The sequence below is a fragment of the Zingiber officinale genome, chromosome 4A (genome assembly GCF_018446385.1).
Source record: "Zingiber officinale cultivar Zhangliang chromosome 4A, Zo_v1.1, whole genome shotgun sequence".
Lineage (NCBI taxonomy): Eukaryota > Viridiplantae > Streptophyta > Magnoliopsida > Zingiberales > Zingiberaceae > Zingiber > Zingiber officinale.
Window position 1 is genome coordinate 150,540,287 of NC_055992.1, and position 70,058 is coordinate 150,610,344.

The window sequence follows — 70,058 nt, forward strand, 5'->3', positions numbered from 1 at the left end:
GGGTTCATTTCATCAAGGGAGGGTACTTTTGAGAGAGGGCTCATAGTTGTCGTGACGAGAGATGACCTCGGCAAGAAGCTAGGACTTCAATGTATATATATATATATACATTGAAGTCCTAGCTTCTTGCCGAGGTCATCTCTCGTCATGACGACTATTAGTCATGATACATTTTACTTGTATTGCGAATTGATTCCATGATTTATTATATCAATATTATATGTAAATACTAATTGTATTTGTCTATGGGAGAAAAGATTTAATAATGATAGTAAACGATGATAATATTTATATTAGACAATCCTTATATCATACTTTGTAAATTATAAAAATAATTTATAGGCAACCGTGAAACAATTAGGAGAATGAGATTTTTTTATTTCAGAGAAATACCGTCGGGAAGGGATGTTTTAGAATATCGAGAAATTAGTGCAGGAATAAAACATATGTTTTTTTTACGAATAAGAAATATTTCTAGGTAAACAACGCGTCAAACTTCGTGGACCAATATGAAATCAACCCAACAGTTAACTTCTTTAGATATGCCACCGTGATGGAATCATTCATTTCTGGGACGGGGCTAAACGCCGGGACGTGGACGAAAGAGGGCGATCGAAGCGAAGCAATTGTTTCTCGTCGCTTGCTGATATCGTTGCCATATCAATCGGCTTCCTCTGCAAGTGTATGGTTCCTCGACATCCTCCTCTTGTTTCGTTCTTTCCTCTTCCCTTACAATTTCTTGGGATTTTGGTTAGCGCCTTCATTTGTTCTTGGGAGAACCTCGTCGTTTTCCCGTTCGACCATCCATGTCTCCCTCCTTCTGACTCAGGTGCGGTTTTCTTTTCAAGAAAAGTGGGGAATTTTCCTTCAGCGCTAAGATTAATGTCCTTGTATGGCAGTTCGAGGCCAGCAATTTTGTGAAGATTTGTTTTTTTTTTTCATATTGTTGGTTACTTTGAATACTATGAATCATGTAGTTGATGATGATGATCTTAGGGTTATTTACTATAGATTGATAAGCAAATTGGCAAAACTTTCAATCTTCTCTCTCCGTTCTTTACTCAGGAGAGTAACAGGGTTGTTGGTATCATAAATGGCACGCTAATGCGATATCCTACTTTATCTTTCCAATCACTCAATCAAAACCTGTGTTCGTATATTTCTAATAAACAATAGCAGAGAGCGAGAAAAAAAAAATCTCCATATGGTCATACAGTCAGCAAGTGAGGCAGCATGATTCTTGTTCGATTCTGCTCAAGTTTTTTTTTTATTTTTTATTTTTTTTTATTTTTTTATTTTCTTATTTTGCCTTGATGATGTTGGGTCACTACATCAGTATGTATAAGCTAGGAAGTAGTAGGTTCAAATGCGTTTTTTTTTTCCTTTTTTGTTGGACTAGCTTGCAGCCCCGATCCTTCGACTTAGGAGGTCTTCTAGTATTTCCATTTGCAAAATCGTCTATAATATTATCAGTTTCAAGATTTTTCAAAATATCTTTCTCAATACATAAAATTGTCAATCCATTTAATTTTTCTTACGACATTGACGATATCATATATATTTTCAATAATTTTAAATTTAAAAAACTCCTTTCAGCCGATGCTACCGTAACAGGCATAGTCAACAAGATTCTACAAGTAATTGCAACATTTGAATAACAATTTATACTTTGAACAAATTCAAGTATATTAATTGTAGACATTACTATATTTGGTAAAGTCATTTATAATATTTTTTTAATTTGGTAAATAAATCATCTAACTTAACATTTGATGAATTGTTATGAGTTAGAGTAGATTTTTGATTGACACAACATTTTCGCAATTCATCATCGTCCAAAGTTCTTAATATTTTTGAATTAAATAAAAAACTAAATATATTTTCAAAAGTTTTCATTTGCTCAAATCTACATTTTAAAGAAGCAATCGTCATGTCAACAACAATAACAAAATAATCAATTCTAAAGGACTTTGATAGTGAAACTTCATCGTCCTCTCTTTCATTAAATTATTTTTTCCTAAAAATATAATGCTTTGTTGTAAATATTGGCTCTGTGTTCATATATGATGTAAGACTTTTAGTAATAGTCAAACTTGCAACAAAATCATTATTCCTATACTTTTCAAAAAATAAGATTATACCTTCCAATTGTTTCATGGCAGCCCCAAATCCTTTACCACTTTGCAAATTGCAACCTAAAACGATAAAAGGAAAAGACAATATCAAAAGGTTCTGAAATATGAATTTGGGCCCAACTACCCAGGGCCCCAACTACATGCCTATAATACATAATACTAAAAAAAAAAAATTGGGCCCTCCCAAATTCTGGGCCAGGGCCATCACCCAGTGTCGCCCTCCTGCAGGGTCGGCCCTGCTAGCTTGTTGTTTTCCGTTAATTTGTATATGTTTATAGAATTATATGATGAAGTTTTGACATTAACACAAGTTTACTTGCAGCACAAAAGTGAGAATAAACTGATTGCTGTAGGAATTTGATGATAATCATAATAAACACACAGTCACTAAAGGAAGATGGATATAGGGTGGATGTATATTACAACATTTTTCCAACAATTTCCACTGAGGACAGAAGAAAAGAGGATTGTGGTGATAGTGAACAAGGGAGAAGTGATGATAGCAGAACCCATGGGGAGAAGAGAAAGGAATTTTTTGGCTTAATAAATTGGGCCATCCATCTTTCCTCTTTGAGACCATGTTTGACCAGATCCACCTGCTCAAAGAATGAGCCTGATCAAAATTTTAAATCATCCACCTGATCACTCATTCATACACTGAGTTATCAACCCAAATAAGTAGACCCTAGAAATCCCTCATTGTCTATAACATGCGACCACAACACTAGTTGCTTAGATGGCCATTATCCATTTTACTGAAAAAAGAAATTCGAAATGGTTGACCTCCAACCAATTTGAAGATAAGCTCTAGGAACATGCAGGAAAAAGAATTGAGCTGAGTGCTACCCAGTAAGGTTTTTGTGAAATCAAAGTTTAGAGTATATGAGTGTATATTAATCTTAAAACAGTGAATGGAATGGTTGTTGAAAAAGCAGCTTGTTGATGTATAGGTAGGTTTAAAAGAGTGGAAATTTAAGGGTCTTGGACTCTTTGTTAAACAGGGGTTGTTTTCATTTTACGAATAGGAGAGAGGTTGGGCCCACGGTAAAAGTTAAACAAGCTATGAGATGTGTTTTCTGTAATTTGGGGACTATAAATTAGGTCTAAAAGGATACTTCTGAACTTAAACTGGTATTGACTAATCCAGTCCAGTAATTATTGTTTTCTAATCAACAATGAAATCACTTGGATGTTAAATCGTATCTGTTTTATGAACATTCAGGGAACTTGATCATATTTACAGCATGTCAACAACAAGGCTTCAGCCCCCCTGCCACATGGCAAATTACAGAAAAAACTATGCATGTAGAATTCCCTTAAAACATTTATTGTCACAAAGGCGAACAGATTGCTCCATTTATATTTTAACACCATTTCATTTCTCAAGAGTGTATGGTGAGATCTCCTCAACCTTTCATAGGAAAGAAAAAAAAAGGGATCAGAACAGATTGTATATTTTCCAAGTTTACATTACGTCATGGTCTATGTTTTAAATGTCTTTTCCACACTGAAACCATTTTGTTCTCCAGGTTGCATATGGCACATATATTTCAAAATCAAGCTGGTCCTTCAACGAATATATTAAGCTGTCATGAGAATGATACTAAGGATGATAGGACGATTGCACTCATTCTCTCAGAAGAATATGCCAACTTAGACAATGAAATTGCTAGACGCCTTTCCAATTTGCCTTCGGTGCCGGTATGATGATGTTCCTTTCTTTCTTTGGGTACTTTGTGAATTAGTGGATGATTTATTGTGGTTATGAGAGTCCTTTTATGTATAAAAACATTATGGATGCAAATGAAATTTCATGTGAAGAATATTATCGAACATGCAGTGGTTCCTTTTTCAGTATTTGCTTTCCATGCCACATAAATTTATATTTTCCTTCTTTAACTTTTTTCATTATATTTGGCCATCTTGTTTCTAAATTATGGTTGTTTTCTAAGCTAACAGAACACTCATTCAATTTTTGTTGTGTTTTAGGTCTGATGGTGCACACTTTTTTTTTTCTTTTGTAATATGAACAATCACATTGCTATTTAATAGTTTGCACTATTCACAACATAAATACAAACATATTAATATTTGATGGACTTTAGTCTTATTAGTCTCTATAACTTGCAACTGGATCTCACACATTTGTTCATATACTTCATGAAACATTTTAGACTTCTGTTTGATATTTTCCTCGTCTTGGTTTCACCTAGTTTCCCTAAGAAAGTAACTTGAAATTTCTAACAACTTAAATTCTGGCAGCATGTGCCACGAGTAAATACATTCTTCCCAAGCTTTAGTGATGCCAGTCTAGATCACCAACGGCTCCTTCAGAGGTTCTTTTCTTTTCCTGCAATTTTTAATTGGCTACAAACAGATGCTTATATTTCACATTTTTCTAATTTTCTCCAATTAAAGCCTCTTATTATAGCTCTACTTTAAAGTTTGTTTTCTTTTCCATGATATGCGCTACCCACTTTAAGTTATGAGAGAGGAGACATAATATAGGAAGAAAGAAAGAAGACAAGGAAAGAGGCAGCCTCATTTAGGGAGGTGGCAAAAAGAGAGAGGGATAGAAGAGGAAGAGAGAGAAAAGGACAATGGTCATTGCTGCCTAGGTAGTAACAGAGAAGAGATGGATAGAGGAAGATATAAGGGACAGAAAGAAACTTTGGAATAGGGAGAGCGGAAGAGAGATAGGAGGGAAAGTAAGGAACTTTGCCCCTTAAATTAATATTACATATATTTAATTAAAATGTTGACTAGATGACGAAGTCAGCTTTCTCTTTGCTTTTGTTCAATTATTTTGATGGATAAACCTAATTGCAAATTTATATAAGTTCATATATGTGACCACACCCAAATATGTGTACCTAAGTTGCATCATATGAAAATAGTTCATCTATGAAATATTGAATTTTCCCTAGATTGTTTTGTTTGCTTCCTTTCTCTGAAATGAAATTTAGTTTTCTCTTTGCACAGTGCATCTCTTTATATGTATAAATAGGGTTGTAAACAAGTCGAGTCGAGCCGAGCTTTGAGGTGTTCAAGCTTGTTTGATAAGGTAACCAAGTCGAGCCGAGCCGAGCTTAAAATGAACCAAGCTTTTGAAATGAGTGTTCAAGCTTGGCTTGGTTTATTTTTTATGAGCTTTTGAGCTTGGTTCATTTAGATGTTATCAATCTCTCAATTCAAGCTTGGCTTGAGCTTGGTTCGAGCTTGGCTCGTTTAGATGTTATCAAGCTCTCAATTCAAGCTTGTTTGATTGCTTGAAATTTTTAGTTGTTTAATTGGTTATTGAGTTTGATAATTTTAATTATTTTATTTTATTTTATTGTTTATTTAGCATATTGAAAAGAATTTTATTAATGAATATGGTTCGTGAACATTGTTCATGAACGTTGTTCACGAACGTTAACGAGCTGAATACATATGTTTTCAAGCTTGTTTATTTAGCTTAACGAGCTGTTCAAGCTTGTTTGTTTAATTAATCTTATGTATATTGAACGAACATAAACAAGCTTTTACCAAGCTAACATCAAGCTTGTTCATGAACGCTTGGTTCATTTATAGCCCTATGTATAAACACATTTCTCTTTGTTTGTTCATATATATAGTTTGAATTGGAAGAATAGGTCATGCTAATAATGCTGTCTTACAAGAGTTCAGTTGGCACTAAAGTTGCATTCTGTTCCTGTTTTATTAGATTTGACACTGACAATTGTGTTCTGTGCTAGATTAAATGCTTATGGCCTATACGAAGTTAGGGTCTCAGGTGATGGCAATTGTCAGGTATCTAGTTGGTACATTTTTAAAGTGAATACATATGATCTAGGAAGACTCAATGGACCTACTGACATTCTCTACATATCGAAGTTTCGTGCACTCTCAGATCAGCTTTACAGGTCTTCAGAATATCACAAGCATGTTCGGAAAGAGATAGTGAAGCAGGTTTTACTAAGTTTATTCCATTTATATATTACTTGGTTCATTGTTTTATTATCGCTATTGACTGTTGTGGCATTTCTATAACTATTATTTGGATTGCTTAAATGGCCTTGTCTTGTAGTCCTGTTTAGTTACTCCATTAGAAGGTTATCCTAATTTCTTTAGATCTTAAAGGAACAAGAAAATCTTTATGATTTCTCACATTCTTTTTTCATTTTATAATGCAGCTTAAAGAATTCCCCCTGTATTATGAAGGATATGTACCCATGAAGTACAAGCGTTATTATAAGAAAATGGCCAAGTACGTGATTTACACTAATTTACTTTTTCTTCAATGTTATATTGATTCAGAAGCTATGAAATGCTGCTGGCTTAAAGCATCATGAAAAAAAATGAATAAGTCTAAAAGTTGCCGGCATCATGTTCTCACTATGCCTTGTGGTGTCTGCCTAGTGATGAGCTGCTTGTTTTCATTTAAAAATTTAAAAAATAAATAAATAAATAAATGATCTATGTAGCTCTTTCTTGATAAGCTACTAGCTATAGGTCATTGATATATTGCTGTACTGTTATAATACAGATCTGGTGAATGGGGAGATCATGTTACCTTACAAGCTGCAGCCGATAAGGTATATTCATTTTGGTTCATTTAGATGTATACATCCTGCACCGATTTTACTATTTTCTCATACATTCTTATCTGACTGATCTTGTTATGCTTTTATTATTAGCACCTGCCAGAATCTTGCAAGATGTTTTTTGTTTGAAAAGTTAATTGCCACATTCTTCTATATGAGGAACCTTGATTTTGAGTCAGCAATGCAATGGAAATTCAAACCTTATCCTCTTTCTTGGAACAGTCATGGAATTTACCTGGTCTAATGATTATTTTTTTAAGTTTTAACTACTTTGGACTAATCAGGACCTGTTCTACATTATGTCATACTGGCAAATATCATGTTTTCTATCTTTTGTTTGTATGTACATTAGGTATTTTCTGTCTTTTATCAGAATCACTTCTCTTGAAGTGCACTTTTTTGCCCCTTTCATATGTACTAATAGAAATAAAAATAATCATCAAGAGATCATGGATGACTATATGAACTCAATGGCAGAAGGCAGTTATCTGCTTGTGCCGTTAGAATATCCATCCATGTTTTGTACTCTCTAGCTTTATTCCAAACAATTATGACCGTTCTAATGTTCCTTTTGTTGTGTGAGATAACTAGTTTTTTTTTTTGCTGACTATTTTCCTTGCAGCAAAAATAATAATATAAAAATTTTGGTTCTCAGTGATATCAATTGATGATTTCATGTTCTGTATAAAAATTGAAGGAAGTTTATTTTTGAAAAAGTGGATTTTATTCATCTATTATACTTCTGGGCATCATCTATCTACGTATTCCTTCTATTTTTCTGGGCATTATCTTCCTCGAGCTATTTCTTGCAATTTGGTGCAACTAAACGAGCTTGCTTTATTTCTTTAGGTATGTAAAGAAAGAAAGCTATTGCCACTTCTAGCAATCGTATTCAAAACATCTAACAATGATATGCAGAAGTACTATGTTTATGCACACTTAAGATTGATGCTCTATAGTCGCTCTGGTGATTAGACCACCTAAATACTGTCCCTCTTTCGTGGTTGGCTGATTTGTTATTCTAGATGATTTCGAGAATTAATTTGTTTTTGACCAAAATCTTTCCCAGAAGATCTAGATGCTTTTGATAACAATAATTTTGCTTATTTATGTGCAGTTTCAAGCAAAAATATGTCTTCTAACTTCATTCAGAGATATGTGTTTTGTTGAGATTGTGCCACAAAATCAGGCTCCTCAAAGAGGTAATTCTGCACAATCCCATTTCCAGTGTCCTAAAATAAGTTAAATTACACTCTGATCTAGCGCAGAACATTCCATCAATCCCATTATAATGTTTCTGGTTTTGCAGTATTATTTCCACTTATTTAACTAATTCCTTCAAGAATTAGAAAGTTGTGAAATTTTTGTTCTATTGCTAAGCAGGCAACACTGGTTGCTTTATCATGTAATTTTGCTCTACTGATCGAACTCGGTGTTGGATTAATAATAGTTCCTGAGTTAGTATGTTATTGAATGGTTATGCTAGTCCAAGTCAACTCTGATAGCCATGTTGATCAATGCGATGTTGATTGCCCTTGATCCTTCATAGCCAAAGTCAACTGATAGCCATGTTAGTTGCTGATCTAAACGCAATCCTGACAATATCATACTGAGTTGTTCAATGAGTATCCATGTTTATTTAGGACAGGTCTAATCTTACACTCTACCATCTGATCTGCCTTGTTATTCTCGTACCATAACGACTCCTACAGTGGGAAAACACTAAGAGGAATAAGTAAAGGGATCAAAGTTCGAATTTCATTAGGAACTAATATTTTGGAGGTTGGCTTCTAAGTGTTCATAAGTTGTACTTTGGATTACGACATGAATTGAGCAGAACATCACAAACACAAAGAGATGTACTAAAACATATGAGACTTGAATTTCAAGATAGGAATTAGGAGAGAGGTGAATCGATATGCTCTCTTTTTTTTTTTTGCAGATGGTTTCATTCTTTTTTTGTGCACCGTGATTCTTATTATTGATTGATTGATATTCCAGAGCTATGGCTGAGTTTCTGGTCCGAGGTGCACTATAATTCTATCTACCAACTACGAGGTCATCATCAATCAACCAACCTTTTTGAGATGATATTTTGCACTGCTGCTTTCTACTGCAGCTAACATTTTCCATTAAATTGTTTCTGTAGATCTTCCTCTGCAACGCAGGCCTAAAAAGAAGCATTGGCTATTCTAAGTTCTCCCTGTGTACATTAAAGTTAGCTGGTTTTGATTTTTCATATAATGTGCCTTTTCAATTCGTTTAATGTTCATCTACAGATTATATTTTTTTTAAAATTTGTACGATGACACTGGTAATATCAATGGCATTCTTTATAATCATCCATGTTTAATTTTGTATATCTGTTCTCAAAAGAGTCCTCTCTGTTGATTATGTTGCTAATTTCATATGCCTTATTGAATAAATGCACGCAAATAAAAACTTACAATTGTCGCTTTCCGAATGGTGGTTTTGCTTGTCGTCATAGAAGGGCAATTACTGAAATCAAAAAACTTTTCCCAATTCCACGAACCAAATCCCCTTGGCAATAGATGTTACGCCTCCGAATAGGTTTTCACAAGACACGTAGCTTTCGGGAAAAAACAAAAAAACTTTTACACAACACCTCTCCTACAAATCTTCAACTTGGACGCATATTTTAAAGGCAACCCACAACCACGTCTTGTTGTGAGAGTTATCTCCAACATTTTCTACGCGCCCAATGAGTTGAGTCACGAGGATAAAATTTTCATAAAAACCAAATGGCCAAAAAAAACCAAATAAAATCATTCATTTCATATCTAAGAAAAAAATGATTTGTGCAACAGTAAATATAGTGAGTGATTAATGATAAAAAAATTATTATATTTTACATAGTCACTCTTCAAGAATTATTAAAATTTTGTATTCACCTAGAAAAATTAAATCATTTACATTAACATAAACATGCCTGATTTTTCATAATGACTATTATATCAAGTGCATATTCAATATATTCAATAAATATAATTATTCATAATTAAATATTATATATACACAATAAAAATATAATTGGTCGACTTATAAATAAATGTTAAAAATATAAATTTATTTTAATCTTAATTTTTAGTTAGAATTCATTCATTTTAATCAGTCATTTTCTTAGTCATATTCCATATACCGAATCATCCATAGTCATTAGGATATATGCTAAAATAATAAATCCTGATTAAAACTTCAAGTAGATAGCTAAATAGTCACTTAGAATAAAATTGAGATTAATTTATAATTTCAAGGGTCTCACATAGTATAGAAGTAGACATTTATTCTCCTACTATCTTTATTATCGCTATAACACATGTGGTATGAATCACATACTATGATATTTTTTTTTCTCTTTATTAATAAAGAGTGCATATTTTTCTTAATTTTAACATCATACTGATTTTGATTTAGACATTCTCAATACCTAATCCAGAATTCAACTCATGAATTATAATCTAGCCTCCAGTAGGTTAATTAAATGGTGAGTACATTTACTCCAATCATTATCAATTCATAAATGATCTTATCTTGATACAACTATCAATATGACATTAACTTACAGGTATGTCTTTATTCATAATTTCATTAGATGTCTCATAAGTAATGATCTTCCATCTATTTATACCTAACAAATAGATATGATTGTCCATGTAAGTAGATCAATCTCAACCATCCAACATGTTCACTGAGACTTTATCCAAATGTAACAAAGACATATGCACTGAATAGATCAAGACATTTTATATATTTGATGGTCTTTGCAATATGTTACATTGTACGAAGTTTCAAACACTTTACATGTCCTTGAAATGACACTTTACTTAATGACTTAGTAAAAGGATTTACAAGCATAACATTAGTATGGATATACTTAAGAACTATCTTTTTCTTGTCAATGATATCCTTTACAAAATTATATTTAATAATTATGTGCTTACCCTTGCTATGATATTTGGGATTATTAGAAAAAGTTATAGTAGCTTGATTGTTACAGTACATTGTAACAGAATTTCCATTATCTTCAGCAATCTTTAAATGCTTCAGAAACCTTTTTGACTAGATAACTTTTTACACAACTGTTAAACAAGACATATACTCAGTTTTCATTGTTAACAGCACTACATAAGCTTGTTTCTTACTATTTCATGAGATGACACCATTATTCAGTAAGAAGAGATAGCCGGATGTGAATTTTCTATCATCAAGGTCTCCTATCCAATCTGTATCTGTGCAGCTCTTCAGGTTCATCTTAGATTCTTGGAAATAAAGACAATAATCTGTTGTCTCTTTAAGATATCTGAATATCCTCTTCATCACTTTCTAGTGTCTCGATCTAGGGTTTGACTGGAAACGGTTAACTAAACCAACAACATAACTGATATCAAGACGTATACATAACATAGTGTACATTAAACTACCAATGTCATTGGTATATGATTTTTTTCTTTATATCGGTTATTTCCTCAAAAATCTTAGAATATATACTTTTGCTCATAATAGTATCTTTCACTATAGACATTTGTTCAATGTTGCAATCTGACATATTGAAATGTTGCATCTTAGTGATATAAGCTTCTTGAAATAAACTTAAAAGTTTTTTGATCAATCTCTTATGATTTTTACTCCTAAGATACACTTAACTTCTCTCATACCTGTTATATCAAATTGTGATGAAAGTCATGATTTGACTTTTATCACAAACTTTATGTTACTTCTAGTTATTAGCATATCATCAACATATAAAGATAAGATGACAAATTTTTCTTTTTTCCTTTCTTAGATAAACACAATGATCTTCATTGATCATTTCGAAACTATAACACAAAATAACTTCATTAAATCTTATGTTCTATTATCTTGACGCTTGTTTTAACCTATATATTGAAATCTACATATTTTATTCTCTTGGCCTTCAGTAATATAATCTTCTGGTTGTGTCATATAGATTTTTTCATCAATATTAACATTAAGGAAAGCTATTTTTATATCCATTTGATATAATTTCAAGTCAAAATATGCTACTATAACTAAGATGACACGTATTGATACAAATATCAAAATAAGAGAAATGTCTTTTCAAAATCAATTCTCTAGTTGGATATATCCTATTGCTACTAAACAAACTTTTTATTGATTAATCGATCCATCTGTTTTCCTCTTAATTTTGTAAATCTACTTATTTTTAAGAGCCATTCGGCCTAGAGGAAGATCGACTAATTCTAAACTTGATTCTTTTTCATAGACTTCATTTCTTCATCCATTGTAACTTCCCATTTTTTTTTCTAATTGAGCATCTCAAGGCTTTCTCAACTGTTCGAAGTTCCTCATCAACTAGGAGAATCATATTAATGTCTCGTTCTCAATATCAAACCTTCTCTGAGAAATAATCTTATGACTATTTCATCATATGTCAAATTGTTGAAAAATCATCTCATTAATCGTAAATCACTCCCACTGAGTTAACTAAATTTAGGTATCTCTTGTGATACCTTATTTGTTGATAGAGTATCCTCCTCCTCCTTTATTACAAATAGAGGAATAGTTTTATCAACATTACCCCTCGTTGGGAACTTAATTTGAGAAAAATAGTATTTCTAGATTCTATTTCATAGATGATTCCATCTTATTGCTCACCAATGAAAACATAACCCTTGGAAGTATTAGAATATCTTATAAAGATACATATTTTATCTCTAGACCATAATTTTTCATATTTATGAGTCTTATTATTAACATAAGCAGCTAACCCTAAGGTCTTAGATTACTTAAATATAATTTCCTAACTGTCCAACATTTATATGAAGTAGATTGAACATCTTTAGAAGGCACTCGATTAAGGATACAGATTGCTGCTAATAATGCATCTTCCTAATAGAAAATTGACGAATTAGCTTGAGTCATCATTGACTTAACTATATCTAAAAGAGTTTGATTTCTTCTTTAAGTAACCCTATTTTATTGTGGAGTTCCTGGAATTGTTAGTTGTTTAATAATCCCTTTTTCATTCATTACACATTATCTTAAATTGATCAGACAAATATTCACCCCCATGGTCAGTGTGTAAGGTTTTAACCTTACGATCCAATTGATTCTCAACTTCATTTATATAACGTTTGAAACAATCTAATGCTTCAGATTTATAAGAAATCAAATATACATTACTGAAACGTGTGAAGTCATTAATAAATATAATAAAATAGAAACCTCCATGTCAAGCTTTCACATTCATCGGACCATAAATATCCGAATGACTTAATTACAATGGAGATTAAGCTCTAATAGGTTTACCAAATGTTTTTCTAGTTATTTTTCGAGTAAGATAATACTCATATGCAACACGATAATCTTAGTATGAGCATATAGTAGACCCTATTTAGCTAATCAATTCATTCGTTCTTGTCTAATATTTTCTAATCTAGCATACCAAACTTGAACATCAATATCAGCATCATTAATAAGAGCAATATTTGAAAAATAACTATTAATATCATAATTAATATCAGGTTTTATATCAAGAACTAAGAAACCATTCATTACATAATCATACCCTATTAACACAGAATTAATATAAAATTCAACGTATCAACTATAAAAGTTTATACAATAACCTAAATTAAGAAGACTTGTAACAAAAATCAAATTCCGTCAAATCTTAGGAGCATAAATGACATTATATAGAAACAAGGTATGCTCACCATGTAGGTTGAGTTTGAATGTACCAACTCTTTTGACTTCAATCCTTATATTGTTTCCCATATATATATATATATATATATATCCACTTGCTGTCAATTGGTACTCGATGGTAGTCCACGAATGTAACTTGATCACGAGCTACATGATTTGTTGCTCATGAATCTATAATCTACAAAGGATAAAATTAACTAACAATACTGTACTAACAACATAATGCTCATGAATAGAAGATAAATATGGATTTACTTTTTTCAGCTCAGTACATTCTCAAGCAAAGTAGCTCTTCTTGCCACAGTTATAGCAAGTTAATTTGCTTTTAGGCTTTTGTCGATGTTTCTTCCCCATGGACTTCTTTTTATTTGGGCCCAACATCAATAGTTTTGATAATTTCTTTTTTTCCTTTCCCTTTTTCTTTTGGAACCATTTCCTCTTATTCTTGAATTCGGATGCATTAACAGAACCATTAGCTATAAAAGTTTATCCAGAAATCTTTACGGATTCTACTCTCCTCTTCTAGTTCAACATGACGAAAGATATCAGTGAAAATCTTGATACTTTAATTGTGAGTTAAATTCTGTTTTATCGTCTCCAAGAATCAGGAAGGGAATAGATAACTGCCTGAACTTATTGTTCATAACTTGCTAATGACCAACAACCTTTAGCTCCAGAATCATATTAATCATTTGCTTCAAATGTTAGGCCATGAATGCATGCAAACATTTTTTTTTTTAGCCGTTAAACTTAATTGTCAACTGACAAAGCTTACTCAAGTTTACTCCACTGTAATTTTCTTTCAAGGCAACCCAAACATCATAAGCCGATGGATATGACTCATACTCATAGACTAGGTTATCTACTGTTGAACTAATCAATAATATATCCTTAGCATTATAAAGTCATTTTTCTTCCATGCCTTATAAGCATTAAGATCACGTTTATGCTATGTTGTTGAACCATCAGTAAGTTATTCCATAAACTGATTTATAACTTCTAAAATTTCTTGGTTCTCAAGAACATATTATATTTTGAGATGTCATATTTTATAATTATCCCCATATAATTTCTCTCTCACATTAAGTTTAACTATAATATTCTTTGTAACCATAATCTATCATAAATAAATACATTATTTAGCTATTTAATATAATTCACATGTATATAATTAATAAAATTAATGCTACTCTTGTTAACTCATGCATGGACCTAATATAGGTTGCCCTAATATTAGGTATGGTATACCTTTGTTATAAATTTCTACATCATTAAATGAACCATTTTAGGTTCATGCATATCTTGTGCCTTAATATTTTTACTCCTGCCAACTCATTCTACCTGTAATGGATACAACAATCCATCGATTTAGACAAATTCATACCTACATGAAGTGACAAATTCATATTCATGACTTAGGTTCAAAGTGGATAATATCATACCATTGTACAGATCCATGTGATATCGTAGCATGCGATACTAGACAAGCTTTGTATCGATATGTGGAGTTCCTTTTGCAATTTGGCTTTAATACTAATGGTTAGGACCAAAAGAATTCACATATCTCTATAATGATATAATATTGTTCACTTTGGATCTAAGTCCTCGTGGATTTATTTTTGAGCTCTACTCAAAATACCTCATATCAATGGAGATGTCTTTCATCTTTTAAACTCATAATATTTTCTATGTATTTTTAATATGGGAATTTAATTATATTTCCAATAATCATCCTCTTAAATGAAGAACCATCATTATTTTCATAGTATGGATATCTCTAAAAGTATTTGATCACTCTTGACCTGCTACGGGTCTCATTGTAAACATCTAGACATTGTTGACTTGTTCTAGATCTCTCCGTAAATATTTGATCACTTTTGACCTGCTCTAGACTTCCCTTCAAGTATTCGATCACTCTTGATCTATTTTAGACCTCATTGTAAACATCCGGTCACTCTTGACCTATTTTGAATTTCTGTTCATTTATTTAGTCACTCTTGATTTATTTCGGATCTCCGTTTCCTTTGTTTAAAAGTACTATTCTACCCATAAGACATCTTATTTGGATCATCATTCTAATACCAAATTTACCAGATGTTTCAAACACAAAAGATTTTAGAGTTTTATATGCGATAGTTTTTGTAAAATGATAATCATGTTGTTCATGTTCTAACATTGAGGATCATTTTGTATTTGAAAGTGACAACCCAAAAATTTAATAAGGCGGGGAAAACAATTTGATAGGAACTAAAATTTAATTAAATTTAAATGCGTATCTTCTATGCAAGGTCGATCTTAGACATTAAAGGATCCGGTGTAAAAAAAATAAGTCTTTGAAATTTAGATAAAATAAAATAAAACTAATACTATATAAATAATTCATTAACGAAACATATAAATTAAAATTCATAATAATAAAAATATTATATTTCATCTTACTAATAATGAGTATGAGAAAAAAATAGGATCCACATGGAAATGGACCTGTACCGACCCCACCTTGGCCACTAGCGGCTAGCCAGGTTTCTATGTTTTACCTTGATAATACTTATAATATTTTATAATATCTTTAATATAATTTAATAACACCTTTAGATTATATACATAAAAAACATTTTAAAATGCAAATACAATACTAAGATTTATGCACAAAGAAATTATCAAGTTTCTGTCAATATGGATCTCAAAAAAAATCTAGTATATCATGCTTTATAAAAATGATTTTGAGACTCGAACCACTTCCAAATCCTATTCATTTTTTAATGATCACATGCAAAGTAAAATTTGGTTTTAGACATTTTATAAATAAAAATGTCTAAAGTCTAGATTCAAATTTTGGCAATGAGAAATAACGATTAGATGGAGCAATAGATAAAAGGTGCTATTAAAAGAGATCGATTGTCCTATAATCTCGATTTGCGACAAATTGATCTATAATTATTATATTAAATCTTAACTTCTGCCACACATATACAATAATCATTCGTGTTTTCTTTTTTATTTTTTTTAGGTAGTCATCAATAAATTAAATGATTTTTGCTCATTAATATTTTAATCCGGATTAACTCAATCTTTATGAACGCAGCAGACACGGATCGGTTTTTCCTATCGGGTTTCGGGTATATTTAAACCCGATAATTGCGTTGCCAATTTCGTCATTTCGACTTTCTCTCGTGGCTAATTTAGTAATTAGGGTGTTACGAGGCATTTATATGCGCTTCTCCGCCCTATCTCTTCTCTTCGATTCCAAGTTGCGGCGTCGGCGGCCTCCACTTCACTCAATCGCAGTCTAAATCGGTAAAGGCAACAATTCTTCATCTTTCCATTGTTAGGGCCACTGATTTTTTTTTATACCTGTCTACACTCGTTTAAGATTTTCTGACTTATTGAGGTTTCTGGTTTTGATCGACTCTCTCAAAGTTGTAGAGAAAACTAACTTTCTGGGGAATGGGGATTTGGATTCCTTCTTATGTGGTTCTTGCCTAAAAAATTTGTTTTTTGGGGAGATCTATGCTCATTTTTGTCTTCGTATGTTATCCGTCACGCCACGTCTTTGGTCATAGGCTCTACATTTGTATAATTTTAATATTGGGCTTTGTTGATGACCATTTCATGGATTTGAAGTGTTCTTATTCCAAACTATTTGCTTTCCTTTTTCTGTGGTTTCCATGCAAACAAGTGTCACCTGTGATTAACTCGCTCACGTGCTCAACCCATGCACAATAGAGAGTTATTTTATCATCTTCCACTGCTTGTTTTTAACTAATGGTCTTAGGCAGTAATTGTTTTTGAGAGGATTATTAATCTACGTAGGGATAATGATTAAATATTGTGCCTTTCTAATTCGGTAATCGGGGGATTTGTTGAGCTAACAAAGCTTATTGCTCTGGTTATGGATAGTTCGTCTTTTGATCATCTGTGGCATTGTAAATGGCTTTACTTGTTTGTGGCCAAAATATCGGTTGCTAAGGTTTGTAAAACATAATCTTCATTCTGAGAGGTCCCAGTCTTCTCTATTTCCCTGATGCTATTGTTTTCTTACCTAAGACCTTTAATATTTGCAGTGAAGAGTTTAATATACTCGTCGATGTTAAGATGCTCAATAGGAATGATTGTTTTTCTATGTTTTTTTTTGAAATTTGATCAAACAGGAGTATGTGGTCGGGATTTGTTTCACCGTTCTTGCCACTAAGCTTTTGTTCTGAAAATTTTAGTTTTTTTACCAATAAGCGTATCAACCAGATGTAACAATTTAAAGCTTTTGCTCACAGAGAATATGCATACTTGACAAAGCACTACGTAAATATGAAGTAAGAAGATGTTTCCTTTCTGTGCAGATGGATGTAGAGAAGCTTAGGAGGATGGCCGGTGCCGTCCGCACCGGTGGAAAAGGAAGTGTACGGAGGTAAATACTTATTTTATTGCCTATTGGGAACAAATGTTCACTGTCTATTTGCCTATCATTGGTGTATATGATCATAATCTAATACTAGGGTTTTGCCTATCAGCAGTTTGTGTTAAGTGTTAACAGCTTATGGAGGCTGTTTGACCACATTTTTTTTATCCTTATTACTCCTTACATCTTTTATCAGAAAGAAGAAGGCAGTTCACAAGGCGACAACAACAGATGATAAGAGGCTTCAAAGCACTTTGAAAAGAATAGGCGTAAATTCTATCCCTGCTATAGAAGAAGTCAACATTTTTAAGGATGATCATGTTATTCAATTTATTAATCCTAAAGGTAATTACATCACAAGAATAAAAAAGAAAAGCAACAGTAATCAGTTACTGATTTACATGCTGATTTCCCTTCTTCTACTCAGTACAAGCTTCAATTGCTGCAAATACATGGGTTGTCAGTGGATCTCCTCAGTCAAAGAGTAAGTGATCTGATTAATATCAAACATAGGAGCGATGAATGTCAATAGAAAGCCTGATTTATATTTATTATAGTTTGTGTGTTTTCTCTCAAATTTATCATTCTTAAGTAGACCACTCATTCAAAGTTTTCTTTGAACAGAACTTCAAGATCTGCTACCTGGAATCATTAACCAGCTTGGTACTTTTATCTCTACTCTCTGTACTCCTTTTTGGTTGTTCAACATGTTCTAATTTCGCAATTGTTTGCTACCGCCATTTTTCTAGTCTGCAAAATTTGTTTAACTGATTTGTAGTGGTGTGTATCCCATGACTTTTTTGAATTGGTTTGGAACTGGTTGTGGTTTTATTCTATACTCCTAGCTTCAGGTTGTCTATGTTCCCTCTTTTGTTGTGAATTGTTAAATGTTTATGATATCATATTTTGCTTCTCTATTTACTGATAAATTCTTTGTTTGCTTTTGCTTATATGGGAATGGTGACAGTTACTGTAAATGATGCACCTTGTTTACATGGGAGTGGTGAAAAAAGTTATGAGGATTACTAAGTTGTTACTTTGAGTCCTCCTAGGTATAGTCATTACAAACTAACCGGAGTGGCATGTACAACCAAAAAAGGGCCTAGTTTCCTCACCGATTCAGTTGTTTTATTGGATCAGAAGTGTTTAAAAATCATGAAAACCCAATCTACTCGATTGACTGATTCAATAAAAAAGGAAATGGGTTTGTCAGGGATTTCAACTTGTCAAAAATACCATTCTAAATAATGAAACTTGGGATGGATAAATGGGCTTTTTGCGTTTTAACCTAATCTACCAATTATTATGCAAAAGGCCTAGATTTCCCTCAAACCCTAGCTGACAACTAAAATGACACCATACAGCCATACACACTTCCATGCTTGACCTCGTCTGCATGTCTCAGCAGTCGACAGCCTTGTACCAGCGATAAAATGTTGGCCGGACACCAATGATAATGTTGGCTGGACGCCAATGATAATGTTGGCCAGCCCCTCCTATGTGCTCAATCACCAATTCTTGATTCCAGCCTACCTAAGCTAGCTCCCTAACTGACAATGCTCGATGGAGACGCACCAAGCGTTTCACACCTACACTCTTTTGGTTGTTTCATCTGCTTGACTTCCAGTGTTCCATTCCTACATCAGCAAGTCTAGCCATTCAACATGCTAACGCAAGTTATTGACCAACAATTAAGCAATGACCTTCTTAGTGTCCTTTAAAATTTATACTAGGTCAGGTGTTAGATTAAATTTTTATCATAATTATTTCTTTGGCCCTGGTAAATACTTTTTTTAAATATTGGTTTCTGTATAATTATGTGTTTTCATAACTAAAAATTTTAGGATAGTAGGAAGAAATATGGACCTGAACTAGCTAATGTAGGTTGGTTTGACCAAATAGTCTGTCCAGGTTGGTTCCTTCTGGATTTGCAATTCCGCCAATTGATCTATCGGTTCAATTCCATTTTTAGTTTGGTTTTTTAACGATGCTCCTAGGGGTTGTATCTTGTCCTTTGAAGTGTGCACTAATATTTTGTTTCTGATATCCAGGCCCTGACAACCTAGAACACCTGAAGAGGCTTGCAGAACACTTGCAAAAGCAGGCACCTGCTGCCAATCGAAAGCAGGATGAAAACGACGATGACGTCCCTGAGCTAGTGCCTGGGGAGACATTCGAAGCTGCTGCAACCGAAAATCAAGCTAAGTAGAGAAGTGATATTTTGAGATACTATTTCAGACATTTCATGCTCTTGTATCCCCATCCTGGATGATTCCAAATGGGAACCGAACGTTACCACTATGTTAAATCGACCACTGAAAGGCAAATGTTTTTATTCTTTCCTTTAATCAGAATGTTTTGAAGTAACGACTAGTAGTATATTTTGTGTTTTGAGTCTCAACTATATCTGAAATTGATGAATTGCCCGAGTGGCATTGTACCTTCTTTTTTAATCGTTTTCTTAATCTTTTTTCATCGTTTTCTTAAAAAAATCATTTTCTCAATGGTTAAACTCAAGGTCATTTTCTTATTAGTTACGATATTTTCTTTGTATATCAATGGAAGCTTTTAGTGCAATGGTAAAATTGTTTTGTGATTTTTAGTTTTGAATTGCAAAAATACTCTTTTATTCTCAAGATCTACTGGAGCTGTCCTTTATGTTTTGGTAAACAAATTTAAATCCTTGTGCATCTGGTTCCTTTACAAAGAAAGTTTTCATGAACGGTTTATAAATAAATATTTATTTATTAAATTATATAAAATTTTAATTATAAATTTAATTATTATTTAAATGCATACAAGTATAATAATTTGTAATTTTTTTTACAGTTTAAATTCTTTATATACGTTGAAAATTTTGAAAATAAATGGATTCAATATATTAGATAAGTATTTAATCTAATTAGTTGGAGCTTCATAACAAACTCATTACTTTCATTGATCTGACAGCAGATCTAAAGTCCATTATAATCTCGTTAAATCTGATGACAATTGTATAAATATTCACAAAGATAAACTGATTCGATGAGCCAACACTTTGTATTTCATGTTCAACAACAGCAAATCACAGTTGAAGATATTTTATTTCGAATTGGAATGCGATAAGATATAGGCCAATCGACTGAAACTAACCTGAAAAATAAGTCGAAACAAAAAATTCTCCAAAAGCCAATGCCATTGGGTAATACAACGGGGATCAAAATAAAACAGTTCAAATTTAGCCAAGCAACCACCAAGTAGATCAACCGAGGTGCCATTAGCATCACTCTCAGTAAAGCAGGCAAGGTGAGCATTAAATATGAAGAAGAAAAACAACTCTTCAGGCTTCTCTTAGTTCCTCTACAGTCATGTGCTTTCCCATTGAGTTTTAATGGAATGGAGATACAATGGGAAGAAGATTGAATCCAAAATCACACAAGTCGAGCAACGCAGCTTTAGTATCTACGCCTAGGGGGACTCCTAGAACGGTGAGCTCCAGGCGATCTGTAGTGAGTAGCACAATAAAATAGATGAAAAGGCAAGATCAAGTTTCAAAGAGATCAGTTGCACGATAGATGGAACCAGTAAACCACATTACAGAAATGAACATTTTTCAAGTTTTGGAAGATCAATAAAAGTTAGATGCCTGAAAATGAGGTAGCAAAAACAAAAAATAAAAATAAAATCATATCTTCTTAGGAAATACCTTCTCCTCGCGTTTCTACGCTTGACTGGACCTTTGCTGAAGGCCCAATCAACAAAAATTCTTTGAGTAAGGAGCTCAGTTCCATTAAGTGTTGCAATTGCAGTTTGTGCTTCCTCAAAGTTCTCGTATTCAATTAGAGCGTAACCCTAAACAAGCAAGAAGTACACAAATTGTAATGCAAAAGGAGAAAAAAAAGACAGAATAAATAAGATAGTAACTTAGTCTAACCATGTTGGAGTGTTGTTGGGTGTTGCCACAAAAGTTTTAATAAATCTAATATCAAGAAGCCAATTAATTTTGTATGCTTACCTACAGAGTCATTCTCAAGAAGTATATAAAACAGCTACTTTGTACGATAAATATATTTCTAGCAAATAATAGGGCTCTCCATTATTTGGTTCAGCTTGAAAAACCAAAACCAACCAAATTTAATTTTTGTTCCAGTTATGTTTTTTATTAATTCCATTTGGTTTGATTTAGAGTGGTGAATTTGATTCAGTTTCTTGCCCATTTTAAACACAAAAAGAAAATATTATTGGGAAGTTTTTCGTATTTAAATTTGTGAAAGAAAAATATATAGCATATTTTAAAAATTCAAACTATAAAGTAAATGATAATTTTTACTCAATTGATTTCTTCATTTCCATATGTGATGAATAACTTCAACTATATATCAATTGGTCTTCATTACCAATGTTTTTAATAATAATATATTCAAAGATTTAATTGCAAACATGATTTCACTATCCATTCCCATTTCCCATCACCTAACGGCATCCATACTGTCACATCCTCGAGTATTGTTTGCAAGTATTCCTCAGCCGCCCACAAGAGCTTCTCTTGAGCCATCCCCAATAGCTTTATATCAAAGAGCCACTGCGAACCCAGGTACAGATGCTTGCCACGAGAGCGCTGCCCAGAATCTCATCCCCAGCGTCTTCTTACTAGAGCCTCTATGTTCACTTTCTCCTATGGACAACAATCCCATTTGCTTCAGATGAAAGAAGCAATCTCTCGGCTCTTCTTCCCAAAACAAGAACAAGAACGACAATTCCACTAGGTGGGATAGGCTACCTGGATCATTCTACGCCATTGAACTTTACTATATCATCATCATCCATACTTAAATAAATTTTATTTTATTGTTGCTAATTAAGTCTCTTTTTTTTTTTGTCTTTCTTTTCCTCGTTTGATATGTGTATTTGTCATAATTTCATATCGCCTAACCGGAATATTTACTGACAGTAAATACATGTCCGTATCATCTTAAACGTGTCTCTCGGAGTTTCTCTCAATAGATGCAATACCGGCTTTATCACTAATGCTCTCATTTTTTATTTTGTTCATCCTTGTATGTCCATACATCCACTTACATCCTCATCTCTGCAACTCTCATCTTACGCTCATGTGCTCGAGTCATAACTCAATATTCAGTGACATATAACATAGCAAATCTAACCGTCTTTTTGTAGAACTTCCCTTTAAGTTTTAGAGGTATTTTACGATCACATAAAACACCCGATGCTCTCCTCCATTTCAATCATCCTATTTGTATTCTATGTAAGACATCTCTCTTAATTTCTCCATGTTTTGTAAAAATGATCCTAAATACTTAAAGCTTTCAGCTCCAAACAACTCGTCATCTTCTATCTTAACAATTGTCTCATTACGTCTAATATTGTTAAACTTAAATTCCATATATTCTATCTTTACTCTACTAAGCCTAAAACCTTTTACTGTGTTTTCTGCCAAAATTCTAGTTTAGCATTTACTCTTTCACATGTCTCATCTACCAAAACAATATCATCTGCACACAACATGCACCACGGTACTGTATTTTGAATGTGTCCAATGAGTTCGTCCATGATTAGTGTAAAAAGATAAGGACTTAAAGTCGATCCTTAATGTAATTATATCTTTATTGAAAATGCTTTAGTTAATCCATCTGAAGTCTTTACTCTAATCTTACATCCTCATGCATACTTAATTAGCTCAATATATGTTACATTAACACCTCTCACTTCTAAAATTCTCCATATAATTTTTCTTAGTACTCTATCATAAAATTTTTCTAAGTCAATGAATTAGATTTTGCTTTTGCTCCAATACTTTTCAATTAGTTGCCTGAGAAGATGTATAACCTCTATTATCGACCTTCTGGTCATGAACCCAAATTGATTTTCGGTTACCGTGGTCTCCTTCCTTAATCTTTTTTCTAATATTACTCTTTCCCAAAGTTTTATGGTATGACTCATTAGTTCAATACCCCTATGGTTTACACAATTTTATACATATCCCTTGTTCTTATATAACGAAACTTTTTCCATTTTTAATATTATGTTAAATAATTTTATAAGTCATTCAATACCTTGTTTCCTAGGCATTTCTATACCTCTATCAGAATATCATTTGGTATGACTTTTCCATTTTGCATCTCATTTAAAGTTTGTTCTACTTTTGAAGTGTAAACTCTATAATAAAAATTTAAATTTCTATACTCATTTGTGCTTTTTTATTTCTCCATCATTTACTAGTATCTTATTGCATTCATCTTTAATTCATCTTGCTTGGATAAGATTTTTTATTTTTTTCTCTCACTTTAGCAATTCTATGAATGTCTCTTTCCCCTTCTTTTGTATCTAATTTTCGATATAACCGTTCAAAAGTTTCATTCTATGCTTCATTTATTGCTTTCTTAGCCTCTTTTTTTTTTGCTATTGTATATTTTTTAAGTTTTCCTAAGTCTTACAAATATATAATTACTTATAGGTTGTTTGTTTCTTCTTCACTTTCTCCTGTACTTTCTTATTCCACCACCAAGATTCCTTGATGGCGCATGCCCCTTTGACTCACTGAGTACACTCTTGGCTACGATTTTCAACTTTGATACTATCTTATCCCATGTCTCCCAAAACTTCCTACTAAACCAAAATTTCCTGTTGTCTATACCTGAGATCTGCTTTTGCAGGAAGAAAGACTTCTTCTCTTAGACAACTTCCCCTTCCAGTGGTAATTATCAAGTATAACTAACCAAAAATCAATGATTAACATTTTTTTGGTTCAATTTCTCTATTTACTCTTATCTATACACATCTAACTTTGTTGATTTGATTATTTTTAGATGTAACTTGCCCATTTATTGAGATGTATTTCCATAGTTAACTATATTGACATTCCAATTTCCTAGTCACCCATGATTATGCTTGTTGTTATGGACTAACTTCTATTGTTGTTTGTTTAGTGTATTCATTCAAATATTTTTCTTGCGCAATCAACAAAAAAATTCATTGTGATAGATAGAGATGGCCAAAGGAATGTGAAATCGACTTAACCGTAACAAGAATGTGCAGGAGATATCCATGATAATAGTTCTTTAACAATGAATTGCTCTTATGATGATGAAAACTTAGATTTACAGGAAGAACATAGAGAGAATAGATAATGGATGATTGCATCAATGGTATGTGATTACATCAAAGAATTTAAAAGGTACTCATCCTCTTGTCAGCTGTAATTTTTTTTATTATTTATCTATGGAAATCACACATTCTATTTGAGAATGAAACTAACACAAGGGAACCTTATTAAACTAGAAAGGTTTCAAAAAATATATTTGAATATAAAAAAATAGAAGTATAATCAGTAAATGCAACATAAGCTATGTCATTCAGGTTTCACTCCAGACTAATCATCATAGAGATGTCAGAGAATTCTCTGACAAGGTACCAGCTAATAGAGAATTCATCTCTTAGACTAATCATCATAGAGATGTCAGAGAATTCTCTGACAAGGTACCAGCTAATAGAACTGATTGGTTTGAATGCCTTCATCTGTTAGCCTTTCAAATTGTTCTCTAAAATATCTATAACAAGGTAGAATGAGACTACTAAGCAATCCTAATCAAGACATATATTGCCTATCCCTTCAGCCCAAATACATCTTAATAAATTAACAGATTTAAGATGAATATTATAATATAACAACAACAACTAAGCCAATATCCCACTAAGCCAGGTCAACTATATGGTCATCCTCTTACGCCATTAGATTCGATACCCTATTATATCCTCATCTATATAGAAATAAATTGTCCTTTGCTAACCAAGTCTTCTTTAAGATGAATATGATAATATCAAGAAAATTCCCCCAATTAGTAAAATATTATGTCTGCATGAATACTATAATTCACAATAATTTGTGCAACAAGATGGACAATCATTCAGCAATATATTCTTTCTAGTGCTCTGAAAGCATAGACATCTTTGCAAAACAACAACCTAAAAACTTTTCTGGGGACAAAAGGAATGCTTAAAGATGATGATTTTACCAAGTTTATAGATATGATTGTATTTACCTTCACGAAACCAGTGCGGCGGTCAAGATTTAAATGCAAATTTTTAACTTGGCCAAATTCACGAAAGGCATTATGAAGATCATCTTCCTGTGCTTCTTCATGAACTCCAGATACTAACAACATCCATCCCTCAATAGCTGTAACAGAAAATTTGCACTCTTCTTAAGCAGATGCAGATGGCATGATCGAGCAAGATTTCTTCATCACAAAAAATGCAAAGAAAGAAAGAAAAAACAGACAGGAAAATAACCTTCTAGAACTTGCAAAATGTACAAGAATAGAAACCTAAACACGATGAAAGAAAAAAATATCCTACAATGAAGATTTGTTTCATACTGCAATAATAGAGTTCTAAACACAGTGAAGGTTTGTTTCGTAGTTCATGCTCCAGAAGCAACTTACACCATATGTACCTCCACTATGTTACCTATTGTTAATAAGTCACCAGCACAGATTTGAAATCAGTGTTGCCAAACATTAAATTCCCCAACATTAAAAAGAAAAAGAAAGCCTGTAGAATATGCTACACAGAAAACCAGCATTGAGTGTTTAACTTGATTTGAAGTTTTACACTTAAAACAGGTCAGGGAAATACAAATACAAATACAAATCTACAAAAGATAGATGAATAACTTATTTAGTGCATTTTTTTAAAAAAAAATCATAGTTGTAAAGAAAGGAATTGTCATCGTTTTTCACAAATCATAAAGCCTTCACACGGCGATAAAGTTTGTCGCCCAGGTGAATATTCTTCCCACCTGCACCATAAATAAGAAGTCAAACATCCAAGTTGATATTTTGTGCATACAACGGACACCATAACTAATATATACACGTAGCATGATGAGAAAAATGTACCAAAAATTTTGGTTTATATCACCAAATGCAATAGAGTAAACAGGATAGGATTCACATGGATAGGTAGGACTGCCATTGTTGGAACAAGACTATACCAACTACAGGTATCCATGCTTTTGACTTATATTATGTTCTTAGGTTGACAGTCACAACAGCCCTAAATTCTGCTTGGAGAACTTGAATGAGGCATTGCAAAGCCACGACAACCAATTCAAATGATACAGTGTTCACATAAAAGTTTATATAGAAAATCAGATGCAGGACATCATATCAATAAGTAAAATCCCACTGATCGATAACTTGGAGATAAAAGGAACAGACTGAATCTCGTAGAGGATCATAAACAACAGCATCCTACATAGTTGCGCATTTTCCTGTTTATCTCGTTTCTCTAAAATTTGGTTTTTTCTTAAAGAGAATAAGAAACCCACGAACATTGTCAGGATATGATAACATAGATAACATAAGACGAATATGAAAATTGGAGTATCATCCTCACCAAGAACCCAACAAAATCGAAGACGCGATGATAAAAAAAAAGGAAGCATCGTGTTAGGAGTAGGGTTTCGCCGGCTTACATCGCTGAGGCCCGGGACCTCCATCCGAGTCGAGGGAATCGAACTCCCTGGCAGACAGGTGGCTGCCGCGACCAGGGCCTGCCTCCTCGCGGAAGCCCCGGCCTTTGGTCTTCCTGGGTACTAATCCAGAGGAGCCACCGCCCGCGATGGTGGATCGAAGCTTAGCCGCAGGAGCAGGAGAAGGGTCGGCGTCAGCGGCGCCAACCTCCTCGTCCATGAGATCGTCCTCATCGGGCTCGAAATCCACCACCTCAACGTCGCCTACGGCAGCCGCCATGGTCTTGACCTCTCTCGGCAGTCCTGTTAGCGTTGATCCACTAAATTATCCTCCTGCCGTTTCCATTACGAGTCACTTCTTATAGACGATCCAAATACAAATAGAGGAGAGAAAATCGACAAGAATTTCCAGTCTTTGTTTTTATATATAATTCAGATGTTTCGACTTCGCTTTTCTCTTAATTCCCTTGTAGAATAAAATAAAATTGATCCACTTATTTATTTTCCTAAATATTTTATTAAGATATTCGTGATTGAATTTAAATTTTAATTATCTTATTTATTCTCCTAAATTTTTTTATTAATTTAAATATCTAATTATTTGAATTAATTATTCTTAAAGATAAGAAGACATAATCCCACGTCCTCATTTTTATCATCTGCGTCCTGCTATTGATAATTTATGTATCTAACTTTTACAATCCGAATAATTCTGGAGATTATAAATTTAATGCTATAAAAAAAATTTTATCCATCATTAAAATAAATTAAAAAATCTAAATAAATTTGACATACAATCCACCATCATAAATAATTTAAAATCATCAAGTATAATGCATCGATGATTCAAGCTCTCCTTTCATTATCTAAGAAATCTGTTTCACCACTCACCACACATCATAGTTTTGGGGAAAAATGGTTTATTATATTTTAGTAATTTTTTATATGATACTAGTGTGATCGTGCACACGCGTTGCGTGTGTAATATAATAATATATAAATTATTCGGATCTTTGAAAATTCGAATTGTTTGGATTTTTTAGTGTCACCCTTATACACCACGAATTAATTATTTGAGTAAGATTCGTCAAACTCATATGAAAAAAATTATTTTAATTTAATATTATACTTGTCTTAGTAAAAAAAACTAAGAAAAATATATTTTTAACATCGTCGGCCTAAAATATTTATAGAAACATCATAATGTTGTCAATTGTAAAATATGGGACTAAAGAGAATTATATTTTTTTTATATAAAACAATCAGAGAAAATTAATGATGAAAAAAATTCATAATAATACGCTGTAGCTGAGTTTCGATCTAGATCATTTATTGTTTCACTTGTGGAATTACTAATAAATCTTGGAATTATTTTTAGTGTAAATAGAAAAAAGGACATTAACGTAAATGCATTTTAGGCTTCATGAAAATTAGTTAGTAAAGAAAGGAGATTTTTAATAAAATAGTAAAATTAGAACTTATAATTCAATTAATCCTAGATAAATGGTTTATTTTATATTTTTGGCCATCAAATAAATTTAGAAAGCACAGCTCCAATAGAAATTCAAAACTCCAACTAACTATTTTCATACCGTTGTAAAAAAACAAAAAAAAAACCATTGTTCAAGTCAAGATGTATATTTCTAATGAAAAGATGAAATTATTTTATATAAAAAATTAAAATATAAATATCATTAAATTAAAGACTTTCTCTATTTCAGCTATTATGCAGTATAGTTGTAATAGTGAATAAAAGTCCGGTTATATTAAATAAATTAATTAAATCCACTGTATTTAAAAAATTAATTCAATGTATTCAGTATTTTTTTAAAATTAATTAATTTGGTTCAGGCAGTTTTAAAATTTTTTATTCAATTAAATTGAGTACACTTAATTTTTTTAACCTAATTTTTATTAAGCCAAACTTTTTTTTTTTTTTGAAAAAATCGATTTGTTCAATGAGGTTTTATCAAACATTCGGTTGGGTTTATTAGATTTTATTGAAAATCAATTTAGTTCGATTTGTTCAAAAAAAAAAAAAAAAAATCAATTTGATTATAGTGTCACATTATAAGTAAACATTTTAGACTCCAAAATAAGAGAAGATCCTCTAATTCACAATTCTTAGTAGTTAGTTTTGTCCTAGTCTCTTCCACTATTTGTACGTCGGATCACGATCGGAATCCAGTTAAAATTAATTGTAATCTCCCCTAAGTTCATCTTCCCACCTAAATTATAGTTTGGGTTGAGTTAGAAGACCGGAGACCACCGGTGGTTAGGTGGATTAGAAGGCTCCGACAAGTAGGCAGCTCACCCAACTACCGATGATCTCTGACTACCTGAGTCAATCCAAACTATAACTTAGATGGGAAGGTGAACTCAGGGGAGATCATAATTAACTTTAGCCGGTTTCCGACTGTGATCTGACATGTAAATAGTGGACGGGAGCAAGAATTATATACCAAGATATCAACTCCCAGAACAATGGAGTGTTTTTTTTTTTTTTATTTTTCATGCATTTAAATCTTAGTGAATTAATGGATAATTTTTTTAAATAAATAATTGACTTAAGAATATTAGTTGATAGATTATTCGCTAACGATTTATCAGAGATCAGATCTTCTGGTCCACTTTTTGTAGACCAAGGATGATCCATAATATAATTATGGTCAGATCGTGAACGTTATTCGGTCATAATTGGTTGTGATCCTTCCCTCAATTCATCTTTCCATCCAGATTATAATTTGAATCCGGAGAAGCCGCCCCCCCCTCTTCAGATTTCTATGAATTTATAACCACACATAAAAGAGTAAAACTTAAAGAAAATGGATTTGATATCAAATCTTGATTCTGATTTTAGTAATTATTTTTTTTTAAAAAAAATCGGATGATATATGAGAGGAAAAAAAAAGAGAGATTTACTTTTCATAAGTGGAGAGAGGGGGAGATGTTAAGATTCGATGCATCTAAATCATATATTTTCTATATTTAATATTTTGAATATGACTGATCCTGTCCGAAAGCGGGAAGGTGGAAAGCTAGGGATGTGACGGCTTCGTTGATCGACTATAAACCTTGCTCCGCTCTGCAAAACAAGTAACGTCAGTGCCGAACCAGGGAAGGGGTCCTCGACGTTGATCCTCCGATGCTCAAGTCAGTCACCGGAATAATGGAAGAAAGTGAAGCAACAGTAACCCTACGCAAACTGTTGGTTCCGGTAAATTCCGGAGTATGCAAACTGATCGTCGAGGCTAGTGTTCGACACTATCTCCGTAAACGATATTGCTCCGCTACGGTGCTTAACGGATTGTTGCAATTCGTTCCCAAGATACAACGACGACAATCGTCTCGGAATCGTAGCACTCCGACTTCCGAGACCAGCGAACCTTCTCGTAGGCTTCTTGGACTCTTGAATGCACAAGATGAGTGAGTGAATACTTGAGGAAGAGAAGATTAAGTTGAGTCATTTGATTCCAATCTGGAGGGTTCTATTTATACAGAAGGAAGAGGCTTTAGGGAGGGGTGTGACCTTTGGGTGGATTAATCTGGGCCGTCCGGACTGAAGAGTTATAACCCTTCACATAGCCCCTTTAATCTCATCCATCAGATCTAAGAGTTGTGACCCTCAGATCTATCAGCCATCGGATCTGGATCCATTGATCCGATGCTTCAGATCATGTCTCATCTCAAGCCGTCAGATCGTGACTCATTGTGATCCAACGCTCTACATCACAAGCGATCCACCATACTTCTTTGATCAACGTTGATCAAGGCGCCATCCGTTCGCCCAACCAACTCTCCCTTTGCCCACGAGGATGCCACACCGCCATGAAGTGCGAAGTGCAAAGTCGCCTCTGGCGCCCAGCGCCCGCGCGCGCGTCGCCGCGTGGCGGTGGCGGGCTCACAGTCTGCACTGCCGCCCGGAGAGTACAGTACTTTTCGAGTTAACTCAATAACTCAACATCATTAATAAGTAAGGAATGCATATCGGAATTTCCGATGTGGGACTATTCTCCTTGCATTTCCTTAATGAATAACCAACGTTATTTTGGGCCGACTTTGAACATTAATTTCTCATTCACCCTTAATCGGTTTTGAGCAAATTAATAGTCTAAATCTATCTACGCGAAACGTAGATTTCAATTTTGAAGTCAATTACGACTTTCAACAATTGATGGCTTCCGATTTTTCCTCCTCAAAATCGTATTGGTCCATTTAGGCCCCAATATCCAACAATCCCCCACATGAATGGAAATTAATGTAATGCGTGTATGCATGCTGACACTTTACAAGAGTCCAATCGATAAGTCACTGCATCGGGAGAGGTAGCTTGTGGCTTTGAACCTTCCGTAGTGGAATGCTATCGAGTATACTAGGCTGCGCAGTGAATGTGATGTCTTGAACTGCTCAGCTGTTTGTGTATACTAAGACAATAACACCCACACAGAGACCTATCTCACCTACTTTAGGTTCTCATGGTTGGTTCCGTTTTGGCCATGGACACCATCTTGGATTCATGAGTGTTTCATTGAAGCGGCCTGTCTTCACACTCACATAGGTGACACTTCTATCAAGAGTATCCTACCATACTCCACCTTATAAGGTATAGAAGTCACTAAAAGCATAAACTTAACCTCACTACATGAGGTAGGACAGCACAAATTCATCCTAGGATTGGGATAGAGATAAACTATCTCCTGTGCTAAACCACAACTTCTGAAACTTTGTTGTCCCATTGAACCAAGATCTTGGGATCTCCAGTCAACAAGGTTGGGTTTTCCACTTCAGTCGTTTTCAGTTGTAGATTTTTTTAATCTCATTCCTCTTGATGAGCAGTATACTTGATCTCGACTCAACCCTTTCGTAAGAGGATCTGCCAAATTATCTTTGGACTTAACATAGTCGATTGCAATCACTCCATTCGAGATCAACTGCCTAATGGTATTATGTCTACGACATATATGTCTTGACTTCCCATTATACATACTACTCTGTGCCCTTCCAATCGCCGATTGACTATCACAGTGGATCAGTACGGCAAGCACATGTTTCGTCCAGCTCGGAATATCTTCCAAGAAATTTCGCAGTCATTCAGCTTCCTCAGCTGCTTTGTCTAGTGCTATAAACTCGGATTCCATAGTTGACCGAGCAATGCACGTCTGCTTAGTGGATTTCCAAGATACTACTCCCCCATCGATCGTGAAAACATATCCACTAGTGGATTTGGAGTCTTTTGTATCTGATATCCAATTAGCATCACAATATCCCTCCAGCACAGCGGGATATTTTCCATAATGTAATCCATAGTTCATAGTATATTTCAAATATCTAAGAACCGCATCAATGCTTTCCAATGGGTGTCGTTTGGATCACTCGTAAAACGACTCAGCTTGTTGACCGCACAGGCAATATCCGGACGTGTGCAGTTTGTGAGATACATCAAACTGCCTATTATCCGAGAATATTCCAACTGCGATATGGTCTCACCATGGTTTTTCGCTAAGTGTTGACTTAGATCCATAGGTGTTTTACTGTAGAAAGATCGTACGCATTGAATCTTTTCAATACTGATTCTACATAATGGGATTGTGTTAGAACTATCCCCTCTGATGTCCTGAGAATTTTAATTCCCAATATAACATCTGCTTGACCCATATCTTTCATATCGAAATTTTTGGTCAACATTTTCTTTGTAGTCATGATTACATCATGATTATTGCCCATTATTAGCATGTCGTCTACGTACAGACAGACGATTATATAGCCTTTGGGTGTGTCTTTGACATAAATACATTTGTCACATTCATTTATTCTGAATTCGTTTGACAGCATTACTTTGTCAAATTTTTCGTGCCATTGTTTAGGCGCTTGCTTAAGTCCGTATAACGACTTAACAAGTCGACACACCTTTTTCTCATTTCTTGGAGCTATGAACCCTTCGGGTTGCTCCATATAAATTTCTTCTTCCAACTCACCATTTAAGAACGCAGTCTTAACATCCATTTGATGTATTTCAAGGTCATACAGTGCTGCAATGGCTATTAGCACTCGTATGGACGTAATCCTTGTCACTGGTGAGTAGGTGTCGAAGTAATTAAGGCCTTCCTCTTGCTTGTACCCTTTGGCTACAAGTCTGGCCTTATACTTGTCAATTGATCCATCAGCTTTATACTTACGTTTTAGTATCCACTTACAACCTAATGGTTTATTACCGAAGGAAGGTCTACTAATTCCCAAGTATGATTATTCATGATAGACTCAATCTCACTATTGAGACTTCTTTCCACATGGAGCATCGGGACTAGAGAGCCTCACTTAATGTTCTTGGTTCCATTTCGACATGAAAGTCATGTAATCTGGCCCGAACGATTTCTCAACTCTAGCCCGTTTGCTACGACGTGGCTCTTTGTTTTGATCGTCAATAGTTCTTTTATAACAACTAAGTTCTGGAACATATCTTCGTTTGAACTTCCGTTGTTATCACTTTCAACATTTCCCTTCTTATTTGGGAATCGTTTTCAAAGAATATTGCATTCCGAGATTCTATGGTTGTTCCCACATGAATATCGGGAATGTCTGATTTGTGAACTAGGAAACGATATGCACTACTATTATGGGCATATCCGACAAATACCGCATCGAACGTTTTAGGTCCGATCTTTACTTGCTTTGGTTTAGGTACTTCGACCTTTGCCAAGCACCCCCACACTTTCGGTATTTGTACGATGGCTCGCGGCCTTTCCATAGTTCGTATAGAGTTTTATCACTTTTCTTATGAGGGATTTTGTTGAGAATGTGATTTGCCGATAATATTGTTTCCCCCCACAAATTTTGAGGTAAGCCTGAATTTATCAACAAGGCATTCATTATCTCTTTTGGTGTCCGATTTTTACGTTCAGCAACACCATTCGATTGAGGTGAGTAAGGCGCCGTTGTTTGATGGATAATGCCAGAATCTGAACAAAATTCATCAAACGGTGCACCATATTCTCCACCTTTATCGCTATGAATTATTTTAATTCATTTGTTAAGTTTATTTTCAACTTCTGTTTTATAGGTTCTGGACGCCTATAAGGCTTCGTCTTTACTTTTTAAAAGAAAGACATAACAGAACCTTGTGCAGTCATCGATAAAAGTAATGAAATACTTTTTACCTCCTCTAGTTTGCACAAATTTCAAATCACATAGATCACTATGTATTAATTCTAGAGGAGTCGTTGACCTTTCCATCGAATGGAAAGATAGTTTCGTCATTTTAGCTTCCACATACACTTCACATTTGTGTGTTTCGTCAAGATTGACGTTTGGTAATAAATTTAGTTTGACGAGACGTTTCAGAGTATTATTATGCACATGTCCGAGTCGATCATGCCACAAATTAAAACACTCAACCACATAGCTGGAAGCAATTATTTTATTACCATCAAATTTTCGGAATACAGTCATTACAACCATTTTGAATATACCCTGTTCTAGGTACCCCTTTCCTACGAAGATATTATTCTTCGTAAGTACAAAGTTGTTCGACTGGAACACTAGCCTAAATCCGGCCTTAACTAGTGCCGCTCTAGAAGCTAGGTTCTTACTGATGTCGGGAACATGGAGTACATCAATGAGTGTTAGCTCCTTTCCGGACGTCATCTTCGTAACAACTTTTCCGAGTCCAACAATTGGCGACGTCGTGGAATTACCCATATAGAGCTTCCTGCCATTTATCGGAGTATACTTGGAGAATATCGCCTTATCGGAACAGATATGACGAGTTGCTCTAGTATCAATGAACCACTGCTTCGGGTTGGTATCCACCAAGTTGGCTTCAAATACAACCGCAGTGAGATCCAAGTCCTCAAGAGAGGTTGCGGCGTGGTTCGCAGCATCCTTTAGCCCCTTGGTTGGCTTCTTGCGTCTGCAGTCCTTGGACAGTGTCCTGCCTTTCCACAGTTGTAGCAGGATCCCTTGAACTTCTTCGCGTGCCTTCTTCTTGAACTGCTTTGGCTTTTTAGCGTTCGGCTCGACCAGGTTGGACATATCGTCTATAGTCCGCTTGGTTCCTCTGCAATCGGATAACTTTCGATTATCCTCCTCTATTCGTAGCCTCGGGATCGGGTCTTGCAACCCTATCTCCTTTTGCTTGTGCTTTAGGTAATTCTTGAAATCCTTCCATGACGGAGGGAGCTTCTCAATTACCGCAGCAACTGCGAATGACTCGTTCAGCTTCATTCCTTCGGCGTCCAGATCATGCAGTATTAATTGCATATCTTGGACTTGAGATGAGACGCTCTTTGAGTCCACCATCTTGAAATCCAGAAACCGGCCGACGATGAATTTCTTCAGTCCGGCATTTTCGGTCTTGTATTTCTTCTCAAGCGATTCCCACAAAGATTTCGCTGTCTCCAATGAACAATACACGTTATACAACGTGTTGTCCAAGGCGTTGAGAATGTAGTTGCGACACAGAAAATCTCCGTGCGTCCACGTATCGCAAGCAGCCTTGCTACCGTCCGTAGCGACTGGCGGGTCTTCACGCAAAAATCGTACAAGGTTTAGCGTTGTTAAGTAGAACAACATCTTCTGCTGCCATCTTTTGAAGTCGGCTCCGGAGAATTTCTCCGGCTTTTCTCCGTGTGGAATGGATGTCGGAACGGCGGTCGGAACGGCCATCGGAATAGCGGTCGGAATGGCGGTTGGAACGTCGTTGGTAGCCATATCAGTTTGTACGGAATATCGTTTAAGACTGTTGGTTCCGGTAAATTCCGGAGTATGCAAACTGATCGTCGAGGCTAGTGTTCGACACTATCTCCGTAAACGATATTGCTCCGCTACGGTGCTTAACGGATTGTTGCAATTCGTTCCCAAGATACAACGACGACAATCGTCTCGGAATCGTAGCACTCCGACTTCCGAGACCAGCGAACCTTCTCGTAGGCTTCTTGGACTCTTGAATGCACAAGATGAGTGAGTGAATACTTGAGAAAGAGAAGATTAAGTTGAGTCATTTGATTCCAATCTGGAGGGTTCTATTTATACAGAAGGAAGAGGCTTTAGGGAGGGGTGTGACCTTTGGGTGGATTAATCTGGGCCGTCCGGACTGAAGAGTTATAACCCTTCACATAGCCCCTTTAATCTCATCCATCAGATCTAAGAGTTGTGACCCTCAGATCTATCAGCCATCGGATCTGGATCCATTGATCCGATGCTTCAGATCATGTCTCATCCCAAGCCGTCAGATCGTGACTCATTGTGATCCAACGCTCTAGATCGCATCACAAGCGATCCACCATACTTCTTTGATCAACGGCTGCCATCCGTTCGCCCAACCAACTGTCCAGTCATCTCCCTTTGCCCACGAGGATGCCACATAGGCACTACCATGTCCAATGTCAAAGTGCGCCTACAAAGCGCCCATTGCGCACGTGGCGGGTGGCGGGCTCACAGGTGCGAGCACCTGCTCGCCCCTGAGCAGAGAGTACCTGGTACTTTTCTGAGTTAACTCCAATAACTCAACATCATTAATAAGTAAGGAATGCACATCGGAAATTTCCGATGTGGGACTATTCTCCCTTGCATTTCCTTAATGAATAACCAACGTTATTTTGGGCCGACTTTGAACATTAATTTCTCATTCACCCTTAATCAGTTTTGAGCAAATTAATAGTCTAAATCTATCTACGCGAAACGTAGATTTCAATTTTGAAGTCAATTACGACTTTCAACAATTGATGGCATCCGATTTTTCCTCCTCAAAATCGTATTGGTCCATTTAGGCCCCAATATCCAACACAAACAGTGAATAACGCGTACCTCCGCCAACGATGAACCCCCTTTATATAGAGCCCTGGTGGGCGATATGCACGCTCCTCGAGGCATAAGCACATTCTCCAATATGTCATCTAAAGGAACTTGTTAGGAAGGTACGTTTAACACCATACCTCAATAGGGTATGCATATCCCTGACAAGATAGTAAAAGCTTCCGCCGTACGATCCGTCTGTCGACCATGCCTCGTGTCAGTGATACTATCTCCTATAAGGATATCAAGAGATACGACAATGGTCTCGTTGCTTAGCCGAACCGGGTAACAGCTCAGCTGGGACTCCTTCGCTTCATTGACGGCCAGGTCTCGTTGTGTAGCCGAGCGGGGTAGCTACTCAGCCGGGACTCCTCTGCTCTGTCGACCTTAGTTGTTCTTCCATGCAGTGACTGAGTGTAGTAGCGTGTCCTCCCGTTCGGACAAGCACTCTATGTTGGAGCGATCCCAATGGTCCACGGGACCATGTGTTTTGGTGTTTGGGCAAAGGGTTTAAGTTAGGTTCACCCTTGTTATTTGATATGTGTATGTGAGTGTACAGGTATGCAGGATACACATGTGACTCAGGTTGATGGCTTCAGGTCTGGTGAAGGATGGAGCATCCGAGGGACCGTGGACAAGGCAGCGAGGACAAGGGCCGAGGGAAGCGACTTCGAGGCATACGCGAATGATGGCATTGGGGACGAGCCGAGGGCTTGAATGCATCTGAGGGACGAGAGTCAAAGGAAGTAAGCTTGAAGGCAAGATGTCAAGGCTGCAAAGAAGCATCAAGTGAGTCATAAGGGTGAGGGTACGAGTGCATGAGAGATTGTACTCGGAGTAAAATCCTAGTTTTAGGGTTTTACTGTAGCAGTACTGTAGCAGTCGACTGGGGCAGTCGACTGACAGCGAACAGAATGTCTCTGTTCGCTCGGTTAGTGTGAAATCAAGCCGTTGGGATGTAACGGTCGAATTTCCACAAAGGGCAGTCGACTGCATGTTTTAGCAGTCGACTGGTAGGCGGGGTTTTTCAACCCGTGGCCTATATAACCAAGCTTTGGGAGCTTGGTTGAGGTTGACGAAATTAGTGGTGGGTAACCTCTAATTAGTAGTCAACTAGTGCCCTAGCAATCCAAGTGCTCTTGATCGAGTTGTGGCGAGGTTTCTCCACCGACAAGGAGGATTGTGCTAGCCGGAGTTTCCGGGGATTAATCCACCGACGGATTGAGGAATCGTCCACCTTACGGACACGCCGTGGAGTAGGAGCAAGTTATCTCCGAACCACGTAAACGAACGTGTCAATTGGTTTGCTTGTCTTTCTCATTCTTAGTCTTTAGCTTTCGTATTTGTATTTGTATTGTTTGTATTTCCGCTGCGCAAGCCAACAAGTGGTATCAGAGCGAGACCGCTCTCCATTGGACTAACCGCCAAGGAAGCAAAGATGACCGACTTAATTGAACCGTCAAAGCTTGAAGGTAGAGGTTTGTGGGACATCACGTATTGGATGATGAAGATGGAGGTCTTCTTCAACACAGATTGGGATACCATGATGGTGGTCAAAGAGTCGTTTGAAGTCCCTAAAGACAAGAAAGGGAAGAAGCTTCGATCACGACATTGGACGGAGGAGCAAACCACACTATCAAAGGCAAATGATAAGGTAATATCCATTTTGATTGATATTGTGCCTAATGACGTGATGAACTGTGTAGGAAAATATGAGAATGCTCACGATTTGTGGAGCAAGATAAAGAAGGTTCAATGGAAAGAACCTTTGCCTACACAAGAAGAAGAAAAATCCGAAGAAACGGATGAAGAAGCTCGAGTAGAGGAGGAGCAACCGGAAGGTGACGAGCACTCAACATTCGAGGAGAAGAAGGATGAAGAAAGGTCATCCACAAGTGTGGATGAGGAAGATGAGTCATCATCAACATCCTCAAGAATTGAAGAAGAATCCAAGACAAGTGAAGAGGATGAAGAAGAGGTCTTGGAAGTGGTCAACCTAGCAAGCACCTCCACCGAAGTGAAGTCAAAGGACCATATCACTTGCTTCGGGTGCAATGAGAAGGGACACTACAAGAGTAGATGTCCTATGGGTAAGAAGAAGGTAGCTTTTAAACTCAATTCAATTCATTTTGAATCTAATTTGAGTTGTAGGAAGAAGAAGGAGAAAAAGCACATAGTGTGCTTCACGTGTGGTGAGCGGGGCCATTACCACACCAAATGCCCAAAGAAGAAAGAGATCAAAAAGTTGGCACATTTGAAGAAGGAGGAGAAGAAGTGGACGAAGAATGGAGGCTCATGTCAAGGGGGAGCTCCAAAGGTAAAGGGTAAGGTAAACCCAAATGTAAATTCGAAATCAAATTAAATTCCTCCATGCATGCTAGGAATAATTGTTATTATTTACCCATGCAAAATTTTGGATTTAAATATCATGATAGGAATAGGGTTAATGTAGATCAAAACCCTAGGAAATCTATGCATGAAAAATCTAGAAATGAAAGACCTAAGGAGACCCAAGGCATTAATCCCAAGAAGGGGAGACATATGCCTAGGAAGGGTAGGTCTAGGAATGTCCATTGTGGACATGTTAATTCTAGGTTTATGAATCTAGAAAGGGAAAATCAAGTTTTGAAGACAAAGCTTGATAAGTTGGAGAGAACCTTAGAAAGATTCAATGTTGGATCTAAAGGTTTATGTATGGTGTTGGGTAGCCAAAGACCCAACAATGATAGATCGGGTTTGGGATACCGATTTAATGTCTCCAATGCTAAGGGAAAGTCTTATGCTAGGGTTGCATATGACTATAGCAAGGAGAAGTCAATAAATGGCAAGGAAAAGTCATTTAAAGGTAAGGAGAAAGTAACCAAGGACAAGGTGCCCAAGGTTAAGAAAGTTAGGTTTGTAGGCCAAGTGTCACTGGAGGTGCACCGATGTGGCCTAACCATTGTGGATGAGTCACCTAGGGAGGTGACTAAGGCTAAGAGCTCTAGGGGGAGCTCAAAGAGTCAAGTTGGGACCCATGGCAAATGGATCTCAAGTGGATTCTACTTGGGAGTCTAGATTGGGTCATGGAATGTGCCAAGTGGTTTGGAGACGGACTTGAGTCTCAAACCTAGGGTTTTGACACAATTGGGTTATGTTTCATGCTTAGAAATATGACATTGGGGTCATATAGCATGATAATTAGTTTTGGATGTATATATGCCATATAAATCAATGCTAGGGATGCATTGTGGGTTGACATGGGAAAATACATCAAGAGGAAGCCAAAACTAGGACTTTAGGTCAAGGTTAAATTGAACCATTTAGCTAGTTTTGAGTTTTGTGCCAATCTTGGGATTGGTGATAGATACATTTTTGAGTGTATTTTTTCTAAGTAGACATGGGTAAAATAGATCTCTCCACAAAATTTGGGGATTTTTGGAGGTCTGTGGAATTATTGGTGCATTTCTGAAATTGGGTCAGAAATGCTGAAAAAGGCTGAAAAACTGTGACAGTCGACTGCTAGTTTTAGCAGTCGACTACACCAGTCGACTGCTAAAACATGCAGTCGACTGGCTGGAAACAGAAGCATTCCGTTCGCTCAGCCAGTAGCGACCAGTCGACTGGTACTTCTTGCAGTCGACTGATACCAGTCTGAAATTGTCTTCAGCACTGAATTTTGACCAAGTCAACTTATACAAGTGTATGAAATCCATGGGGGATAAACACACGAGTTTAGAGTCAATTAGAATGACAAGTTTTCAACAATTGAGATATTGTTGGAGGACTTTTTGGATGTTAGGCAAAGGGGGAGAAGTAAGGTATAGTTGGGAAAACCTGAACTAGCCTTTGCGTAGGGGGAGCCTTGGGATAGGTTCTTAAAAAGCCCGTTGTAAAAATCCTAGCTCATGGGGAGTGTAGGTGTAGTGGGAGCCTTGGGATAGGTTCAAATGCATAATGCTTTGTTACGGCGGTTGCCAAGTGTGTAACCTTGGCAACGTAAGTCCATTCGGCAGTGTAAGTCCAAGTGTGTAGCCTTGGCAACGTAAGTCCATTCGGCAGTGTAAGTCCAAGTGTGTAGCCTTGGCAACGTAAGTCCATTTGTTTTAGCATGTTTATTTGCTATATGTTTTCCCTAATTTAAACGTATTGCCAAATACCAAAAAGGGGAAGATTGTTGGAGCGATCCCAATGGTCCGCAGGACCATGTGCTTTGGTGTTTGGGCAAAGGGTTTAAGTTAGGTTCACCCTTGTTATTTGATATGTGTATGTGAGTGTGCAGGTATGCAGGATACACATGTGACTCAGGTTGATGGCTTCGGGTCTGGTGAAGGATGGAGCATCCGAGGGACCGTGGACAAGGCAGCGAGGACAAGGGCCGAGGGAAGCGACTTCGAGGCATACACGAATGATGGCATTGGGGACGAGCCGAGGGCTTGAATGCATCTGAGGGACGAGAGCCAAAGGAAGTAAGCTTGAAGGCAAGATGTCAAGGCTGCAAAGAAGCATCAAGTGAGTCATAAGGGTGAGGGTACGAGTGCATGAGAGATTGTACTCGGAGTAAAATCCTAGTTTTAGGGTTTTATTGTAGCAGTACTGTAGCAGTCGACTGCATGTTTTAGCAGTGGACTGGTGCAGTCGACTGGGGCAGTCGACTGGCAGCGAACAGAATGTCTCTGTTCGCTCGATTAGTGTGAAATCGAGCCGTTGGGATGTAACGGTCGAATTTCCACAGAGGGCAGTCGACTGCATGTTTTAGCAGTCGACTGGTAGGCGGAGTTTTTCAACCCGTGGCCTATATAACCAAGCCTTGGGAGCTTGGTTGAGGTTGACGAAATTAGTGGTGGGTAACCTCTAATTAGTAGTCAACTAGTGCCCTAGCAATCCAAGTGCTCTTGATCGTGTTGTGGTGAGGTTTCTCCACCGACAAGGAGGATTGTGCTAGCCGGAGTTTCCGGGGATTAATCCACCGACGGATTGAGGGATCGTCCACCTTACGGACACGCCGTGGAGTAGGAGCAAGTTATCTCCGAACCACGTAAACGAACGTGTCAATTGGTTTGCTTGTCTTTCTCATTCTTAGTCTTTAGCTTTCGTATTTGTATTTGTATTGTTTGTATTCCGCTGTGCTAACAAATACGTAGGAAGCGAGTATTTGGGGGTGCCGTCTATCCAACCCCCCTTCAAGCCGGCCGTCCGATCCCCAACACTCTAGTCTCCTTAGCATCCTGCAGCTCCACATCGAGCGTCTGACTGTCTACCGTATTATCTGAGCTAGACGATTGACCAGCTCGGACACTGATTGACCTGACCGGCCATTGCAGTCTCTTACCGACCAGACACTGATTGCCCTGACCGACCATTGTAGCCGTCCCCGGCTCGGCCATCGTAGGCGAGCCTTTTGACACCTTGACTTTGACCTCTACCTCGACAATTGACCCGTACCAAGTGGGCCTCCGTATATCGCCGTATCACAAGTCTTCCCCTCAAGTCTAGTCAAAGGAGGCTACAAGTCCGATTGACTGGACCAGTAGAGTCTTTGGTGGCCTCCACGTCCGATCAGACCAGATACGCTCCCTAGTTTCTGTTTAGAACAAGAGTTTATGTTGTTCGGCTATATTTTGCCGACTTGCTTGTAATTGCCTCTCGGATCATATCTACAAAGGTAGATAGTGAATTGGTTGCTCAATTGTATGACAATCCATTATTTGTGCCCGGTCGGGACGATGGGCGACAACACTTGGCGAATTTTCTCCTTTCCTTGCGCTCCCTCAACTGAGCATCCCGATGTCATCTAAATTTCTTAAAGACCATACAAATCTCTGATTATTATAGTCGAGCACGCAACCATACCTTTTAATTAAGCCTCATTAATGTCTTCTGCTAGCTGAACACCACGTGTCCCACTTTCTGCCACCACACGTTTGACATGACAGGCGGATATCCGCTAGTGATGTGACAGACGCCTTTTCAAAATTCTACGGCCGGATCTTCTCCTACATTTTCGAACCCTGAATCGGACGGCTCAAGGCCATCGGGCATGAGGTTTATAAACCTCACTTGCATCGTCGTCTGCTTCACTTTGCGTGCCTTCGTCTTCAAACCTTCTGCAATGCTTCACCCTTTCTTCTTCTCCGGTGATTTTTCTGTAAGCTTCTTCACCTTTTCCTTATCCGAATTCATTTGTTGCTCCTTCCTGCCTCTTTTATTTTCGATGGCCAGTTCTTCACAACCCCGCATCCTTGTCTTTGGACTCTGGTATACTTCCACCGAGTCCAGGTTCGACGGGGACGATATCGAAAGTCTGAAATCCATTTATGAATTTCCCTCCAACTACCAAATTGTTATTCCTTCCACGTACGACCAGCTACACAAGCCACCAGAGGGTTTTTTGTGTTTTTAAGGACCAGTTTACACCGGGTTGCAGTTCCCTGTTCATCTGTTCTTCTCTGTTGTTTGCAAATATTTCTATATTTCTCTTAACTAGTTAGTGACAAACTCCTTCAGATTGCTGTGTCGGGTTGTTGTCTTGTTCTGCTTGCACAACATTCCTTTGACTTCTCGACTCTTCCATTATTTTTATTACCCTAAGTTGTCCGAGTCGGGGACCTTCTCATTCCAAACCCGAGTGAGCTTGGTCTTTTTTGATAAGATGTCATCCTCCAATAAGCATTAGAGGGACCATTATTTTTTTCTTAGTTTCTCGAGCGGCTAGACTTCCCGACCGGCTGGCAGATGGAAGTGACGAATCCCCCATCGCCCGGAAAGTACAAAAGCTGTTCGGACTTTCTCCAAGCAGCTTCTAGTTTAGCCGGTCAGAAATACCACATTCACCTGTTGTTGTTGGAGGGCATCCTTTCTGTGTTCGGCTTGAGCTTGATCCTCACATAGCTTCCGTCCAGCCTAAGTATGCTCTTTCTTCCCTCCATCCTTGAATCTAACTGATTTTGCTTTTTTTTTTTTTGTAGCTCGCATCATGTTAAGGGTGTGTCTGGCAAGCAAAAGCAAGCTTGCGGACACCAAGATCAATGCTGCAGTAGTGGTCAAACTGAAGAGCCGAGGCCTACATCCAGTTGGTTCCCACGAGGATCTACTCAGCTAGGTCGAAGGAACGCAAGCGTCAGCCAGCAGGGTGGGAGAAGTCAGACAGCGACAAGTGATGCAGTGGCCGCTACAACGGATCTTCCTCCTCAGCGACCCTCTATGCTGTTGATCGCGGTGGCTTCTGAGTTGACCACTTTCGGCGAACCACTTCGACAGCGTAAGAGATGTCGCGCGGAAGCATCCTACCATTCCATCACTTCCGCCCTGCAGACTCCAGCACAAGTCGGCTCGCGACCATCTTCTGAGCGAGGCGAGACATCCACACCTGCTCCTCTCGAACAAGGAGACACAACACTCCCCACCTCCCTTTCATCCGAGCTGACATTGTCGTTGTCCGAGCTGTCGCTGGGGATCATTTGTGCACCGTCGATCGCCTTCATGCTGACACAATCATTGTCGGCGGTCCACGTGTCTCGCATCTGACCGGCTCCAACATCCTAGTTCGCGGGCAGAGATACCTCGGAACCTTCTGGCCCAAGCGGTCAGAGACAAATAACGATAATCATCCATTTATCGACAGAGAAGTGGCGCGACCTAGACGACGTCACATGCCGCACCCCCGAGCACCAGATAAGAATCCAAGGGCCGCTGGTGCAAATATGGGCTGATGCGTTGGCCCGCGCGATGGCTATTTCTCCGGGGGAACTCCCGAATAGTCATACCTAGATGTCCATTGGGATATGTATCTTACCTTTGTGTTTGCTTGTTTTCATCTGCTCGGCCCTTACAATTCCCTAGTCATTGAAGTATTGGGTAGAGAGCCTAACCATGTGCCAAAGGCTCATATTTTTGAAGCACGAAGTCCAGCAGCTGCGCACTTCAAGCGATCAGTCAGCGACATCTGAGGCACATTTGGAGCAGCTAACTGCCGAGGCCTCTCAACTAAAGGTTGATCTACAAAAGAGCGTCGAGCTGCTGGAGGCAAAGAGGGGCAAGAGCACCGAGCAGGCTTCGTAACTAGCTAGGTTCAATAAGCAGGCCACCTCCTTTGAAGTGAAGATCCATTAGGCCAAGCTTTGAGCCATCAAGGATTTAGAGCTCAAGAACAAAGAAGCTCGGGTCTTGACTCAGAGTCTGAAGGAGGCGGAGGCAACACTGAAGGCTGAGCGAGATAGGCAGTCGACGGAGAAAGCAACGGTGCAGGAAAAGCTAGACGCTAAGGATGTCGTGCTGGCTTCCATGAAAGCCAACTTGGAGGTCTCTCAAACGGCTTTGGAGGTTTACCAAGGCGCTGAGTCAAGCCGGTTCGAGCTTATGAAGGGGGACTACCTTCGCTCGGACCCTTTCAATGACCAGCTCACCAACCAGGCCCTCCACCTTTTCAACCTCGCCATTGATGAGACGCTCGACCAACTGAAGGGCAACGACCATATCCCTGCCACTATGACCAACAAGGTCATCAGTCGGGACAAGCTGACTGAGTTCGCTGCCCGGTGATGTGCTGGACTACCTTGAGTGAACCCGTCTCTTGTGAAGTTTGCTCTTTTTGTACTGCACCCTAATATCTTAAAAAAAATTCTAAGTAGTAATGCAAGATCGCTCATTCGGCGCACCTTTATTTATTTGAATATGCCTATTCAAGCATCACCACGCGTCGTCGTTCAGCATTTTCTTGTTTTTTTTTATTTGGGCACTTGTTTATTCATGCATTGTCGTTTAGGCTTGAGTAGGACTATGCACCGCTTACCATTTTTACGAAAAAAATTCTAAGTGTGCCTCCATGGCCTACTGATCGGCGACGTAACTAATCATTGAGATGCCCGAGCGATTTGATGCTGCTAAATGACCTCATTTTAGTGAAAATTATTACTTCTTGAAGAAGCACGTTTCCTGGTCGACTTTATCTTCAGCTTATATATTCGTCGATCATCTTCATTCATAGTAGGTTTAGCTTTAGAGTGGTCGATCAACTGTTTTCCGTTATAGCTTCGGGTTTATAGTCGCCGCTCGGCTGTTGGTGGAGACATGGGTTTAAGGTCGTCGCTCGACTGTTGATGAAAACATGGGTTAAAGGTCGCCGCTCGACCGTTGACGAAGACATGGGTTTAATGTCGTCGCTCAACCGTTGGTGTAGACTAGGGTTTAACGTTGTCGATCGACGGTTTGAGAAGATCAGGGTTTAACGTGTCACTCGACAGTTGGTGTAGACAGGTGTTTAATGTTGCCGCTAGACCGTTGATTTGCGTAGACAAGGGTTTAATGTCGTTGATCGATGGTTGGCAAAGACAAGGATTTAACGTCGTCGCTCGACGGTTGGTGTAGACAGGGGTTTAAGGTCGTTGCTCAATCGTTGATTTGCGTAGACAAGGGTTTAACATCACCGCTCGACGGTTGGTGAAGATAGGGGTTTAAGGTTGCCGCTCGACCGTTGGTGAAGACAGAGGTTTAAGGTCACCACTTGACCGTTGGTAAAAACAGGAGTTTAAGATCGCCGTTCGACCATTGGTAAAGACAGGGGGTTTAAGGTTACCACTCACCATTGGTGAAGATTGGGATTTAAGGTCACCACTCGACCATTGGTGAAGACAGGTGTTTAAGGTCGCCGCTCGACCGTTGGTGAAGACAGAGGTTTAAGGTCACCGTTCGACCGTTGGTGAAGACCAGGGTTTAAGGTCACCGTTCGACCGTTAGTGAAGATAAGGGTTTAAGGTCGCCGCTCGACTGTTGGTGAAGATCGGATTTTAAGGTCGTTGCTCGACCGTTGGTGAAGACTAGGGTTTAAGGTCACCGCTCGACCATTGGTGAAGATCGGGGGTTAAGTTCATCACTCAATCGTTAGTGAAGGTAAGAGTTTAAGGTCATCGCTCGACCGTTGGGGTAGATTAGGATTTATATGTTGGATCACGGCTAGGCCTGTATCGGTATGGTATACCGTACCGAAAACCGAGTACCGTATATCATATCGAAACATTCGGTATTTTAAGAAATGATATCGATACCATACCGACATTTCGGTATACCAAAATGTCGGTACGGTATCGGTAGCATACCATCATAACTACCATAGATGTCAGCAGCCATCTGCCTCATGGAAATAGTTACTTTTTTGGAAATAGTTAATTTTTAGTAACAATAAAATGTTTATGTCGGAATAAATATGAATATACACAGCACTAGCAGATTTATAGATTTATTGTTCCACAAAAAACTTCAGATTAGAAAATTAAATATCCAAGGAAACAATTTCAAAGAACTGATAAATCAAAGATAGCTAACAAGCTTCCAAAAACAACTTATATATAATAAAAATACTCATTGAGTCATAAAGAAAAACATTGTATCTTTAATGTGGTACACTTTCTAGCACGATCCCTGCTAGCTATGATTTTAAGAAGCTTATTTGAGTTGGAGACTTGGACATATTACTAACCTGGGAAGCTACTAGTGAAGGCAATAACCCAGAAAAAGGGATAAAGCCATCAGGAGATCCCTCAATCATTTGCTTCCATACTTAAGATTGCATATAGCTTGCTTCATTTTATAAGTTTCAGCAACAAACTAACATAAAGTAAGAAGGATTTACTTTGTAATGCATCCATTGGATTTCCATGGCTTCTCTGTATGCTTGCATCGCACCGCTAGGAACTTCATAGACAAAAATTTCCTACAAAAGCAAACCAGTGGCAGTATGAAATGAAATCAAATGCAAGGTTCCCAGTTGAACTACATATTGAGAATCCATGAATTTTGGAATTGTTAATCATAAATATTGTTAAAATTTTGTAATATAGGTTCCAAAGTTTCTACATAACAGTTTACACATCCTAAAATATATATACATTTTAATAAGCATGATATAAGTAATGTAGCATGCAGATCATCACACAAACAAAATTATAGAGTTTCAAATCTCACCCTCTGATCAAAAAATTAGAAATTAGTTTCTATTACACTTTATCTAAATTTGAATTCAAATGGACAATGGGGCATTTGATCCTTAATTACTTCAAACAATAGTATACTCACAGTACACTTCACCTTCATCATCAATTCCAGAGTCAATAGGATTAATGCAACTTAAGAGATGAATAGGAAAAAAAAAAGTAGCACAACATGAAGAGAGGAAGGGGAAGATGAAGGAGGCTTCAACCTGCAATACTTCTTGTAAGCCACCGTCAACTACATTCTCACTCAAGTATAAGTCTCATGAATGCAGAACATAAATATAATTCATAAACCATCAAATATCTTACAAGATTAGTGCTTTATGTAAAAGTCAAGACTTAAAACAAAAGCGTCACATCAAATTTATCACAAGTTGTTACACTAAATGACTATAGCTTAGACTGCTTAGTTGCAAAAACATAGTGTCTGCAAATTTTTTGAAATTCCAATATCTCAAAAGACCTGTAAAAATTAATAACTAAAATTTAGTTACAAATATTAGAATTTAAATAAGAAAACATAAATATAGTCTTACTAACTATAATTTTGTTGAAACTCCAACATCTCAAAGAACTTGCAAAAGTTACAAACCAAATTTAGTTACAAATATTAGAATTAAAATAACTAAACATAAATATAGTTTTACTCTTCAAGTTAGACCAAAGTGGAGGTGGAAGAAGATGAAGTGTTTGCACGGTGTTGACTAGCATTTGCATCTGTTAAAAGAAACATTATTATTTATGTTAGATTAACAATGATAAATATTATATAAATGTAAACTTAATTTAATAAAAAATTGTTACTTTTTTCAATTTCTTCAATTTCCTTATATAGTTTAAGGTCATCATCGGTTGGATCTTTCCAAAAAGAGAACTCCTCCGCTCTTAGCCAATCAGTAGTGCATACCAATGCCTCTACCATTTTAGGACTCAAACTGCTCCTAAAAGGATTTACAATTCTTTTGCCCAAACTAAAAGCTGACTCACTAGCAACGATTGAGCATGGAATTGAAAAAACATCCTTGACAATCATTGAAAGGATTGGGTACCTAATTTCACTTCCTTTCCACCACTCCAAAAGATTGAAAGATTGATTAGATCATTTTTCAATCTTATCGGCCAAGTACTTATCCACTTCATTGGATTTCTCTTAAAGTTGCTCTTCTTCATTTTGTGCTTCCACATCATCAAACAATTCATCACAACGATCACCACCAGGTCGACCACCACCACTAGTACTGACATATCCATCATCACACTTTATTTGCATATCTTGACTCTCAGCATTCAATATATCATTTATTCTCTTGTACTCCATCCATAAAGTTACCAAACTTTGTTTGACACTATCAACAAACTCTTTGGCACTTGTAGGAGTACCTCCCAATTTTCTGATGATGACTTTCATCATTTGAAGTTTGTTTTTCGGGTCCAAAATTGTTGGTTGCTACTCGGAAAACCTAGAGGTTCCACTGTACAAAAATTTTGTACAAAGGTCTGAACCTTTTCCTAGCTACCATGTGTTCTTTTAAATTAAATTTTGGATCGCCTGCGGAACTTAACACGTTTGATCCAAAACTTAATCTATTCGTTCTTTTAGGTTTTGACTTGGGTCTCCTGCGGAACTTAACACGTTCGACCCAAATCACCTTAAGTTATTAATTCCATTAAATATTAATTTCCATAATTGATTCCCAGTACTGACGTGGCGAGGCACATGGCCTTCTTGGATATGGGAGCAACCACCACCGACTAGACAGAACCTTTTATGGAAAGCTAATATTTAATTTCCTAAAATAACTTTAGGTTAACCGAAAAGAACAATCAAATCACAAGGGAAAGAAAAACAAAAGAACACTATATCGAAAACAAATTCGAAACTCTAGAATCGTATGCCTCTTGTATTTAGTATTATTTCCAAAAATAACTAGTATGATGCGGAAACAAAAATTACTAGTTATACCTTTTAGAAAGACCTCTTGATCTTCTACCGTATTCCTCTTCTAACCTCGGACGTTGTGTGGGCAACGATCTTCCGAGATGAGAACCACCAAGCACCTTCTTCTTCCTTACAAGTTTCGGCCATCAAAACTTCTCCTAGGATGAAGAGGTTCGGCCACCACCACCATGCTCCAAGGGATGCTAGAAAAGAGGCTTCTTTTCTCTCCTTCTTCTCCTTCTTAGATCCGGCCACCAAAGCTATCTCCACCATGAGAAGGTTTCAGCCACACAAAGGAGAGGAGAGGAAAGAAAGGGCCGGCCACACCCAAGGAGAAAAGAGAGGAAAAATAGAATAGAGTCGTTAGCCTTGAAGCCTCCTCTACCCCCTCTTTTATAATCCTTGGTCTTGGCAAATAAGGAAAATTTAATAAAAACTTCCTTAATTCTTTTGCCATTGAAAAGGAAAATTTATTTAATTAAAATAATTTTCTCTTTTCAAATTATAATGGCCACTCTTCTCCCCAAAACAAGGAGAGTTTTAATTAAAACAAAATTAAAACTTCCTAATTTGTTTCTAGAAATTTATAAAAATTTCTCCAATAATTTTAATCCCTTCATGATTGGTTAATAAAAAGAAATTTTATAAATTAAAATCTTTCTTTTAAACATGTGGATAATTTCCAAAAAGGAAAGTTATCTCTAAAAATTAAAATCTCCTTTCAATCTACAAATAAGGAAAGATATTAAATCTTTTCTTAATCTTTTGTAGAAACTAATAAAAGAGAATTTTTAATTTTTAAACTTTCTTTTAAATCATGAATATAATTAAAAGGAAAGTTTTTACCAAAATTAAAATCAACCTTTTAATCTACAAATAAGGAAAGAGATTTTAACTCTTCTCTTAATCTTTTGTAGAATCTTATAAAAGGAAGGATTTAAATTTTTAAACTCTCTTTTAAATTATATTATCCACATAAGAAAAATTTTAAAATTAAAATTCCTTTTTATTTTAATAGGGACGACCACATGAATTCACCCATGAACATACCCATGGCCGGCCCTAGCTTGGTCTCCAAGCTAGCTTGGCCGGCCCCTATAGGATGGGTAAGAAGGTGGGTATAGGTGAGTATAGTACTCTATAATTAAGAGGCTACGATAGGGACCGAGAGGAGGAATTAGTTTTGGTCTCCCGATAAAATTAAGCATCCCGTGTTCGCCCCGAACACACAACTTAATTTTATCAATAATAATTTATTCCACTAGAGAACTATTATTGAACTACCGCACCAATCCCAAATTACATTTTTGGGCTCCTTCTTATTATGAGTGTGTTAGTCTCCCTGTGTTTAAGATATCGAATGTCCACTAATTAAGTGAGTTACTGACAACTCATTTAATTAATATCTTAGTCCAAGAGTAGTACCACTCAACCTTATCGTCATGTCGGACTAAGTCCACCTGCAGGGTTTAACATGACAATCCTTATGAGCTCCTCTTGGGGACATTATCAACCTAGTATCTCTAGGACACAGTTTCCTTCTATAATGAACAACACACACTATAAGTGATATCATTTCCCAACTTATCGGGCTTATTGATTCATCGAACTAAATCTCACCCATTGATAAATTAAAGAAATAAATAGCAAATATATGTGCTTGTTATTATATCAGGATTAAGAGCACACACTTCCATAATAACCGAGGTCTTTGTTTCTTTATAAAATCAGTATAAAAGAAACGACCTCAAATGGTCCTACTCAATACACTCTAAGTGTACTAGTGTAATTATACAGTCAAGATAAACTGATACCTAATTACACTACGACCTTCTAATGGTTTGTTCCTTTCCATTTTGATCGTGAGCTACTGTTTATAATTTATAAGGTACTGATAACATCATCTTCTGCATGTGGCACCACATACTATGTTATCTACAGTATAAATTAATTGAACAACTACAACTAAATGTAGATAATTTGACCAAATGTGATTCTTTATTCATAATGAATGTTTACAAAGCTTAGGCTTTCAGTATACACTCCAATAAAAATATTACCAATAAATATTAAAGGGTTAATGTTATTCCAATTTCCCCAATACTTGTCAAACTTTAACTTCATTGCACATGCTACCTCTTTAAAAATTGGATATGAATTATCATGTCTCTTTCTATCAATGTCAACTTATAGTGCAATCATTGTTTGATAAAGCAATTGGGAGGTAGGACTTTTTGATGCACTTAGCTCCAAAGTGGCATCATAAAACTTTTTCAAAAAGTGTACAAAAGCCTTTGCCATCTCCTAATCACCAGCATTTGGAGACCCGATCCTTTCTTTACCCTTATCATCTTTTTGACGGAAATAATTCATAAAGGGCAACCATTCTTTAGTCATCCTTTCTATACTTTAATGCAACTTCAAGCATTTTATAAGTTGCATTCCACCTTGTTTTGACATCCATAGGTATTGTTGATGTACTATAAAACTTGGCTAGTATGGCAAATTCCCTAAATTTATTCAATCTTGATGGAGAAGAATGAATAAAAACAATTGCATTCCTTATAGCTTTAATTGAAACATTAAGCTCCTTCAAGCCATCCTTAACAATTAAGTTAATTATATGACAGGCACACCTCAAGTGCAAGTATTTCCCTTCAAATAACAATGAATTTTCACTTTTCATTCTTCTTTTCAAGTAATCAATTGCAGTGTAATTAGATGAAGCATTGTCAACTACAATTAAAAATACTTTGTCTATCCCCCAATCTCTTAGACAAACCTCAACCATCTTTCCAATTTCTTCCCCATGATGACTAGTGATTTTTGTGAAGTTAATTATTCTTTTATGTAGCTTCCAATCACTATCCAAGAAGTGAGTTGTCACTACCATGTAATTTATGTTTTGAATGGATGTCCAAGTATCAGTAGTGATACTTATCTTTTGGTTGCCAATCAAACTTTATATCTTAGCCTTTTCAACTAAGAAAATATCATAAACCATACTTGCAACTTTCTTTCGATTAGGAATTCTGAATCTCGGTTGTAATTCATGCAATAGTTCTACAAACCTCTTCCCTTCGACAACCCTAAAAGACACTTCATCGACAATCACATACCTTGCCACTTCCTTGTCCCATAGTATCATTCGTCAATATAGTTTGACTCTTATCATCCCCCCTTGCTTCGTAGAGCATACTTGACTTACACCTCTTTACTAAGTGGTTTTTTAATCCACTAGTACTTCCGTAAACTGTTGGGATCTCAACTTTGTAATATTTGCATGTCCCTATTTGTTGTTCAGTTCCATCACTCAACTTCCTTGATCCCTTTATACAATGCTCCCAAAATTTACTCCTGATATGTTTAAGAGGCTTCCTTGGTCGTTTTTCAGCAATGAACTGTTGTGTTTTAGGTTCAATTGTATTTGATATTTGTGATGAATTTTGGAGAGTATTAGACTCCATCCTGAAAGAAAACTAAGATAATAGTATTAATTGCCAATTTATTCGATATATGATATATCAACATGAAACTAGAAAGAAATTAAATAATCATACTACATGAAGAAGATTTAATAGAAACTGTCAACCTTTTAAATCAAGATAACATGTAATAGCAACATTAATTATAAATGTAAAGAATAGTTGCTTATTTTAAACATTACAAATGAATGTTGGACAGTAGTAATGTCAATCCATAAGGGCAAAGAAAAGAAAACATTAATGTAAGTATAAATATGGTTCTTTCAAGAAAAGAAGACATTAATGTAAGTATTATGAGTTAAGAAAAAGCTCTAGTAGTAGAAGAAGAAGCTCTATCTATATTGATTGATTTCTATATTTTTTATGTAATTAGTTTGGGCAGCTTACTTATAAGAACAAGAGATGGGATTTTGGACCCGAATATGAGCAAGATTGAAGTTTAAACCAGTAGCTAGTGGTCCCAGAATGGTGGCTTGACGGAGACTCGTCGAAATCTTATCGAAAATAGCTAAACGCTAGCTGGAAAAATAGGGGAAACATATATACTTCAATCAATCAATCCTACTAAAAATACCATAAATCCACCAAAGAGCCGAAGCTAAAACTCACTGGAAAATCAAATAAGAACTTGCACAAGCATAGTTCTTAGAACAGAGTGCTCGGATTTCTTCAGATTCAATGCAGGAAAATAATGTTAGGGTTGGAGGAAGAAGTTTCTAAGATGTTGTGCTTCTTCTCCGGCGACTACGTGCGGTGGTTGGATGCGCAAGGAGAAGAATCGCGACAGCAACTGCACGCGGTGGTCGGCTGTGCAAGGAGAAGAATCGCGACAGCAACTGCGCGCGGTGGTCAGCTACGCAAGGAGAAGAATAGCGACGGCGACTACGCGCGGTGGTTGGCTGCGCAAGGAGAAGAATTGCGATGGTCGGCTGTGCAAGGAGAAGAATCGCGACAGCGTGTTTTCCACGGTGGTCAGCTGCGCAAGGAGAAGACGTAAATCTGGTTTAGGAAGAGTTTAGGCGTTTAGGGTTTGGTTTAGGAGTAATATAAATTAATATAATTAATATATAGGTTTTGTCGGTATTTTGGTATACCGAAATAATGTAAATCGTTACTGTTACCGTTATCGGAAAATTCGGTACGGTTTGATACCGTACCGAATTTTTCGGTATACTTAAAAATTTGGTATATATGGTATTTGTTAGGTACAGTTTTTCGGTATTTCGATATTTCGATATTTTTTTCTAGCCCTAATCGTGGCGGCCGGATAGAAGGGGGGTTGAATAACCTGCAAAAATAATAACACTAAACCCTTCTCAACTTTCCTTAAACTAATACTTGCAAAATATAACAGCAGTAAGTTAAAACAGAAAAGAAGAGGCACACAGAGATTTACTTGGTTACAACCGGGGAAGATATCGCACTAGTATCTCCTTCAGGCGGAGAAACCTCTTACAACGATGAAAGCGCAAAAAGAAAGAAGCTAAACTCTAAAAGAAGCACACAGGTGTTGGAATTACAATTCTTGAGTTGTTGAAAACTTTTGGACCAAGGCAGTATTTATAGCTTTGGTCGGGGTATAACTTTTTCAGCCCGGGTCTTCTGCTCCGACTTCGTTCGTTTCAGTCTGAGTCTTCCGCTTGCTTGGATGATCTCTGCCATCTGGAATAGGGCTAATATGAACCTAACTTTCGGTCTTCTTGAGCAGACTTCCACTCCGATTTCTTGTCTCTCAGAATCGTCGCATGTTTCCTTCTCGTCCGTCAGCGTACTCATCCGTAGTCTTCATCCCTTGGTCGCACCCCGTGCCGACCTTCTCGCTAGCTGCATCTCTTGCACCCCGAGCAGTCTTCCGCTCTGGCTTATCATCCCTTAGAACCACCGTACGCTTCCTTCTCGTCCACCGGTGTACTCTTCTGCAGCGCCTCGTCCCTCGGACGCACCGCGTGTCGTCCTTCTCGCTAACTGCGTCTTTCGCTCGATTACCTGTGCTCCTAAGCTCTTACACACTTAGACACAAGGTTAAAAACACATAGCACCTAACTTAACTTGTTGATCACACTAAAACAACCTTGGGGTTCCAACACTATAGTTGCCACTCGAGTTTTAACTTGGTCGATCGGTACAAGAGTCTGGAATACTAGGGATTTTTATTTATCCTCTTGCTGCACCTACAAGACATACACTTATACAAATATATTTGAATTTATCCACGCACCTCGCTCTGACCGGCTGGGGCGGATCTGAACCTTCTACTTTTCTTCATAGACCATCGAACAAGGTTCCTCCCTGATAGCATTCACCTCCAAGCGGGGGATCTTCCGAGCGGCCCTTTCTTCGGACTTGACCATCTCGACGTAATATCACCGAGTGGCCAGTTGGTCGCCCTTGAGTTCACCTATCTCGTTGTCCACCAAAAACTTAATTTTCTGACAGAAGGTGGACACCACCGCTCAGAACTTGTTGAGGGTTGATCGGCCGAATATGACGTTATAGGCAGATAGCGTGTCCACCATAATGAAGTTCGTCATTCTCATCCTCTTCAACGGCTCCTCTCTGAGCGAAATGGCCAACCGTGCCTGATCGATCGACAACACTTCATTGCCTATGAAGACATAGAGTGGAGTTGTCATTGGCTTCAACTCGCTTCGATCGATTTATAGTTGGTTGATCGCCTTCTTGAATATAATATTCACCGAGCTCCCTGTATCTACAAAGGTTCGGTGAATAGTATAATTTACGATTACCGCTCGGATGATTAGAGCGTTATTGTGAGGGATCTCCACCTCCTCCAAGTCTCGGGGACCGAAGTTGATCTCAGGTCCTTCGGCCTTCTCCTTGATGCATCCAACAGTATGGATTTCTAGTCGTCGAGCGTACGATTTCCTCGCACAGTTGGAATCACCACCGGTGGGCCCACCAGCAATCATTCCAATTTCTCTTGGAGCGACGTTTCTTCTATTTTCTTCCTTCCGAGTCAAGAGTATATTTCACTCGGTAGAAGCTTGGGTGGGACTCGTATTGTTCCTTCACTGGGGCTGATGATGGCACCGCTCAGACGTTCCCCTCTCTTCTTCCTTCCGACCGGTTGACTGGCGTCTATAATGCTAATCGGGTGATGGTGACTGACGACGATATCCTTGTGGAGCTTGTCGGCTTGCAATCAGAGTCAGATTATAATAGTCGCTCGTGTTGTGCGTCGCCGATTGATGGAAGGAGCAGAATAATGTCTTCCGCGCCTTGCCTTTTGAAGCCTTCGAGCAACCGGCTGCCCGCTGTTGCATGACATGCACCCAAGGCTCATGGTGTGGTTGCGTGCCTCTTGATCGGGGCCCCTTTGGGGGTTGATGGCCACTCGATTGTCGTCGATCGGATGCTACTATGGGCTCGGCAGACACCTCCTTTCTTCTGGTCGCTTGGGCTTCCTCCACGTTTATGTATTCTATGGCCCTCCTGAGTAGATGGTCAAAGTCCCTCGGTGGCTTCTTGATGAGTGATCAAAAGAACTCCCCTTCGGTGAGGTCTTATGTGAAAGCATTCACCAATACTTCTGTGGAGATCGAGGGAATGCCCATAGCCACCTGGTTGAAGCGCTGGATGTAGGCCCTCAGTGCCTCCCTCGGCCCTTGCTTCAAGGAGAATAAGTTGACGCTTATCTTCTAGTGGCGGCGACTGCTAGCGAAGTGATGTAGAAACGTCGCTCGAAAGTCCTTAAAGATGTGGATTGATCCGTTCGATAGTATTTTGAACCAACGTTATGCTGATCCAAAGAGAGTGGTGAGGAAGACTCGACACTTCATCCCGTCAGTGTACTGATGAAGTGTGGTTGTGTTGTCAAACTTGGCCAAGTGGTCGTCCAGATCAGTGGCCCCCTTGTATTCCCCGATCGTCAGCAGGGTGTAGTGTTTGGGTAGAGGGTCATCCATAATCTCCTGCGATAATTGTTGATCGATCCACTCAGACGAATCATCTTCCCTTGGTGCCTTTCCTTTTCGCGCGTCCCGAATGGGTGTGTCATCCGAGGAAGACCCCCGACCCTTGTCTGCTCGACCCATTCTTCTGATGGAGTCCGGAACAACGCTCGATGAAATGGGATCGGCGCATTGGGTGCCTCCCCATATGTGCTGGTCAGCTTCTTGATTGGTCCCCGAGCGGATACATGCTCCGCTCGATCTCCATATTCTGTTTGATGCCCTGCCTCTGATGTTGTGGGCCCTTGCGCTTGGCGCTTGGCCAACGCTTGTTGTTGTTATTGCTCCACTATCCTTGCGCTCGGGCTTGTATAAGCATATCAAGCTCCTCCTTTTTAGCGTCACCATGGTGAGTCATCTAGCATCTTCCATCTTCACGTTTCGGACGAGGTTACATTCCCACAGATGCCGCCAAAATGATTCTATCCGAAAATTAGAAGGTGGAAAGCTGAGGATGTGGCGACTTCATTAACTGGTTGTAGACCTCGTTCTGCTCTGCAAAACAAGTAACATCAGTGCCAAGCCAAGAAAGAGGTCCCCGACGTTGGCCCTCCGACGCTCAAGTCAGTCACCGGAATAGTGGAAGAAAGTGGAGCAACAGTAACTCTAGCGTAAACAGTGAATAACGCATACTTCCGCCGGTGATGGTCCCCCTTTATATAGAGCCCTGGTGGGTGATGTGCATGTTCCTCGAGGTGTGGGCACATTCTTCAATATGTCCTCTAAAGGGACCTATCAGGAAAGCATCTCTGATATCATACCTTAACAGGGCATGCATATCCCTGATAAGACAATAGAAGTTTCTGTCGTACAATCTGCCTATCGACCATGTCTCGTGTCAGCAACACTATCTCCTAGAAGGATATCGAGAGATATAGCAATGGTCCCGCTGCTTGGCCGAGAGGGGTGACCGCTCTGTTGGGACTCCTCCTCTTTATTGATGGACAAGTCCCATTGCTTGGCCGAGCAGGATAGCTGCTCGGCTGGGACTCCTCCGCTCTGTCGGCCTCAGCTGCTCTTCCATGCGGTGACTGAGTGTAGTAGCGTGATCTCCCGTTCAGACAAGCACTCTAAGCTCCTTAGAATCCTGCAGCTCCACACTGAGCGTCTGACTGTCTACTGTATTATCCAAGCTAGATGGTTGAACCGCTCGGACACTGATTGACCTGATCGACCGTTGTAGCCATCCTTGGCTCGGCCACCGTAAGCGAGCCTTTTGATATCTTGGTGTTGACCATCTTGACTTTGACCTCTACCTCTATAGTTGACTCATGCTAAGTGGACCTCTGGCGTGAGCCTTTTTCACATGTTACTAGGCGCACCAAATTAATAAAGATTAGGAACCAAAGTAAACTCAATAAAAGAGATGTAGCAACGAGTCCCGAGTCGTATTTTTCCAAGGATAACTAATAAGTGTGTGTGTGTTCTAGAATTGATTCAAATCAAATTATTTTATCATCAAGGTCAATTTAGCTTTTCCCATTTGATTAACATTCTTAAGCTTACTAATTAACCAATCTCATACATGATCAACAACATTTCACTGAAGTAAACAATCATTAGCTCAAATTACACACCCAACATTTAAACGTCACCACATCCACAACAAATCTAATGCATAGAATTAAAGGTTCTTCTAATCCTTGAATTGAACCTAAGCACAAAAGTTCAAACAAAGTGATATTAAACAGAGGATGCATTTAAAAGCTCGAGATAGCATTCAACATTGAAACTCCATTTCAGTTACCACAAATCCAATGCAAAGAACAAATCAAATCATTCAATTTCCATATCTTCAATTATCGATCATAGCAACAAAGAAATTCATAAGTTCTAACAACTTGTAGGTACACAAGTAACATCCAATTCACAAATTCAATCTAATTCAACAACTAAACTCAAAGGCTCATTTTCAATGACATTGTACAAAGATAAACAATCAAATCCTCAAGTTAAGCATTCAACTAGTAAACTCAATTGCAACAACAATAGATTTATTGAATATATCAAAGAATTTCTAACTAATTAACCAAAATTAACAAGCCAGCAGTAAACTAAACTACAAATTCAAAATAAACATAGATTGCAAACTAATAAGAAGCAGTAACAAGATTTGGATTTCAGAAATTCAAACAAAAATTGAATTGCAAAAGTAGTTCATAAATGGAATTTGCGGAAAACTGAAACAAAGAATAAATTGCAAAGAAAAGAAATAAGATCATAAGATCTGAGCAAATATAAGTATTGTAAAGAAAAGAAAACAAACAAATACATTCCACAACTTTAATCCGAATCCAAACATCTCCTCTCTGTTGTGAAATAGAGCTGAATCAGGGAATGCCCATCAAGCAATCACTGGCGAAGAATCAAGCACTCCAGCTAGTGCAAGCCTACGGTCACAGCTTCTGGGGACGCCTCTCGAGCTCCCGATCAGCTGGCACTTCCATCGCAGGAAGATCTGATGCCGAGTTCTAGAATTTACGTCACTTGATTGATTGATCAGATCCACTCAAGTACAGCAGATGAAATGAAGATGGAATGAAATTCGAAGCTTCTGGGAAGGCCTCTTAAGCTCCGGTGGCTAATGAAGATCGCAAATAAGGGGAACACCTCTCGAATTTGGATCGCGGAATGGGAATCAGAAATCTCGAGCTCGTGGACTGGGGAATGCCCTCTGCCAATCTCTGACCTCGGACGATCGACGTCGGAAACTCAGTGATCGCTGGCGATGAAGAAATCCAGATCACATATCTGTTTTGTGGAATGGGAGCTGCGACCGACGCTGCGAAAAAGAAGAAGAAGAACAGTGTGAAAATCACGAACGCTCGAGCCCTGGGAGCACTGCAACTTCTCACGGCTTTTAAACCTCTCCCAATTTGATCTAACGGCTGAGAATGCTCGGAGCTAAATCAACGGTGGAAGATCGCCTAAAATCTGATCCAATGGTACTGATCTTCATCTACAGTCTAGATCCACTCCTTATTAGGTTGGATGGTTCGGATCTTCAATGGATGGTGTAGATCTTCTCCAATCTTGAATGAACGACTACTATTGTTCTGGAGCTTGATCGTCTCGTTAAAACTTCGATCCGAACACAAATTTGGTTCAAATTCATCCCAGTCCAAGAACCTTTGATGCCTACAAAATAACCATAAAAAATTAGCATCAAATAAAGCCGTAATAAAATAATTTATAATTAAGTCCAAAATCGATGCAATGCATAACATGTAATGTAAATATGAGTTCTATCTATGAAAACTACATCAAACCATGAATGTATGAAATGAAAATAATACAGTAAAATCATATTTATCAACCTCATATATCGCCATATTAATAACTAAAAATATATTTAATATTTTGAATATGAGTTAGAGTCTTAGATGCTTTGAAAGTAGAAATTGAAACATACAATTAGGAGGAGGGTCGGGTATAACGACAAAGCTCTTTCTCAAGTATTTATGATTTGAATTCTAATTATAATATATTGTTGGACATGTTTCCACTCGCACTTTTAGATTTATCTTGGCATTTAGTAGAAAATTTTTATAGAACCGGACCGGTTACCTCTAAATAGGGTTATAAATGAATCCAATATTCATGAACATACTTATTGTTTGATTTGTTAAGAGCATATTTATATTCATTCAATACACACAAAATCAATTAAATTAATAAACTTGAACAACTTATTAAACTAAACAAACAAGCTTGAGTATATATGTGTTCAACTCGTTAATAATTGTGAACAACATTCGTAAACAATATTCATGAGAAATGTTTGTGAACAATGTTCGTGAACAATATTCATAAATCATATTTATCAATAAAACTCTTATCAATATAAAAGTTTCAAGATAAACAAACAAGTTCAATAATCAATAAAATAAGTTTAAAATGTAAAAGTTTCGAATAGTCAAATAAGCTTAAATTAATAGTTTGATGATCTCTAAACGAATCAAGTTCAAGTTTGAACCCATCTTAAACTCATAAAAAAGAAACCAAGCCAAGTTTTAACAATCATTTCAATGGCTTGGGTTTATTTTAGACTTGGCTTAGCTACCTTATCATATAAGCTTGAGCACCATAAAACTTAATCCGATTTAGCTGGTTTACAACCCTACCTTTAGGATTAATTACTTCAAACAACTGAATACGTAGATTTTTAAAATAAATAATTGTACCTAAAACTACTTTGTGTACGACAATTTTATCAAAACTTCTTTAAATTTGATCAAAATTATTTTAGTGTTGATCAAAATTATTTCAATATTCATTTTTTTTTCAACTTTCATCAAAACTGCTTCAATATTGTTCCAAAAAAAATTTCCAGCTGGATAGTTGGATCATAAAAAAAAACCACTAATGTTTGTCAAAACTTAAAACCATTTTAATCAATATTAAAACAGTTTTGTCTAGATATAAGAGCAATTTTGCTCAATGTTGAAGCAATGTTGACATATTTAGAATAATTTTGATCAATAAATAATTTTAAGAACAATTTTGATTTAACTTGGATAAATTTGACTAATTTAAAGTAATTTTAAACTAATGCAAGAGAAATTTAGACTAAAATTGAAATAATTCAATCAATATTGGAATAATATTAGAGTAATTTTAATCTACATTAAAGCAATTTTGACTCAAATTTTATTAATGTTAGAATAATTTTAATTAATATTAGAATAGTTTTGATTACGTGGGGAAATTTTTATTAACATTAAAATAACTTTAACTAAATGTGTTATAATAAGGGTAATTTTGCATGCACTCTCCATTGATAAACAAAATTTTGCATGCAGTCCCTAGTGGTGAAAAACTTTGTTTCTACTCCCTAGTCAAATATGTTTACCTAATTGCCCATGATATTTTTGGGTATAAAAAATCCAAAAATCAGTATCATTTCTCTTTAATTCAATACATTAAAATTAGAATCCAGTATATTTTCTATCAAATTGAGTACGATTTTTTTTTCACTTCAATTAGATGGAAATTATACTAGATTTTCTTTAAATGACTCAATTGGATGAAAATTTTACTAGATTTTCTTTAAATGGTAAATGATGTTGAATTTTTGAGTAATTATATTAAGCATGAAAAATATCGTACTCAATTTAATAGAAAATATACTCAATTCTAATTTAATGTGCTGAATTTAATAGAAATTATACTCATTTTTAAAGTATTTGTACCGAAAAATATGAGGGTTAATTTTGATAAAAAAATATACTCAATTCTAGTATAAAGTACTGAATTCTAGTTATAAAGTACTGAATTTAATCAGAATGATACTCGTTTTTAAACTTTTTATACCTAAAACATTTGAGGGCAATTTGGTCATGATATTTACATGAGGGGAGTTGAAGCAAAGGAAACTTTGCATGTAGGGAGTGGAAACAAACTTTTTTAGATAGGGGGACTGCATGCAAAATTATGAATGGAATTGGGGATTTTTCTCCACTTTACCGTTATAATAATGTTGGTACGGCCAAAAAAAATGGATATATTTTTTTTTGGAAGAAAAATTATGATGGAATAATTTTTTTAAAACTAAATGGCATTTCGACGGTAATAAATGGTTGGTGTAAGGAGTACCAGATAATTGAACATGATTTTGATAAGTAATAAAGGTTCAAAATTAAGATTTATTATGATCTAACAAATTGAATAAGTATGCAGAAAGTTCAACAAAGGAATACCTCGTAGGTCAAGTTGACTTGATATTAGGTAAAAAAAGTCTTAGTAGGTCAGCGAATTGGATACTAGGCAGAAGGCTTGTTAGATCAAAGATGCTAACGAAAAGTCTAGATGGGGTCAATGGACTGGATGTCTACAAAGTCGACGGGTCAGCAAGGACCGGACATCGAAGGAGGTCTCAGGATCAGAAGATTAGATGCTTAGCAGGAAGTACAAATAGGTCTGAAGAATCGGATATTTAGTAAATCAGGTAAATTCTCTTGGAGAGGATAAGGACACATTCCTGTTAAGAGAATAGTAGACAACGATCTAGCCTAAAAGTTTCACTGAAAATCCTAAGTCAAGATCGGGACAGTATAACTATCCAAACTTACTACTTTTCATATTATTACGCTAACATTGTGATGCAGGGATCGAAACTTAGAAGCTGTCGAAATCATTGGACTCCAGGCGCCTAGAAGGGATCCAGGTGACCAAAGATTCGAGCGCCCCTAGTGGATCCAAGTGCTCAGATAGTCCATAACCCAGCCTCGTGTCCAGATGAGGTGGCGCGCCTAGGTTGGGCGACGTATGCCAGCTTCTAGACTCCCACGAAGGGATAAATTCGATGCGAAAAGGTTAGCTAAAGCTTCATCTAGATGGTGCCACAATAATAGTCTAAGTGCTCGGAAGGGATCTAGGTACCCGGAGATGGCTAAGTCACTAAAGCTTCAAATCAGATAGGCCCTGCTGGGGGAATTGATTTTGTCCAGAAGCTGAGTTAGACGAAGGTCGACGAAGGTGGCGTCAGTGTTGACGGAGTGGCGACTTTGACACACCCTATATGTGTGCTTCAGAAACTTGGACCCCCACGTGGAACCAGAGTCCTGTGATAATGGAACCGGTGATACTTGGGTCCTGCACAAACCCAGACAAGCACACAGAGTGTTAGAGACAAAAAACCTAGGATGGGGTCCCTGACATCGGTTGTCTGACTCTCAAGTTAGGTCCTTTTTTCAGCGAACCAGTGTACGAAGGAAGGAAAGAAGAAAAAGGAACTGCTGAAGATGTTGCGGATGTGCGCGTAGTTGGCCAATCTAGAGGACCTCCTTTTTAATATGATTATGCTTGCCTTTTGAGCCTGCACACTATCAGAAAATGTCGGGTGTCAAAGCGTATCAGGTGAGTGAGGATGTCCGGTCACCTCCTATTGGTAGGAGAAAGGTTCCACTCCTAGTGTATGACAGAACACTGGAATATTCCCTGACTCACGACAGTTATTCACTGACAAGAGGTTATGATTCTCTGACACTATTGTTGCTTAGTGCTATCCGTCCTGCCCAGGTTCATCCGTAGATAGCTTAAGATGATTGCTCAAATGTGGTGCAAGGACTGAGCCTTGCTGTCCTTACCCATATGCAGCCGACCAGGGGCTATCAAGGGACTATGACTGATCGAGAAGAAGAGAATGAGCTGTGCAGAACCAGCCGGAAATCATCTGAGGCTGTGACCGAGGACTAAGTCTGCATGACCCGACCGGGGCAGAGCCGGTTGAGGATTTTCTAGCATGTGTGCCAGGGCCATTTGTAGAGACTGAGCCTGAACAACCTGAGCAGTAGGTAACAGGCCGAGAACTAGTTAAAACCCTGGCCCAGGGCTCAACCCTAAGAACCCGACCTGTTTGTAATCGACCGAGAATTATACAGAGGGTGGAGCCCCCCTTAACTGTCGACTACCACATCCTCTTAACTATTGACTTTCTGGCATTATCTGGCCCCCATTGACATACTGTATCACTAGCCTCCCCTCCAAGTCTAGTTGAAGGAGGTGTAGCTGATTGACTGGACTCAAGCTCTAGTCTCATTTACCTCTCCTCTCGAACCGAATGCCTGATGTGTTGAAGAATAAGGCATGTGTAGGGCAAGGCGATGATTGAGGAGAGCATTGTATCAGAGAAAATACCCAGCTTGCTAATAAATAGTCGCAAGAGCCATGCTCGTTTATACTTCACGATGTGGCGAGAGTCTGGCATACTGATCGAGAGGTAGTTGGTTGCGAGAGCCCTGCTCGCTTATAACTCACACTGGGGTGAGAGTCTGGAAACTCGACTAAGAGGTCGTTGGTCGCAAGAGCCCTGCTCGCTTATAACTCACACCAGGGCGAGAGTCTGGAACCTGACCGAGAGGTCATTGGTCACGAGAGCCCTGCTCGCTTATAACTCGTACTAGGGCGAGAGTCTGAAAGCTGACCGAAAGGTCGTTGGTAGCGAGAGCCTGTCTCACTTATAACTTGCACTGGGGCAAGAGTCTGGAACTTGACAGAGAGGTCATTGGTCGCGAGAGCCCTGCTTGCTTATAACTCGCACTGGGTCAAGAGTCTAGAAACCTGACCGAGAGGTCGTTGGTCGCGAGAGCCTTTCTCGCTTATAACTCACATTGGGGCGAGAGTCTAGAACTTGACTGAGAAGTCGTTGGTCGCGAGAGTCTTTGTCGCTTATAACTTACACTGGGGCCAAAGTCTGGAACCTGACTGAGAGGTCGTTAGTCGTGAGAGTCTTGCTCGCTTATAACTCACACTGGGGCGAGAGTCTGGAAACCTAACTTAGAGGTCGTTGGTCACGAGAGCATGCTCGCTTATAACTCGCACTGGACGAGAGTCTAGAACATGACTGAGAGATAGTTAGTCGCGAGAGCCCTACTTGCTTATAACTCGCATTGGGCGTGAGTCTGGAAAGCTGACCGAGAAGTCGTTGGTCGCGAGAGTCATTCTCGCTTATAACTTGCACTAAGATAAGAGTCTGGAACTTAACAGAAAGGTCGTTGATCGTGAGAGTCTTGCTTGCATATAAGTCACACTGGACCAAGAGTTTGGAAACCCGATCAAGAGGTTGTTGGTCGCGAGAGCCTTACTTATAACTCGTACTGGGGCGAAAGTCTGGAACCTGACCGAGAGGTCATTAGTCGCGACAACCCTGGTCACTTATAACTCACACTAGGGCGAGAGTTTGGAAAGCCGACTGAGAGGTCATTGGTCGTGAGAGCCATGATCACTTATAACTCACACCGGGATGAGAGTCTGGAAAGCTGACCGAGAAGTCGTTGAGACCAGTGGTGATACTCCAGTCCGAGACCAGTGGTGATACTCCTGTCCGAGACCAGTGGCGATACTTTGATCCAAGATTGGAGGCGATACTCTATTCCGAGATCGGTGGTGATACTCTAGTTCGACGATACTCTGGTCTGAGACTAATGACAATACTCTAGTTTGAGACTGGTGGTGATACTTTAGTCCATGACCAGTGGCGATATTCTAATCTGAGATCAGTGGCGATACTCTGATCCGAGACCGATGGCAATACTTCGGTCTGAGACCGATGGTGATACTCTTGTCACTAACCACTACAAGAAAAAAGCTAAACAACAACGCTTTTTTGGCGTTGTCGTATGTACTTAAAAAGTGATGTTGTAGATGGTGTTGTAGAAAGTCATATCAAAGACAACACTTTAAAAGCGTTGTGGTTGGTCACAAAGACAACGCTTTTTAAGCGTTGTCTTTTCGTTCTTAAAAAGCGTTGTTATAGATGCTGTTGTAAAAATGCACATATCAAAGACAACGCTTTAAAAGCGTTGTGGTTGGTCACAAAGACAACGCTTTTTAAGCGTTGTCTATACGTTCTTAAAAAGCGTTGCTAAAGATGCTGTTGTAAAAATGCACATATCAAAGACAACGCTTTAAAAGCGTTGTGGTTGGTCTCAAAGACATTGTTTTTTAAGCGTTGTCTTTTATTACTTAAAAACGTTATCTTTTTAAATTTATAAAAAATAGTGTTTTTCTTAATTAAATAGCAAAAATTATAAAAAATACTCAAAATTTACATATAATTGAATATCCACAACCACAATCATTTTTATAATAAGACTATTTAACAAATAAATAAAACTTTATATTATACAAACAAAATGTATACATATTGATCCACAAATTAAATTTGTATCATACAAGTTATCCTTAACTTCATGACAATAATTTTTCAAACACACAAGTTTTACAAAACCTCATCATTGACTAACCGCTGTTGTTGGTGTCCATCGCATGGAATTGCTTCTTTAAGTCCAGCATCTCTTCTTCTGAAAGGCTTTCAGCTATCACTCTTAGAACCATCTTCTTCAACTTGTCATCAAGACACCGGGTTGTAGGCAATCAAGAAATTTTGTATGAAAACTTTCATACATGTAAATCTCGTACTAAATAATATGTCAATGTTATATATACATGTAATTCATACCGTAAGTGTGTTTATATCAGAATCGACAAGTTTTCTTTAGGGCCAACTTCTACTCAAGCTCTTTAAACACTGCATCAAAATAAAAAAATTGGCATTAGTTCTATGCTAAATGAAAATCATATTTAGAGGAAAAAGCGGGAGTGCTGTAGATGGATATATTAACCAAGCATATTAACGTTTGACCTGTCTTTACAAGTTCTAAGCATATATATTAACCAAGCATATAACCTAAGAGGAATAAGTTACAAAATGCTACTTGATGTTTGACTGTCTTTATTGGATTTTGCGGCCCCGGTCTTCTTGTAGCCAGCACAATGTAATACTTGATGTTGACTCTCCCTTTGCAGTTGTTTCGGCTTGAGGAGTGGCAAAGAATGGTGGAGTAGAGGATGGATTTCAGGTATTCATCCGTGCCATCGAGGAAATGACTCCAGTAGGTGACTAGCATGTTGACCAGGGCATGCTTGGAGAAGATGACTTGTTTCGAAGCTTTTAGATCAAAGATACGAAGTGCATTGTTATAAAACTAGATGCACGAACACTTGCTTATACGGTTCTTGAAATAAAATACATTCAGAACCGTCACTAGCCCAAGCTCAATAAGGAAAATTCACGGTAAATGTGCATAGTATACCTCGATACTGCAGATGATAGGAAGGCCAAGACAGTTTGACGCAAATATTGAGATTGCCCAAGCCAATCCATGGTACTAATCCTGACAGCTCCTCCAAATCGCACCGACTTGATTGTGTCCACCCATCCTTGTTCATCACTTGGAACCTTTGAAATGAAAACTGCATTGGGTACATGGAAAAAACAACAAAAGGGAGGATAAATGATAGCCACCAACCTAATTGTTCACAAATATCCGTATAAGTTATTAAGGGTGTTCATAGAAGTTGATCCTTTAGCCGTGTCTATTAGATGGTCAAATCTAGGCGCCAACTCAAAATGTTGGCGTCCAAGTGTTAGTGTTCAACTACTTCCGATTATCTTCATCTTTGAATTGTGAACTACATAACGTATTTAAAGGGAATACTCAAGCTGAATCTAAATAAATACATGAACCAATATTAAATGACATACATTCATCATCCGAAGAGTCATTCATGAATCCTCCAATATTCATGCTCCAGATGACCATACATTAGATTATAAGTCCAATTAATTTGATTGCAAGGTTGTAAACAGTCCTTGAGGGCTATTGATAGTGATTCCAGTACGTACTGGAAAATAATGGAACAAACCTATGAAACAACTATCAAGGGATTCACTTCAACTTTCCTAAACCAAAGAAGAAACAGATGGATTACAAAAGAAAACAATTTGCACCATCAAACTGAAACTTATAATAAGCCTTAATAAATTAATGAAAAAAGAATTGTTTAGAAGTTCACTGAGAAACATATGAAAATACAACAAATGCAACTGCAAAAAAAAAATAAAAAACTAGTATCCAATTAACTTTTTTTATACTTTCAGATCAAAAGGTCAAATTTATATACTTTGGTTCATGTTCAAGCAAGAGGATAACAATCTCATCGATAGTTAGTATTTCCTTTTAATATAGAACACTAAAAAGAAGGAATATCAATGATGAAACAAACCTGAAAATGCGAGCTACTGAGGCAGCGAGCAATATGCTTGAACAAGGTAATCATGCAGCGTTGGAACTCTGTCGTGAGCATCAAAGACCAAATATTACCAAATATTAAGATCACTGACAAACCAAATAATACCTTATTTTTAACAGCTATCTAGAGGATCTGGCTTTTTGACTTGAAGTTGGTTCAAAGAAGACAAATCAAATATACAAATACTAAGATGAAAGCATAATGAAGTAGTTAACTTTTTCTACTTTACCTGATTATAAGATCTACAGCTTCTTGCTCAGTATTTTGCTGCACGAGTAATTATTAGAAAAACAAACCCAATAGTGGAACAAAAGCTAGATAAAGAAACTAGATAATTTACACTGACAGAACTTTACAGAATAACATATAATACAGTGCTTTGTACTTGCATATTAATCCAGAAAACATCCTTTCACCTAAGTGACAATTTTTCCAAAACATCATCATTCACAAAACATCATCATTCACTAAAAATTTTCACAAGTTTTTAAACTTCAGTGACAACTTTTCTTTGGGGTCAACTGCTCAAGGTAGATCTGGTAACTATGCACTGCATCAAAAAAATTGGCATTAACTATGATTCCACCAAAAAAAACCACCATTCCATGAACTTAAATCTAAATAGAATTATGGCAACTATCATTCCATACCTATTCATAAATATGATCTTGTATGCACTCCGCCAACTCGGACCGAACCTCATCAATTTGTTCACGAGAGTACCCTATTTTTGTGAATTGTGAGCATACACAATTTATGTTAATGGAAAAAATAATCAACACTGATCACTTTGCAATTTTAAATAGTTTATGTCAAATAATTTGAGATAAGCTAAATAATGTTACTATTGATTGCAGTGAATCTCTCTCAATAGTCTCAACTTCTTCAATAATTTCTCTCATAAATCGCATCACAAAAAAACCACATTGTTTCGCATCCGGTTGTTGAGGAGCCTATATATAGTAATTAGAGTCAAATTGTTAATGAAAATTATACACATTACAATATATGT

At 37.4% G+C, this 70,058-nt stretch overlaps 3 protein-coding genes across 6 annotated transcripts; 2 read left to right on the forward strand and 1 right to left on the reverse strand.

Annotated features, from left to right (window-relative positions):
- Positions 1–532: 532 nt before the first annotated feature.
- On the forward strand, positions 533–9,081 carry LOC121971671 (OVARIAN TUMOR DOMAIN-containing deubiquitinating enzyme 12-like). Of its 3 annotated transcripts, XM_042523051.1 has the most exons (11): positions 533–682; positions 756–829; positions 3,665–3,836; positions 4,398–4,471; positions 5,873–5,927; positions 6,012–6,086; positions 6,311–6,384; positions 6,664–6,712; positions 7,839–7,923; positions 8,723–8,779; positions 8,871–9,081. In XM_042523051.1, exons 3-11 carry the CDS (start codon positions 3,672–3,674, stop codon positions 8,915–8,917), a joined length of 681 nt encoding a protein of 226 aa, XP_042378985.1. In that variant the 5' UTR covers positions 533–682; positions 756–829; positions 3,665–3,671; the 3' UTR covers positions 8,918–9,081. The 3 variants fall into 3 exon arrangements, with proteins under 3 accessions (XP_042378985.1, XP_042378983.1, XP_042378984.1); XM_042523049.1 differs by having other exon boundaries at positions 5,873–6,086; XM_042523050.1 differs by lacking the exon at positions 756–829 and having other exon boundaries at positions 537–682; positions 5,873–6,086.
- Positions 9,082–16,625: 7,544 nt separating this feature from the next.
- LOC121971672 (nascent polypeptide-associated complex subunit beta-like) lies at positions 16,626–20,229 on the forward strand. Of its 2 annotated transcripts, none has more exons than XM_042523052.1 (6): positions 16,626–16,729; positions 17,770–17,837; positions 18,025–18,173; positions 18,256–18,312; positions 18,453–18,491; positions 19,880–20,229. In XM_042523052.1, the coding sequence occupies exons 2-6, from the start codon at positions 17,770–17,772 to the stop codon at positions 20,035–20,037; spliced, it is 471 nt and encodes a 156-aa protein (XP_042378986.1). In that variant the 5' UTR covers positions 16,626–16,729; the 3' UTR covers positions 20,038–20,229. The 2 variants fall into 2 exon arrangements, with proteins under 2 accessions (XP_042378986.1, XP_042378987.1); XM_042523053.1 differs by having other exon boundaries at positions 16,666–16,729; positions 17,704–17,837.
- Positions 20,230–20,912: 683 nt separating this feature from the next.
- On the reverse strand, positions 20,913–27,693 carry LOC121971673 (RNA-binding protein Y14A-like). Its single transcript, XM_042523054.1, has 4 exons — positions 27,304–27,693; positions 25,868–26,004; positions 21,514–21,659; positions 20,913–21,311 (listed from the first exon to the last, which is right to left on the reverse strand). Exons 1-4 carry the CDS (start codon positions 27,578–27,580, stop codon positions 21,263–21,265), a joined length of 609 nt encoding a protein of 202 aa, XP_042378988.1. The 5' UTR covers positions 27,581–27,693; the 3' UTR covers positions 20,913–21,262.
- Positions 27,694–70,058: the final 42,365 nt, after the last annotated feature.

Bases quoted from the DNA above. Each gene is read 5' to 3' on its own strand.
- LOC121971671 (XM_042523049.1), top strand. From the start codon at position 3,672: ATGGCACATATATTTCAAAATCAAGCTGGTCCTTCAACGAATATATTA. The intron at 6,385-6,663 runs GTACGTGATTTA...GTTATAATACAG, and splicing joins TATTATAAGAAAATGGCCAA to ATCTGGTGAATGGGGAGATC. The intron at 8,780-8,870 runs GTCATCATCAAT...TTGTTTCTGTAG, and splicing joins TTCTATCTACCAACTACGAG to ATCTTCCTCTGCAACGCAGG.
- LOC121971672 (XM_042523052.1), top strand. From the start codon at position 17,770: ATGGATGTAGAGAAGCTTAGGAGGATGGCCGGTGCCGTCCGCACCGGT. The intron at 18,174-18,255 runs GTAATTACATCA...TCTTCTACTCAG, and splicing joins TCAATTTATTAATCCTAAAG to TACAAGCTTCAATTGCTGCA. The intron at 18,492-19,879 runs GTACTTTTATCT...TCTGATATCCAG, and splicing joins TGGAATCATTAACCAGCTTG to GCCCTGACAACCTAGAACAC.
- LOC121971673 (XM_042523054.1), bottom strand. From the start codon at position 27,580: ATGGCGGCTGCCGTAGGCGACGTTGAGGTGGTGGATTTCGAGCCCGAT. The intron at 21,660-25,867 runs GTAAATACAATC...TTGCTTGTTTAG, and splicing joins GCCGCACTGGTTTCGTGAAG to GGTTACGCTCTAATTGAATA. The intron at 21,312-21,513 runs GTATTTCCTAAG...TACTCACTACAG, and splicing joins CGTAGAAACGCGAGGAGAAG to ATCGCCTGGAGCTCACCGTT.